A 72089-nucleotide genomic window follows, 5' to 3' on the forward strand; every position below is an offset into this window, starting at 1 on the left:
TCATGCCACCTAACGTCTATGTCGAATGTGAAACTCAGGGAGCATCCTAAGTTACCTTAGCTCATTTATAGCATAATTCACACCCTTCATACAATTCCAAACAATATAAGGACATGCTATACAAAGCAACAAGATATAGAATCTCAAGGTTATCAACTTGAAATCTAAAATACGAAAACAACTAAAATAGGTCATGCAACCTAACGTCTATGATCCAAATGAACCTATAGGATCATTCCTAAGCTACATTTGAACATTTAGAATCGATAGACTTAACAACATCAAAATTCGCAATGATTCATTAAAAATCATAAACAATAGATGTACTTAACAACAACAAAATTTACAATGATTTATTGAAATCATAAAGCTCGGATGTACTTAACAACATCAAAATCGCCAATAGCCAAAACCACAAGTCACAATTAAACATGATTGTCAACTTGGAATTTAATGTGAAATCAAATGGTGGAAGACTTGGACATCTAAGCTCGGAATTCTGCCGAGACCTCAACGGTTATTCCGGGCATTAACCCGCATGGAAGACCACCCTAAATGCACACTATCTCAATTGGGGAGAACTCATACCTCCCACACTAGAGCCAAACTCTAGCCATTCCATTTGTAACAACCATATCCCAAGACTCCAAAATAAACCAAATAAGTTCACAACTTATACATAATTTATATAATGCACGAAAACACCTTCCATGCACAACTAGGTCGAAACCACACAATTCATGCCTTAGAGTTTAAATCCTATAATGGTATACATAATGTCAATTACAAAGTGTGCAATTCATTACACAAGGCAATAATATATTTCATAAAGAAGGCATGTTCTCATAAATATAAATATAACAACAATGTTATCAAATGCTCAAAACACAACCAAGTGAATACACATCAAGTCCAAGTCCATGATTTGAATATAGAAACAACTTGTAAAACGCAAATAGATCCATGGAGCTTTTAGATAGAATTTAATTAAACAAGATGATTAAATTATCTAGATTTCGAATCAATTTCAAATAATCTCAAATTAATATATGTTAAGTAACATATCATAGTCTTTACATATATCAAATCAAAAGTGCAAGATGAGCAAGATATCATCAAATAGAATTTAATTAATTTAAATCAATTAAATCTCTAGATTTCAAAAGTTGTTCAAATGGTCTCAAATTATTATATATCAAGCACTAAGTCATGGTCACACCATATATCAAGTCTAAAATGGAATACAAGCTAAACACAATTTACTAGAATTTAAATCAAATTAAATCCATTTAATCTCTAGATTTGAAACGTCATTTAAATCATCCCAAATTAATATATATCAAAGATCAACTCATGGGCATACCATTTACCAAGTCTAAAATGAGTTATATGTAAGATATAATAAATCTCTAATTTCTCAATTTAACAAAAGTCATGCATACAACTTATATTTCATACAAAAGCAAGTAAAACAACTTGGAAAATAAATTATAACGCCCCCTACCTCACTAGAGAAGAGTCTCTCTAGAATCCAAGGCAAATCAACACAAAATGGCAAACCCTTCGAGGGTTATGTAGAGGAGGATGAGGGGAACAAAAACTGTTCGAAGCGTCATGGTTTAAGGTGAGTGGAAGGCCATCAAAAATCAAGGTCAAGGCCTAAGGTTTCAAGCTCCATCCATGGAGGCTAGGGTTTTCTTTACAAGAGAAGGAAGAGATAGAAATTAAGTGTGAAAGAATGTGAGTGGAGGAAATAGAAATCATCCACTCACTATGTGGTCTTACACCAAGGTCAACACACACAAGTCTTGCTCAATTACACAAAAACCCTCCTTAACAACATAATTCCAAAGTGGCCTAAAAATAATTGCAAAACAAAATTTGGTGCCTACACTTGTCACAAATCCGAAGCTCTATTCTAGGCTTAATCTCAAACCTACACTTGTCAACCATCCAAGCCAACAAGTGCACTAATCCTAGGCTAACAAGTGGGTGAATCTCCACCCTCCACATGTCATCATCCAAGGCATCAAAGTGTCCTCACACAAATGTCAACAAGTGGACCAATGAAAGTGTGACACTTGTCACATTTTCGGGAAATTGCAAAAAGGTCCTTTTTGAAAATATCCTCCAAAACTAAATACAAAATGGTCCCCAAGATGAAAAACAATTACTTTACAATAATTACACAAATGACCCCAAATTATGAAAAATTCCAAAGAAGTATGCATTCACACCCCCAATGAAGAAAGACCACAACTAGCATGCTTTTCTACAAAAGTAAAAATACACATGGCATGGAATTTAAATATTATGGATGCATGCAAAACTGGAATCAAATCCGAACACGAAAAGTGAGGTTATGCCAACAAAGTGACAACCTAGAAAAAGACGAAAGGTGAATAGTGTCACAAAAGTGAAAATGTGAAAATGACTCGGTCCTCAAAGAAAGTCGTCAATCCACAGAAAAGAGTCTCGGAAACCATCCTTGAGCACTCAAGATGACACTAAGTGACGAGAAACCGAACTCAGAAAGGAAAAGATCAACAGAAAAAAAATATCTGTGAAAATCTGAGAAAAGGAAAGGAAAGAAAATGACCGGGTTATTACAAACTAGGTTACAAATCAAAACAATATCTATCTAATCATTTCCCACTTCTCACCTTTTGGGAGAAGTCCTCACTTTTTTATTACTTTTGCAACTTCTTCTTCTTCTGTTTTTTTTTCTTTTTTTTTCAAGTTCAATTATTAACCTAGAGTTTGGGCCCTCCACCTTTCGGCATGAGAAATTCAGTGCTTGATGAGGCTAGAATCCCGGCTACTCAATGAAAAAGGTTTGTTATCCACCTTTATCAAAATGAAAGCTTTCAATGCACTACTAGCCCAATTGGGATATAACCAATTCAATAATCACCAAAGCATGTACCCTATAAATGAATGCTAGTGTGCGCCTGTGCTAGTGTAGAATACTAGAGTGAATCTCAAAACAATCACAAAATCAGGTTGATATGGACCACAAATGCAAGCAAGATATTAATTTTTCAAAAAATTTACTCCTACATGGCATCCACAAGGCATACAAGGAGTATTAGACTCTCAAGTCAAGTAATTTTTAAATTTTAAGCAATATAGTCCTCAAAAGATCAAAATCATAGCTAACATGGATCTCAAATTTCAATCATGCATTTAAAGTTCAACTTTAAGTAGAATGCAACAAAGCCACCTTATCCCCAAACTTAAACCGCACATTGTCCGCAATGTGCAATGAGAACATTGGAAAAGATAGAAAGAGTATACCGTGATGGCAAAGGCATGAATCCCGATGGTAATCCAATTTGAAAGACGTCTTCCCGAAATTTGGAATCAACCACCTACTTGAATAACCACACTAGCAAACTCACATCAAATATCAAATGGGATAAGAATAGTCAAATTATGCATTCTGAGGCAATGTAACATAATATAAAAGAGAGCTATGAGATCAAGCCCTAGTGTAAGCATGAAAGTATGCATGCCTACTTATAATGGTAAAACATATATATATATATATATATATATTTTATTATTATTATTTTTTTATTTTAGTTTTATTATTATTATTATTATTATTATTATTGAATAAACAAGATTAAACTAAATGCAAGAAAATATGAACAATAATTGCTAAGTTTAACGTCTCTAGCTAGTCGGAATGCTTTTTTGAAAGATTGATAATTTATTTATTTATTTTTATTATTATTATTTTTTTACTTCAGATCGATCGAACTAAGATCAATTAAATCTTCGATCAATTGAACATGTGAGATTCTGCAGACAAGTTCGAACGATGCACAGAGAGACAATTTTCATGGATTTCAAAAAATTTCTAAGTGTGGAGTGAAGGTCGATCCAAGAAAAAGTTGGATCGATCTAGGAACTTTCAGATTGATCCAAGAGATTGTTCGATCGATACACAGAGAGTTGATTTATGCAGGAAATCTCAGATCGATGGGGCAGAGAGACTATTGGATGTAGGGATGGGTATTCGATCGATCGAACACAATTTGAGATCAATTGAACATACGAACACATGCAGAAAATGGAGCTTTCTATTGAGACCATTGATGCATCACTATATTTCTTCATAGATTGGATCTACCAAAAGGGCAGCTTCCATATGTCTTTGAAAAACTTGTCCCTCAATATAGGGTTTCAACCTTTGCCTATTCACCTTGAATGTGTTACCATTTTTTAAACTTTGAATTTCAACCGCCCCATGTGGTGCAACGGAGATGATCTCATATGGACCTTCCCATTTAGTTCGCAACTTCCCGGGAAAGAGTTTTAACCTAGAGTTGAAAAGCCAAGCTTTTTGTGATACCCCTAGATTTCTGAATGCGGGTTGGCCAGGCCCACGCCCGAATACCCAAGGATATCAAAAAGAAATCGGCAATAAACGAATATAGAGTACAAAAGAATAAAGAAAAATAAATAAAATGCTGACAAGAAACTAAAATGATAATCTAATAATAAACCTCGTAATATATTTCCATTAATTAATAAACTCTTCTGATACAACAGATCTTCCAAAATACAACTCGAGAATCCATATTGTGTGGACCCCTAGAAAATCCAAACTAAACAAATGACAGCAATAACTGTCTAAATCAGGAAACTAAATCATAAAGGAACTCCTATGTAGCATCGGAAGAATGAAGTAGACTGATCCCCGCTCAGCACAAACAACCTCTACTCCTAACGAACACCTGAAAAATAATGGTGGGTCAGGCCCATAAACAAGTTCTACTCTACTACAGTCCAAGCAAAGATTCCATACACGTATACATCCTAGTCAATCCAACAGTAATTAGTAGTCCGTATATATATATATATACACACACTAAAGGAACCTCACTAAACTATAGGGTTGTCTCAACCTGAATAGTAGGCAACATGCAAAACACACATATAGTGGGCATGAGTATCTAGACCTACCAGGGTACACAACTACAATATATTTAGCTACACATCCCTGGCGATATACGCGCCCTAACCACTGATCCTGAAGCTCAAGTTCATATCATGGCACCATACTTATATATATATAGTTTAGTAACCATCCTATCCAGTATAAATTAATCCTCCATAAGTCATTCAACTTGTTCAGCTGACCTGACTTGAATATAAGTAGGACTTAACATTTTAGTTAATCCATTCCCTTATATAATAAATTAATCCTCCATAAGTCATTCAACTTGTTCAGCTGACCTGACTTGAATATAAGTAGGACTTAACATTTTAGTTAATCTATTCCCTTATATAAAATAGGGAAGACTTAACTGATAAGTTAATCCATCCCTAAAATGCCACTGTCCCATACCGGTGCATTAAACCACACAATCCAACAATTGATGTAACGATTAAGGAAATACATCAAACAATCTAGAAATAACTATGATAATATGATATCAAGTTATCGCAAAATAGGGATGATTTATTATTTATTTAAGCTTCCTATATCATATGTTCTATACAAACTGAATCTTATACATGATGATATTTTATTATACCATCAAATAAGCATTCTCCATATCCAATTCATCCAACACATTTAATCTCAATTGCTAAAACATTTTAAAAGATTAAATTCATTCGTTTGTTTAAAACATTCAAATAGCAAGCATCATAATGATTGAGTCTATTTAAATTTATTTAAACCCAAACCTAGTTCCTATTTAATGTTCAGGAATCCTAGGCATGTTTCTATGTTCCATCATTCCACAGATATGAAAAATACATAATTTAAACATGTAAAAATTCACACCGGAAATCAAATCAAAATCATACATTTATCAATTCATAATACAAGAACAGATATGAACCAAATTCATAAAACCTATGTTCTAATCCAATTAAACATGCATAATTATTTAATTTTATGTTTTAATAAATCCTGAAATTTCCTAGGCATGTACAGAAACACGAATCAAAGGGAAAGAGATAGAAGAAGAACTTGCCTTAAACTTTCGGATCAAAAGCTAAACTTCTTCTTTCTTAATCTTCTCTCTACAGGGTTTTTCTCCTCCTTCCTTCCTTTTCCTTCTTCCCTTTCTAACTCTTTCTCTCTAGAATATATCACGTGAATATTTCTAACCCCCCTTTTACAACCTATAGCTATATATTTATAGGCTAAATAAAATAACCCCAACCCTTTTCCCAATCCAAGTCAACTTAAAAAATAAAAATAAAAATATTAAAAAGGTAAGTAAAATATGTTACGTATATAATTTATGTATATATTTATTAAATAAATAAATTATACACATTCCATTATTTATTAATGGATTAAATAATAATAATACTTAAGTTACCATAATATTATAAAGTAACTTAAAACATAACACGTATCAAATCTTTGTATATTTTTATTATTTAAATATAAAACATATACATTAGATTAAATATTACTACCCAAGTTACCATAAAAGTAATTAATAAATTACTTTCCCTTTTATATATATTAAAAAGGTAAGTAAAATATGTTACGTATATAATTTATGTATATCTTTATTAAATAAATAAATTATACACATTCTATTATTTATTAATGGATTATCAATAATAATACTTGAGTTATCATAATATTATAAAGTAACTTAAAATATAACACGTATCAAATCTATGTATATTTTTATTATTTAAATATAAAACATATACATCAGATTAAATATTACTACCCAAATTACCATAAAAGTAATTAATAAATTACTTTCCCTTTTATATATGTATATAATATATATCTATATATATATACATGCATAACTATCCATGGGTAATAATCCATACACATCCAACTTCCTATCTAAGTAGTCCATGAGACCCAATTGGTTGGCTCATTACTACTAACCATAACCATAAAAGAAAAATAAAATAAATAATAAAAGAAAAGAAAATATTTAATTTACAATTAATCAAAACACCATTTAAACAATTAAACAATTAATACATAGATAAATATAAATAATACATAGACACATAATCAAATAATCAAGTAATACCTAATTCAATTAAACACATAATCAATTAGTCAAATAATCAATTAAATAACTAAAAATACAATTAAAACAAATAAATAAATACCGAGACTATCTTTTTAAAATTAGGGGTATTACACTTTTTGACCCCGCTCAAAAGATTTCTTCTTAATGTGTTTGTCATGAAAAACTTTGGTCCTTTCTTTATAGAGTTTAGCATTGTCATAAGCATTGTGCCTCAACTCTTCTAACTCATTCAATTGGAGTAATCGGTTCTCTCTGGCTTTGTCAATGTCAAGATTGAGCTTTTTAATTGCCCACATAGCTTTGTGTTCTAGCTCAACCGAAAGATGGCAAGGCTTTCCATAAACAAGTCTATAAGGAGACATGCCAATGGGAGTCTTATATGCCGTCCAGTAAGCCCACAAAGCATCATTCAACTTACATGACCAATCATTCCGGGTTGTATTAACCATTTTCTCAAGAATATGTTTGATTTCCCGGATTGAAACTTCTACTTGCCCACTTGTTTAAGGATGGTAGGGAGTGGCGACTTTATGAGTGACGGAGTACTTAAGGAATAATTGCTTTAAGAATTGATTGCAAAAATGCTTTCCTCCATCACTAATCATGACTCTTGGCATACCAAAACGAGTGAAGATGTTGGATTTAATGAATTGCACAACCACAAAGTGGTCATTAGTTTTGATAGCACAAGCCTCCACCCACTTAGAAACACAGTCAATGGCAAGCAAAAATGTATTGATATCCATAAGACATAGGAAAATGACCCATAAAATCAATGCCCCAAATTTCAAAGATTTTGACAATAAGAATATTGGTCAAGGGCATCATATCCCTTCTCGATATTGACCCCATTTTTTGACATCTTTCACACTCTTTGCAAAAATTGTAGGCATCTCTATGAATGGTGGGCCAAAATAACCCACTTTGAAGCACCTTCAAGGCGGTCTTTTTTGCACTAAAATGCCCACCGCATGCAAGAGTATGACAAAATACAAGCACACTTGGAATTTCACTCTAAGGAATGTACCTCCTCACAATTTGATCCGGACAATAACGAAACAAAACAGGATCTTCCCAATAGTAATTCTGGATGTTAGCAAAGAAACGCTTCTTCGCTTGCTTTGACCAATTGGTCTAAACTTTACCAATTGCCAGAAAATTCACAATGTCAGCAAACTAAGACATTTGTCCATTAGAAACTTGGAATAGTTGTTCATCCGGAAATGAATCATGAATGGGTGGACTCGAGGAAGATTCTACCACTAATCTTAAAAGATGATCGGCAACCACATTTTCAGTGCCTTTCTTATATTTGATTTCAAAATCGAATTCTTGAAGAAACAAAATCCACCTTATTAAATGAGGCTTTGTTTCCTTCTTAGTCAAAAGGTGCCTCAAAGCAGCATGATCAGAATAAACAATGACTTTTGACCCTAAAATGTAGGACCGAAATTTGTCAAGAGCATATACTACTGCAAGTAATTCCTTCTCGGTAGTGGAGTAATTCAATTGAGCTCCCGAGAGGATCATGCTTGCATAGTATACAGCGTATGGAAGTTTTCCTACCCGTTGCCCCAAAACTGCTCCCATAGCATAATCAAAAGCATCACACATGATTTCAAATGGTAATGACCAATTGGGAGGTTGCATTATAGGAGCAGATGATAACAAGTCATGCAATTTATGGAAAGCATCAAGGCATGCTTGATCAAAGACAAAAGGAGTTTCCTTGGCGAGAAGATTGCACAAAGGTCTAGCAATTTTGCTAAAATCTTTAATGAAACGGCGATAGAAGCCGGCATGACCTAGAAGGAGCGAACTTCTCTCACCGTAAAAGGTGGAGGTAATTCAGAAATGAGCTCAACTTTCACTTTATCCACCTCAATTCCCCTTTTTGAGATAACGCGACCCAAAACAATACCTTCTTAAACCATGAAATAGCTCTTTTCCCAACTAAAAACAAGGTTTGTTTCACGACATCTTTTAAGTACCAAATTTAGATTTTTGAGGCATGCATCAAATGAAGACCCAAAGACAGAAAAATCGTCTATAAAGACCTCTAGATACTCTTCCACCACTTCCGAGAAAATTGACATCATGCACCTTTGAAATGTGGCAGGGGCATTGCACAAACCAAATGGCATCCGTCTATAAGCAAATGTGCCGAAAGGACAAGTAAAGGTGGTTTTCTCTTGGTCTAAGGGGTCAAGGGCTACTTGATTGTAACTCGAATAGCCATCAAGAAAGCAATAGTATTATTGCCCAACCAATCTCTCTAGGATTTGATCAATAAATGGTAAAGGAAAGTGATATTTCCTAGTGGTGGCATTCAATTTTTGGTAGTCAATGCATACTCGCCATGAATTGGCGGTACGCTTAGAAATTGCCTCACCTTTTGCATTTTCAACCACCGTAATTCTCGATTTCTTGGGAACTACTTGAGTTGGACTCACCCATTTGCTATCAGAGATTGGATAAATGATACTGGCATCTAAGAGCTTAACTACCTCTTTCTTAACCATTTCTTTCATGTTTGGATTTAATCTTCTTTGGGCATCTCTAAAAGGTTTTGCATCTTCTTCCATAAGAATGCGATGCATACAAATGGAAGGGTCAATTCCTTTTAGATTCACCACACTCCACCCAATGGATTCCTTATTGTCCTTAAGCACATTCAAAAGAGAATTCTCTTGATCTTTTTCAAGATTTGAAGAAATGATGACCGAAAGAGTCTCTTTCGAACCTAAAAAGGCATACTTAAGATCGGGAGGAAGAGTTTTGAGCTCAAGAGTGGGTGGAGAGACTAGAGATGGAACCGGTGGAGTGCTAGAGAGTGGAGGAAGAGATTCTTATGGATCTTTTTAAGGTGAAAAATCCAAACTTATAACGGATTCCATTAAATTATTAACTTCATTCATTGACCCTTCACTATCAAACCCACAATTACCATACATTTCAAGAAGACAAGTTGCAAGGGGGTCCTCTGAAAGAAGAGATGAAAGATCATCCTCAGTTGGTTGTTTCATGACCATGGTGGAAATAGATTCCTCAACAACCTCATTCAAGACATTTATGAGACAACACTCGTCTTTATCTATGGGATGTCGACTTGTATTGAAAACATTAAACTTAACCATCATATTACCAAAAGAAAAGTCCATAACACCGGATCTACAATTAATGGTAGCATTTACGATAGCAAGAAATGGCCTTCCTAAGATGATGGGGATGTGATTGGTGGGATTTGCAACTGGTTCGGTATCAAGAGCTACGAAATCAACCGGGAAGTAAACTTGTCAACCTTGATGAGTATGTCCTCAATCATGCCCCTAGGTGTTTTAACGAATCTATCGGCCAATTGAAGCACCACTGAGGTTGGTTTCAATTCATTCAAACCTAGTTAGACATACACGGAGTAAGGAATCAAATTAACACTTGCCCCTAAGTCAAGAAGAGCTCTACGAACTTCATGGGTTCCAATTACACATGAGATAATCGGAGCACCGGGATCTTTGAACTTAGGTGGAGTGTTATGTTGAATGATGGAGCTCACTTACTCCATTAGGAATACTTTTTTAGGGCCTTGTCCCTTGCTCTTCCTCTTTTGTGTACAAAGGTTTTTAAATTTTTTTGCATAAGGCGGAATTTGCCTAATTGCATCTAAGAGAGGAAGATTTATATTAACTTGTTTGAAAACCTCCATCATGTCATGGATTTTTCCCTCTTGCCTCCTAAAAGGCGAAGTTTCTTTCAAAGCATAAGGGAATGGAGCTTTTGGCTCATAAGACCTTGCAACTTGAGGGGATGATGAAGAAGGTTGAGAATTCCCTTTAGGGCCATGCTCATCCAAGGAAGTACGAATAGGATTGGAAACGGGCCGGGTGTCAACTTTTGGTTGCACCGGTTCACTATTTTCACTTAGTTGTTCAACTCTATTGTCAACTTGTCTACCACTTCTCAAAGTAGTAATTGCTTACACTTACTCTTGGGAAAGACACCCCGATGTGGAGTTTGCTTCCACAAAATGTTGAGCTTTTGGGTTCCTTTCGGGTTGGCTTGGCAATTTACCAATTTCTCTCGCATTCAATGTATTAGCTATCATCCCGATTTGAGACTCAAGCTTTGATATCGATTGAGAATGAGAATGCAACAAATTGGTGTTCATTTCCAAATTACCCAAAGCTACTAAGACCTTATCTTCAAATGTGGGGTTGCTAGAGAGTGCATGAGAGTGATTAGAGCTACTTTGAGAATTATAAGCTTAAGGATGAGAGAAATGGTTCATTTTTTAATGAAAAGAAGAAGGTGAGATGAATCCTTTTGAGCCTCCATTTCTTTGATGAGGAAGAACATACCGGTTTTGAAAATTTTTAGCTTAAAGAGGATTTGAATGTTCACTCCACACTGGAACATAAGCATTCGAAAAAAAGTGAGCAAATGTGGTATTGACTTGTTCATAGTGTTCATCAAGTACATGTCCATAGGGACAATTAGAAATAATATGCAATACAATTGAACAAGTCATGCATAGCTTACAAGAATGATGAAGATGATGATTAAGAAGAGGAGATGATTGTTTTGCCGGCTTTTGACTCAATAAAAATTTATCAAGTTTTTGAGTTAGAGTTTTGACCTCGGCAACAATCTCCATTGGACTTTCAATTTTACACACTTTCAAATTTTTCTTTTTGTTATTAGAATCATGACTTAACCGAGAAGTATGACATTTATGCAATGAATTTTCACTCATTTTCTCAAAAAGGTACCAAACATCATCTTCATGTTTCCCAAAATATGATCCTCCACATGAGTTATTAACTATGTCCTTGTGAGTGTCGGATAGGCTTTCATAGAAATATTGGACAACTTGCCATTTTGGAATACCATGATGTCGGTACTTTCTTTGCAAGTCATTCAATCTTTCCCAAGCCTCATGTAAAAGTTCTCCTTCCCTTTGAGAAAATTCATGAATAGAAGTGCGCATAACATTGGTCAAACTCACGGGGTAAAATTTCTTTTAAAATTCATTTTGCATTTGTAACCAAGAAGTTATTGAATTTTCCCCTAAGTTGTTGAACCAATGCTTAGCCTTATTTTTAAGAGTGAAAGGGAAGAGAAGTAACCTAAGGACTTCCTCCGGGACATTCATATACCTCACAGTGGAGCATATTTCAAGAAATTCATCAAGATGTTTATATGGCTCCTCACCGTCTAAGCCATAAAATAGTGGACACATTTGAATGGTCTCGGGCTTAATTTCAAATTGATTGGCCTCAAAATTAGGAAGCATGATGTAAGTTGGTGCATAGTATTCATGAAGATTATAATGATCACGAAGGATCATTGGAGGATTGGAGCTTGAACTCCGAGAGGAAATTGGTTGAAAGGAGGATGCTCCATGAAGTTTGGGTCTAAATAACCAAGATGACCCTCTAGATTTTCCATTGGTTATGATGGGGTTGGTTGAGACTGTATGAAATACAAGAAACACAACAATGAAATCAACTAAGCAAACACTTTGCCCCTACAACAAATCAATCAACAAATCTCCACATATAATGATCCCATACTCCCATGCTTAAACAACATGCAAAGAAAAGTAAATTGCCTCCACGCGGGCTCACGATTTATCTAAGAAATGGAAAACAAGCCTCCACGCGGGCCAATGATTTAACTAGAGCTTGAGTTAGAAAGATCTCGCAAAGGGTCCTTAAGCAACTTCAATTCATTTTCAACTTCCAAACTTTGCTATGCTTTGCATTTTTTTTAGATTTTGTCCTTTTTGTGCTTAACTTAGCTCCTTACTTTAAAGTCTCCTTTGCTTAACCTCCTTGCTCAATTTCACCTAGCCAAATAAGAACAAACATAATAAGTAACCAAAAAAAAAAAAAAAAAGATCAAAAGAGTACTAATCCCTAATTGTTTCCAAAACACGGCGTTGCCAATTAAATCCCCGGCAACGGCGCCAAAAACTTGGTATGCCTGTCGCGGTGTGCAACCAAATTTGTGCAAAATAGTGTGGCCAAGTTTTATATTTATAAATGCCACTATTACCACTAACTAAAATTATAGCAAGGGTGAGTAGGGATCATCCCAAGGGATTGAGGGTGCACTAGTAGTGGAAACAAGGCTTAGGGTTAGTAGGTCGAGCGATCAAAGGTAGGTTGTTTGGTTGATTAAACTACAATTAAAACTAAACAAGATCAATATCAAGCAAGTAATTAAAGGACAGAGAAAACAAGAGAGAGAGATCTTGGAGCTTAGAGATCACCACTAAGCATCACTTTTCTCTATACTTAATTCACAATTAATGAGGGGAAGGCATATGTTGCAACAATAGTGAGTGTGTGTGGTTGTTTCAACAAGCATGGATGACCAATTAAGTGTATATTGTTTAGACAACACAATGAATAGCATAATATATCAAAGTGAGCCATTAATCTTTCTTTAAGCTCACAATCCAAACACATCACAAAATTAAAGAAATATACTACTTGCATTCATAAGTATAGAACATCAAACAATAAGTATGGATTGTCCTCCCATTTAATAACTAAAGTAACTACACTACATCTAAGCTAATGACATGAAAATTAAACTAATTAAACTAAGAAAAAGGCACAATCCATTAAGTAATGAGTATGAACCATCAAATAAACCACAAGAGCATTCTATTAAGCACTATGTCTTGACAATTTCTAGATTTATAGGATTAATACATATAGACATGCATCAACAATATAAGAAATAGAGATAAACACATGAACATCTATTCTAGCATACATAGACATATGGATAAAATGAAATGGTCACTTGGAAGAATTAAATCACACAAATCATTAAATAAATAAGACCTATGTATATAAATATGTCAAAACATGTATTACAACACAAACCCCTCAAAAATACATGAATCAAGATAAAGAAAGCATGCTTAGGGCTAACTCTAGCCCCAAGAATATGTCTAGCCACTTATGGATGGTGTCTTCCAACCCTCAAGGGCTATTTCCATGGTATAAATGATGATCTTCTTGAGAAAGATGGAAAACCTCTCAAGAATGTCTCTAGTTTCCTTTTCTCTTTTCTTCCTCTCTAAGAATTGTCTCTAAAAACTATTTACCCAAAAGCATATCTAAGCATATATGTAAAAGTGACTCATATTCCTTATATAGGTAGCTTAAAATGTCACACCCAATGGTCTAGGCTCGTACACAAGGGCTCCTCCAATGATTGCACAATGAGACAACTTTTAATGAGCTGTAAATATATATTTTTGGATTTGAGAGGGTTCGATCGATCGAACTGTGGTGAGATCGATCGAACATGGCTGAGATCCATCGAATTCTGCAGAGATCGATCATCTATGGCGGTGCCTTTTTGAATAAGGACAAATCTCTGAGATATTTTGAGATATTTTTGGGAAGAAAACAAAAGTGGCAGCTAGAGTAGTACATGTAGATAAGATCGAGCACTTCGATTGATCGAATAGCTGTTGAGATCGATCGAATTTTATGAAATCTTGTGGATAAGGACAAAAGCTCAGATCCGTCTTAAACTGCTTAGATTAATGAACTTTCGATCGATCGAATATATTCTGAGATCGATCAAACCTGCTGAATTCCATACTGTGCTTCAATCTACTTCCACTTTGCTCCTTTCTTCCATCCAGCTTGAGTTAGCTTCTTTTAAGCTCTTATTTGGCTGAATTAGCTTATTTTGGGGATAAGCACCTAAAAAGGACAATAACACGAAATTAGTCTAAAACGGGAAAGTAAGATAGATAAAGGTCCTAGAATACCTAAGCTTAAGGGGTTTAAATGCGCACTTTTCAGCGCTCATCAGTGGGTGAAGTGTTCATGATATGGAATCAATAAGAAAATTATAAACTAACCTGAGAGTATGACGAAGCTGCGGACACAATGAAGGCAAGAACGAGCTTTGGAGAAATTTTTTGGTCAGAATGTCAAGAGCCACTTCCAAAACCGCCTCTTACACGTCTGGTAACTGTGCAAATTCAATTCCCTTCTGATTATGGACCGTTGCTCAAATTAGGAGGGAATTGAGGGCAAACTGTGGAGGGAAAAATCTTCGTACCAATAAGAACATGCCATATCATCAATGAATTACAGTTCGATCTACTCCAAATGAGCCATTGTCAGCCCACCATAGAATAAGCTTAATATGTTCCGAGTCAAAGATACTGCTCGGATAAACATTATCTAAGCTACAGATCGGATCAATCTATATGAAGAAAGAACTTTGTATAGAAGAAAAGCCTCACATGGAATAATCTATATGAAGAAAAAACCTAGAATAACCAACAGGCTAGTGGTCTAGCAGTACCAAGCCCCTACTTCTATAAATAGAGGTATGAGCTTACAATGAAATATATAAAAAAAATTCTCTAATTAGCTATTGTGCATTGCTTTTATTATTTTGCGTGTTTTGTTTTTATTCTTCAATATATCACAATTGATGAATTTCTACACATACAGTGCCGCGGGACGAAATTCGGATAGGATTTCTAAAATGCAGTTTGGATTAGCAGCGAGAGGTGGAGATGAAAGAAGAGAAGAGGTGGGTGGTTAGTGGGTTTGCTAAAGGTCTTAAACCTTGGAAGGAAGGTTTGCATAAAAGGTGGAGATGGAAGAAGTGGGAGTGGATGTGAATTTTAGAGAGATAAATAAATGGGGGCAATTTTGTCTTTTATATTTTTATGATATTTTAGATTAAAATGAATTTAAAAAAATAGGGTAAAATTGTTATTTCTTATATTTTTAACAGTAAAAGTGACGGAAAAGTAAGTTGGGATCTGAGTAATAATTATTTTAAATATATATTTATATGGATTTTTGGTCAAATCTAAGGGAGTGTTAGTAAAATTAATTCTAATTTTTTTTAGTATGAATGACCAGAAATTATAATTTTAGGTTTGAGGTTGGTTTTGCCAACATGAGAAGTAAATGTCAATAGTTCTGAATCGAATCATTGTGTATGGGATTTATTACAGATACTATTAAGTTTCTTGTACATACAGCTATAAATACATTGTGACAAATTAAACTGTATTACGAATATAGGTTGTTGTATTGGGGAAACCCAATCTAAAACTGGGTTTCAAAATTTTCAAAATCCCAAAGCAAGATTTTCTACACGTAGAGTTGCCCAAAAAAATAAAAAATTTGGAACAGCTTCGGATCGGAAGGAGATTATGAAACTCAACAAATTTTATCAGCATTAATTTAACATTGTGTTTTAGTCTCAGAAGTACAGAAATTGTCATCGTTTGTCAATTTTTGTTAATTTTCTTCTTCCAACTTTCGCGTCTCAACAGTCGGATGGATGACTTCTTTTCCTTGATTTTTATTGGACATCAAAATCGTCTGTACTGCATCTACTAATAAAATTTTTGCATGAATAAGTAGAATATTGAATCTAAATAGTTTGAGAAAGTCTTATTGTAGTTGACTCAAAAAAGAGGAAAAAATTTAAAATTAATCCACTTCGGTTCGAGTATAGATCTTAAAAATAAAAACTAAAAAAATCTACAAAGATACAAAGTCTATATATACTCTATTACTTAACTGAATATCATGCAACCTTAGAGTACTAAAGACATTGAATTTAGTGTGTGTGTATATATTCTAAGTAAATAATATATATATATATATATATATATATATCTACACACACGCATAGTAAATGTAACGATTTAAGTAATTACCTAGTATTCGGACCAGGAGTAGGTCAACTTCATCTGACAGAGTATCATTACTCTCTCTCTCTATATATACACCCAAAATAAATAAATAAAATAAATATGGAAAGAATTTGAAGAGTTTTTGACTACCCCTCTCCGTCTTTGATTTCTCCACAATGGTATTTTCGTACTTTTTTTCATTCTCTCTCTCTCTTTCTGACTCACAGTTCTCTCCTTCCACTTTGCAAAATTGAAGGGAAAAAAAAAAATTTGAGAAGTCTCTATTAGTTCATAAAATCAAAGCAGAAAATACATAAATAAAATAAATATGGAAAAAAGTTGAAGAGGTTTTGACAACCCCTCTCTATGTTTCTGATTTCTCCACAATGGTTTCATTCTTTCTCTCTCTGACTCATCGCTCTCTCTTTTCCACTTTGCAAAATTGAAGGGAAAACAAAGGATTGAAAAGTCTCTACTAGTTCATAAAATCAAAGGGGAAAATACATAAATCATATTGATCCATTTATCAGTGTTTCAAGGTTTACCAAAAAGAGAGATTTGAAAACAAAAATATTACCAAACACCAACAATTCAATCATAGAAGTTCAACTGTTTGCCGTCATAAAGCAACGTAAATACTATATCTAAATCTAAGCTTTAATGGAATTTTCATTTTTCATTTGTAAATTAGATTTCCAATTTAACTTTAAAGTAGTTCTTTGTTGCCAATAAGAAGATGACTCCAGCCGAGAATATAATGAATGAGTCCCATTCTCAGCCTCTTCATAGATCTCAACATAAACATCTTCCAAATCATGCCTCCAACTTTAAATTTTTGAATGAGAATAATATTTTGTTTCACCGTGAGTCAGAGAGAGAGAGAGAAAGAATGAAAGAAGCAGTAGAACGAAGATACCACTGTGAAGAAAACACAGAAAGTAAATATAACGATTTAGGTAATTATGTGGCAATTACACGTAGGATTCGGACTAGGAGTATGCCAATTTTTTCGAACAGAATATCATTACTCATATATATATATATATATATATATATATATATATATATATATATGTATATAATTGCACTATATATACTTAAAAATACTAGTAAAACCGTACAGGCATTGCACGTGAGTAAAATTTAATTTAAAATTAATATTCATCAAAGTAATTAAATAATTTTTTCTCAAATTATAATTAAAATTAATTTTTTTTAAATAATCAGACTGATATATTAATTAATAATCAACAAACATAAAATGGATACAAGGTAAAAGAGATAAAAGTAACAATTTTGGATTGAACTTTTCAATAGGAATTCAATTATTGATGGGGGTATTTTAAAACTCCTAAAACAATATCAAAATTAAGACTATTTTTTTATTACATTTCACTAATATTTATTTTAGCAATAATTATTCAACAAATTAATGAAAATCTTTTTAAAAAGGAAAATGAAAACCTTAGGCAATATATATATATATATATATATATATATATATATTAGTATATAAAATAATAAGATAGGTATTATGCGGTAGAGTTTTATAGAAATTCTTCTAAACACCTTATATTAATTAAGAAAATAAAAAACTTATAATAAATATGTAATATGAATTTTAAAGAAACTTTTCTAAACACCTTATATTAATTATAAAAAAAACTCATAATAAACAAGTAAAATAAAACTCTTTTAAAAATATTGAAATACTAAAAGTCTTTGTCTTAGAGTTTTATAAAAATTCTTTTTAAAACTCTTTTTATATATTAATTAATAAATAAATACTGAAACTCGATATTTATGCTTACTAAATATAAATATATAGAATTAGAAATTGGAAAGTAAAAACGGTTGGATATAAAAAAGTGTATTAAACGGTGACTGACAAATATCAAAACTTTTAAAATCGTTACATTCGACTTGTTCGTAAAATTCGCGTATTTAACCATATATTTGAAACTGAACGCCAAACAAATTAAAGTATTGTCCAAAAATTCATACGTATATAATTCACGTATAATACATGAATTACGTATAATACATGAATTTACTAACTAGGGTTCAAATTGCCCGGTCAAAATCAAAACAAATATAAATAATTGTAAGAATGAGAGAACTTATCATTACCTTATTTTATAATTTTTTTATTATGAATTATTATTAGTATTATTATTATTATTATATATATATATATATGAATTCATAACCACTGAAGAACAAATAAAAAAATCAAAACAAATACTGCGTATAAAATAAATGTAGGGCAGAGAGAACTTATTCCTACATTATCCATTTTTATTATTAGTATTACTTTTATATATGACATCTAACCAAGAACAAAGAGAAATAGAACAATGTATATACACAGCTCACCGGTGGGGGAAGCCGTAGTCATTGACGACCGGTCAAATCTATCTTCCACAGTCCCAATCATGGACGCCACTAGAGTTGGGGAAAAATTAATTCCTTCCAACTCATCCTACGGTATGCTCGTAATTAAAATTTCTCCTCTATTACACACAGCGAAAATATTATCGCATCACATCACTTTTACAAAATGCATACGGAGATAATAATCGTACACATTCATACACAAAACAATATTTTACATGATTCATCAAACTCTATGATTATGTCCATGGGAGAGAGCTAATTAATTAATTACCTATATTAACTAATTAGGATGACGAGCCCAAACTTGTGTGAAGAAATGCCTACACCTCAGGGTTTAATTAATCGTTCACATTCCGGGTCGAAATCAAAACAATATAAATAGTTGTAAGACTGAGAGAACGTATTCCTACATTATCTTATTTTATTATTTTTTATTATGAATTATTATTATAAATCCATAACCAACAAAGAACAAATTTAAAATTAAAACAAGCATAAAATAATTGTAGGACAGAACTTATTCCCACATTATCTTATTTTTTATTATTAATTATTATTAGTATTATTATCATATATATATATATATATATAGATATAGATATGTATATGAATCCATAACTAACCAAGAACAAAGAGAAATGGAAGAATGCATACACACAACTCACTTGTGGTGGCAGGCACAATAGTGGACGACCGGTGAGAGAGAGAGAGAGAGAGAAGAGAGAGGAGAGAGAGAGAGAGAGTGTGTGAGTCGCCAAGGTTCGAGGCTTGGTATTTGATGATGATGATGAGTGAGTGAGGCTTTGGGGCTACTGAGATTAGTAATCTTAAGCAATTTTAAATTGAGGTGACAATTTGTATTTGTGAATTATAATATATTGAATAAATAAATTCAAAGTTAACTCAATTAATAATAGTGTCAAGAATCCTTAATACTAATTCAATAAATTTATTAAATCACTTATTAACTTATTTAGTAACTTGTTTATCAAAACGAGAAATTTAATATTTAATTAAACAATAAATAATATAAAAAATTTGTCACAAGAAAAAACATAAAACATGGACAAAATTTAAATATCTATAGTAATTGAGTCTAAATAGGTAATATATTACATAAATCATATTCATAATTATAACATGTTGAATTAAACTAATTACATAAATTGAACCACTCAATTTTAACTAAATATGCTTAAATAAACAAATTAATCGTACCAATCTATTTATAACTAGAACTTATTTACAATTTACCTAAAACTCACTTATCTTGTTGACATGTTGGAAGACGTGTGGTAATTTGGGACCACTAGTTCTAAGACTAATATATTAGTGTTATAGATATGGGCCCACTCATTAATGATTTGATTTGAAAATCATATGGATTGAATTGTAATTGCATGCGTTAGGCACCCACCCACAATAAGTAATCTTTGTGAAGGAAAAGTTATATGGATGTTACTATTATTTTTATTTTTTATTATAAAAAAAGCCATCATTATCATTCGTGCTGTCTGTCTGGGGATTCCATGGAAGTGGTCTAAAATGAGGGGCTCAAGGCGGCTTTTTAGCCTCACAAAATGAGTAGCCTAAAATGAGTCTTTCATTTGACTACATAAACATCATCTACCGTTAACTCCACACATTATATATATATATATATATATATATATATAACATATTAATGACCTAAAATAAATAATAATGTAATGAAAATAAACTAGTTCTTACACAACGCATAAAACGATGCAAAAATAATAATAACTAAAATAAAATAACTAAAAATTCGAAAAATCCAAAACTAACCATAAGTGGTCAATTAGTTGACCAACCATGCCATAGCCCAGCCAAATATCAAAGGTAACCCCACATATAAGACAAATAACATATAAAATATTTAAATAAATCAAGAAAATAATTTTGGAACGTGCAAATTCGAGTGTGGGATCTACTCGAGACCTCCCAGATAAAAAATTCGAAAAATACAAAAATTATCCAAAATATATTTCTAAGAGTCCTAAATTCAAATAAATACTCAAAATCTCTTTCAAAATTCTCGTAGCACACTAACCGATGCATGACACGCAAAACGAGGCACAAAAATAAAATAATTCAAAAAAAAAAAAAACCTACAAAAATAGAAATGAGTGGTCCAAGGCTCCTTCTTAGCCTCACAAAATGAGTGGCCTAAAATAATTTTTCCATTTGACTTGCCAATGTACCAAAATAACCCCGCCTTTCACCACAATCACAACACATGCCATATAAATATCTTCTCCCACTAACTCCACATACATACATACATATATATATATATATATATGTATGTATATAAAATACCTTAATAACCAAAAATAAATAATGATGTAATGAAAAACCATCGGGTCTCACAGGGAGCATAAAACGATGCACGAAGAATAATTAATAAAATAAAATAATGAAAAATCTGGGACATTATAATCTATCTTCCTTAAAAAGATTTTATCCCTGAAATCTTTCCTTTTTAAAAGAAGAGGCTTCAACCAACACTCACGGGGAACACAACTCGTAAAACTTACAAAGATACTGGCTCATTACCCCTTACTACCCTTCACACTGAAGGTCAAAAACAGTTCCGCACCACTTACACTGGCAACACAAGGCTCACCACCCTATATAAGTATTCATCACACAACATCCTATCATGTATACCATTGGGTTCTATACCTGGCTTACAACCAACATCGGGCACACCCTACGCATCCTTTGAAGGATACGCAAAACCCAAGATCAAAAATTCCAGCCTTCTCATTTTCAGACTCAAACCAAAGTCTACATATCCTAGTTAGACCAAATGCTTGATATCTATCGCATAACTACACCATCATACATTCGCACCAACGACTACCAACCGCACTTTTTACCTATCATCATACTTAATTAACACCTTCAAGATGACTAAATAATAAATTTCCCAACGACCACATAAACAAGAGTCACTCAATCAGCAAAGCATACTATCGTGTACTCAATTAGCAAAGCATACCATCAGCTCTGATACCACTTGTTAGGGAAAAATTAACTCCCTCCAACCCACTAAACGGTCGGCTGTTGTAGAGAGTTAAATCCTTCCTTTATCATACGCGGAAGCATCATCACGTCACATCATATCAACACAATCGTATATGGAGATAATAATCGTACACATCCATACACAACATAATATTTTACATGGTTAACCCAACTTTAGGGTTACGTCTATTAGAGAGAGAGATTTCATTATTATGAATCAAAGAAGATAATATACAATCACATGTTAAATTTTCACTCATTCACTCATCCTCTCTTTTAAGGCTACATGTAATTACATATATTCTAATCTCCTTACAACATTCATCTTTAAACTCCTTACATATTTTTTTCTCCTTTCTCTCTCTTTAAACCCTTATGCCCATATCTATTTAGAGTCTTCAAAACTCAATTCTTTGTTGGACCATTTGTCTACAAGGTATTATCAAATCAATCTCAACTCTAAAATAGATACGTAATGAGACATAATTTTTTTTACAAATTTTAGTATTTTAGAAAGGAAAAAAAAAAAAAAAAATTTGTATACAATTTTAAGCCACATAATTAAATGAGAAATAAATCAAAAAAGAGTGAGAAAGAAAGCGAGGGTTTTGGGCTGTTGGGATGAGGAATTAATTGGGAATTTAAGACTAAGGGTGTGTTTGGATAGATAGGGGAAAAAAGAAAGAAATGATAGTATTAGTTAGGAGAGAAAAGAAAAGAAAAGAAAGGATAGTAATAATTTCTATTCGTGTTTGGATATATAGGGGAAAAAAGAAAAGAAAGGATAGTTATTCTTGTTTGGATAAGATAGAGGAGAGAAAAAGAAAAGAAAGGATAGTATCCAAATTGCTGTCCTACCTTTTCATAACCACTTCACACATTATCTATTTTCAAAATCTCACATAGGATGTTTTAGAATGTTTATTTCTTATAGTTCAGTGCAATGGGTAAAAACAAAAGTAAAAAATAAAAAAATAAAAATAATGGGTGAAAACAAAATTAGATAGGACTCATTCAACCAAAAACACACTCCTACATATGACTGAAATTATTGACTGAGATAGGATAATTTGGAATTTTTGATAGTTTAATGCAATGGCTGTTCATATTATTTGTGATAAATGCAATGACTGTTCATATTATTTGTGATAAACGCAATGCTGTAAATCAGTATGAGAATTGTAGCACTTGATCATTGTTGGAGAAGTGAAATTGACGTTTTTCTCTTCCTTTGTGTGTGTGTGTGTTTTTTTTTTTTTGGTTGTTGTTGTTGCAAAAATTGGCTCAAAGAGGGTCTGATATACTTCAAAGTTTCTGCTCTCAATTTATGTCTCAAGTAGGAATACCATTAATGCTTCGGAAGCCAAGTGGTCAGACTAGGCTGTTCTACTTTTCTTATAGTTCCGTATTTAAAATTATTGCTAAAATGGAAGGTACTTTGCAATACAATAAACATATTAACAAAAAATATCATAAATTTTATTATATTGCAGATGGTTTCCAACTTTCCATATAAGACCTCCTTCATTAAATTCAAATCTAATGGGAAAAAAAAAAAAAAAAAAAGTGCTCTGCATGGGAGTTGCTATTGGAAATTGCAGTATGTAAGAGAAGTAAATCTTTTAAAATAGGCTTAAGAACAAAAGCAGGCTTAAGCAAGAACAAATGATCCCTAATTAATTAAGAACAAAAGCAGGCTTAAGCAAGAACTTAAAGCAGGCTTAAGCAAGAACAAATGATCCCTAATTAATTAAGAACAAAAGCAGATGATTATATAATTGGGACATAAAAGAAATAACTTTTCTATATGTTAATTTGTAGAGGGTATTTTCGGTATTACAATTCATCACTTACTCCACTATCCTTTCTCTCTCTATCTTTTCAAATTGGGAGAGAAAGCAAATGAGGAATAGGGAGGGATAGATATCCCTCCTTATCTCTTCCTATCCTCTCTTTTTTCTCTATTTAACCCATCCAAACATACTCCCACACTATCCTTTCTTTTCTTTTCTCTCCCTATCTCTCCAAATCAACCCTACCAAACACACCCTAATAGTATACTGTTACAGTTGTGGCTCCACTTATTAATGATTTAAATTGAAAATCATACGCATGCAATGACTATGTGTGAATTCAACTATCTGTGGCAAGAGATTGGCCGTACCGAAATGACACTGAAGAAATCTTTGTGAAGGAAAAGTCACAATATATATATATATATAGGTCGGGGAAAAGCAAGTCGGGCAGTGTAGCACTGCTCAAATATATATATATATATATATATATATATATATATATATTTCTTCAGTGTCATTTCGGTACGACCAATCTCTTGCCACAGACAGTTGAATTCACACATAGTCATTGCACGTGTCAGCTGCAGAATTGCACTGCTCTTTTCCAATTTTCTTTAGTTTCTCCCACTCCTCTGTCATCTTTCTCGTCTCTTTTTCATGCGGCCTACATCCGCACCATCGAATCACCATCAAGTAAAGCAATTGGTGACGGAGATTCGTCGGGAGCGAAGAGATTGACGGAGTTAAGACGTTAGCCACGGATTCGTAGCAAGTTTAGTCTTTGGTTGGAACCCGATTACTTAAGGATCCAACGATATCATAGGCACGATACTCATATTACAGTTCAGACGGCTTCTATATCTCCGAATCACTGGTCTCACTAATGAGATCCTTGTCGTCGGTAAGGTCATCATCACTAGACCCGTCCCGGTGATACCAATCACCCTTCGACACCACTCATAGGTTGCAGTCAGTCACTACTATCCCGTACGTAACACCGATTATTGCTCGCAGTGTTTTCTTCCTTCCTTACCCATCGTCGGAATCATGCACCACGCGTCTGCATGCACCAAACGTTCTTTGTATCAGACTATATCGACAACTTGTAACTTCTAATCATTTCCCCGGTGTTCTATTCTCTGCCATCATCAATCCTTGTCGCTGACCAACAGTCAACTCTGTCGTCGTCACGACCATCTCGCAGCCATCCTTTATTGTCAGCGTTCTTCGAGCACAACCTTGGTCGCTGCCGGCTGTAATAGTTCTGAATATATATATATATATGTATATATATATATTAAAGTTAAAAGATTTTTTTTTTTTTTAAAAAGTAAGTGGGCTCACCAAAAATTAAACATAACAAAAGGCCATAAGGCCATTACGCAGACACATTCTCTCCCTCTGCTGCACACTCCTCTTGGTAGTTTCATTTTTCTTTTTCTTTTTTCAACTTTAAACCTTGATCTAGTTATTTCCTTTGGGAATTTGGTAGAACATTGTGAAGCAAAGTTGTAGAGCTCGTCGAGGCCGTCAATTTGATAGGAGCTGATCATCATTTGGCCAAGCCTAGGGATTCCGAAATTAGGGCTTGGATTTTGGGATTTTGGGGGTTTTCACTTCCATTGAGGTAGGGGTCTTCTAATCTACAACTTCTTTGTCTTTTTTTGTGAATTTTTCCCCTAAAATTTGATTCTAAGCATGCTAATTTTGATTACCTAGTTTGTGGTTGTTGTAAGTATGATTAATCAAAGTGATAAATGTGTTCCATGTGTTATTTAAATTCATATATATGATTAGTTTCATTACGGTAAATGAGCATGCTTAGTGTTGACATATTGTATGCCCTATGATTATTTATTTATTTCTTTAAAAAATTGAATGCTATGGTTGTTAATAAATAAATAAATAAAATGAATGAATGTTTAGAAATTCTTATTAAATTGTGATGATGATGTAAATGGAATGTGTGAAAGCCTATAGTTGAATTGATGATTAGAAGTATGAAGCATTCATGCACCCATCGGGAAGAGAAAAGGGAAAAATGTTTTCAAAATAAAGGAAATAAATTTTTGGGAAAAGTATTTCTAAAAGTATTTGCAAAAACTGGACGCCTAGGAGGCGCCTAGTGGTCCGTGATGTTGGTGTAGTCTAGAAGGGAAAGTAGTTGAGTTAACTAGGCCGGATGCGACGCCTTGGAGGTGCCTTGTGTCCTGGATAGTTAACCAACCTTCATTTCGTAACGTCATGGAGGTGCCTTGGGTCGGACTACACTAATGGTTTGGTTATTGAAACAGAATTGTTTCAGAAATGGGGAGTGACATTTGCATAACATTGCACTTCATGACATTGTGGTAAAATTGTGATTGGTTGATATTTGTTACATACTTATTATTGTGGTTGAGAATGTGTGTTTCCCTATGGCATGATCCTATTTGCTTTTTATCTATTCATTGTATAGATTCTCGGGGACATAAGAAGTGTGTCACACTTCCTACTGAGCTTATACTCACCCCATTATTTTAAACATTTTTTAGGACATGGAAAAGAGGTGGCGGACGACGATCCACCACAATTTTAGACGAGCTTTGGGATCTATTTTATTTTTTGCTATCTTTTGTATTTGAACTCTAATATTTTGTAAATGTAATCTTAACTATCTTGTGAAACTTTGGTTTAATTAGTATAATGTTGTAAGTTATGGACTTTTAAATTCTAACTACACTTTTGGACTGTAAATTGATGTAACTAAAATGTGTCCCTTGTTTGGATGAGATGGAGGAACGGGACTTTTGTATGTATGTAACCATTTTGGGAATGTAATATAATATCTGTATTGTGCGTTGGGACATGATAGGTTAGATTTAAGGCCCAATGAGTATATATTTTTTAGTATTATTTTGGTATCCTTTTGGGGCGTTACAAATTTGGTATCAGAGCGAGGTTCGAATACCATTAGGACGACGAGTAGAGGCTTACCTAGGATTGAATAGGGAGTTGAGTTATTTGTTTACTTGCTTAATTGCTTACGTAATTGCATGCTTATATGCTTATGTGTTAAGGTGTTTAATTATTTGGAAGGCATGCTTAATTGTTAAACTGCTCATATAATTACATGCTAATTGCTTAATGTTGTTGTATATTATTAGTATGATTATGTTTATTATTAGTTGGGTATTCTGGGAGTATGGAAGGTGCTTATGTGTTTCCATTCTTGTCAAGTCATTCATGTGCGGACTCCGTTCTCGTGCGTATTTTAGTGTCATCGTTATTGATCCATTTCATTTTTCTTATAGCGTCATGGCAACACGAAGAGATCCCGGGGAAAGTTCTAGCTCTAATCCCGTGGAAAGGGATCAGGAGCAAGTTGAGGAAGATATCTTGTTGCGTAATTTGGTCCCACCAAGAGGGGGACAAGCGAGAGGGACCGTTGATCCACCTTTTCAGATAAAGAGGGAGCAGTTGAGGTTAGCCGTTCAGGCAATTCTTTTTTATGTATATCACCCGGCAGGTGCGTCATCGTCACAGTTTGTGCCACCACCAGCACCACCACCACTACCACCGCCACCTCCAAAGACAAATGAGTTAGATGATCCTCTTTACCACATTGTAAAATTTGTGAAAGTGATGCCAACTCTGTTTGAGGGAGGCCCAGATCCGCTTGTTACGGATAGTTTCTTGGATAGGGTGGAGAAGCATATTAATGCCATAAATTTGGCAACGGACAAGTTGAAGATCAAATTGGCGACTTACAATTTTATTGGTGATGCTGAGATATGGTGGAAGACTATTTCACACATGCATAATTTGGATACTATGACATATGATACTTTTAAGAAATTATACTATGAGAAGTACTTTCCGGCGCCTAAGCTGAGGGAACTAAAGAAGGAATTTGATGAGTTGAAGCAAGGAAACATGACAATTACAGAGTATGAAAATAAGTTGACATCGTTTTTGGGTTTGCACCAGGGATTGCTAATGATGAGGAAGGAAAGATAGAGAAATTTGTTGATGGCCTTGATCTTACCATCGAGCCAATTATAGCTGCTTCAGAACCGACAAAGTATGCAAAAGCAGTGCGAAAGGCCTTAGTGGTTGAGGCTGAGAGCAAAGACAGCAAAGCTATCAGGGAATCCTACAAGCACAATAGGGGTATGAGTACTTTCTCCGAGGGTCAATCAAGTAAGAAACAGAAGCATGAGTAGTCAGGGTTCAGGGAACAATAACCAGTCAGATCCGTACCCACAGTTTCAGTATCTATTGGGTCTTCTAGACCGAATGTTACCTGTTTCAGATGCGGGCAGTTAGGACATTACAAGTCCCAATGCTCTCAGACACAGGTAGCTTAGGTGATTTGTTTTAAGTGTGGGCAGTCAGGGTATCACAAGTCCCAGTATACTCAGATTCAGGTAGTGTCTGGGGAATGTTTCGGGTGTGGCCAGGGCCATAGGGTGAAAGATTTTCCACAACGGGGCAGTGGTTTGGGCAGAGGTGGAGATTTACAGCAGAGGCAGATGTAGTATGCCACAGTTCAGCCAGGGTTTCGACCGCCACCACCACCTCAGCTGTCCCAGCCAGTCATGTCAGCCTAGAGTTCTCGACCGGGTAGGGGAGCTTCTTCAAGTACACCCACTCAGCAGTCTGGTTATCAGGCAGGCGGTTTTCAGGGTCACGTGTTTGCACTCACTCCAACCGAGCCATCATCCAGTCCTTCAGTTGTCAGGGGTATGTTTGGGGATTGTTTTTGCTTTGTGGGAGATTGGTGTGATCCTCTCACTCATTCATTCTATGGTGTTAGAGGTCGGGATCAGCAGACGTTCTTCTTGGCTAGCCTTTTTGCCAACGATGATGTGGAGTTTTGTGGGGTTGATTATCCAATGATTGTGCGTAACTTTCTAGATATGTTTCCGGAGGAGTTGACTGAGTTACCTCTACACCGAGAGGTGGAATTTGCTATTGATTTGATGCCTGGTACCACGCCAATCTCTATGGCATCGTATCATATGGCACCAATTAAATTGAAAGAATTGAAGAAACAGCTTGATGAATTGAGAGTGAAAGGCTTCATCCGACCGAGTGTGTCACTGTGGGGTGCACCGGTCTTGTTCGCTAAGAAAAATGATGGTTCTTTGAGGTTATGCATTGATTACCGAAAGTTAAATAATGCCACCATCAAGAACAAGTATCCCTTGCCAAGGATAGATGATTTGTTTGATCAGTTGAGAGGAGCCAGTTGTTTTTTGAAGATTGACTTAAGGTCAGGTTATTATCAGTTGCGGGTTAGAGAGGAGGATATTCCAAAGACCGCTTTCCGTATGCGGTATGGACATTATGAGTTTCTTATCATGCCCTTTGGTCTGACTAACATACCAGCGGCATTCATGGATCTAATGAATCGTGTTTTTCACGATTACTTGGATCAGTTTGTAGTAGTTTTCATGGATGACATTTTTGTGTATTCACGGACTCGGGAGGAGCACGAGGTCCATTTGAGTATAGTGTTGCAGATTCTACGGGAGTACCGTTTGTACGCCAAATATGAAAAGTGTGAGTTTTGGCTACAAGAGGAGAAATTTTTGTGACATGTTGTCTCAGAAGGTGAGGTTTCAGTTGATCCTTCAAAGATAGAGGCAGTTCTAAATTGGGAGCAACCTAAGAATGTCTTTGAGATCCAGAGTTTCCTTGGCCTAGCGGACTATTATCGGAGATTTGTGAAGGATTTTTCCCGTTTAGCAACTCCTATGACCAGATTGACCTGGAAAGGGATCAAGTTTGCATGGAATAAGGCCTGTGAGTCATTCTTTCAAGAGTTGAGAACAAGGTTGACTACGGCTTCAGTGTTGGTGATACCCGAGCATAGCTTGGGTTATATGATTTATTGTGACACTTCAAGTGATGGTTTAGGTTGTGTACTGATGCATGATGGTAGAGTAGTGGCTTATGGGTCTCGATAGTTGAAGACTCATGAGCTTAACTACCTTACTCATGACTTGGAGCTAGCGGCAGTTGTGTTTGCCTTGAAGTGTTGGAGACACTATTTGTATGGGGAGAGATTTGAGATGTTCTCAGACCACAAGAGTCTCAAGTACCTTTTCTCCCAGAAGGACTTGAACAATAGACAGAGGCGATGGGTTGAGTTCTTAGAAGACTACAACTTTGATTTGCAGTATCATCCTGGCAAGACAAATGTTGTAGCTGATGCTTTAAGTCAGACATCTTGTGGGACTTTGGCTAGTTTAGCCATTCGGAAGTGGAAGACGCCTGAAGATTTGGATGAGATAGGATTGTATTGCTTTGATGATGATGATGATGGCAGTGAGTCAGCATTCTTGTTTAGTCTCGTGGCTCAACCCACTCTTGTTAGACGGGTGATTGAGTCACAGAGACAAGATTCGGATTTGGATGCCATTTACATCTTGATCTCCAATGGTGAGACCGTAAAGGATTGGACCTTACATGCAGATGGAGGTCTACGGTTTAGGGGTTTGTTGGTTGTTCCCACAGTTTGTCATGAGGACGTCTTATGGGAGTTTCACACTTCCCGGTTTGCAGTTCATCCGGGTGGTACCAAAATGTATCACAATCTGAGATGTCAGTATTGGTAGAATGGAATGAAGAAGAACATTGCACAGTTTGTGGCTAAGTGCCTTACCTGTCAGCAGGTGAAGGCCGAGCATCAGAGACCATCTGGTTTATTACGGCCAATGCCGGTAGTGTAGTGGAAATGGGAGGAGATTGCCATGGATTTTGTGACAGGTCTTCCTAGGTCACGGCGGGAAAATGAAGCCGTATGGATCATTATTGATAGATTGACTAAGATGGCTCACTTCTTGCCTATTAAGGCAACAATGACGCAGAGGCATTTAATGTACTTTATGTGAAAGAGATTGTGAGATTACACGGAGTTCCAGTGGCTATTGTGTCGGATAGGGATGCTAAGTTGACCTCGAAGTTCTGGGAAGGACTTCAAGCAGCGTTTGGCTCAGCGTTGCACCTTAGTACGGCATTTCATCTACAGACGGACGGCCAGTCAAAGCGTACCATCCAGATCTTAGAGGATATGCTTCAGGCCTATGTACTTGACTTGGGTGGTAGTTGGGAGGATCACCTTCTACTTATTGAGTTTGCCTATAACAACAGTTATCAGGCAAGTATTCAGATAGTTCCATTTGAGGCGTTGTTTGGTAGACTTTGTAGGTCCCCTGTCTGTTGGACTGAGGTGGGAGAGACAGCTGCCTTAGGACCCGACATTATACTCGAGATTACTGAGAAGATTAAGCTGATCAGACAGAAGAGTTATGCAGATAGACGGAGACGACCGCTATCCTTTGAGGTGGGAGACCATGTTTTTCTTCGGGTTTCTTCATGAAAAGGGTTGATGAGGTTCGAAAAAAGTGGCAAGTTGTCGCCACGATTCATTGGACCTTTTGAGATCTTGGACCGGGTAGGAGAGGTTGCCTCTAAACTTGCTTTGCCACCGCAGATGGACAGAGTTCATAATGTCTTTCATGTATCGATGCTACAGAAGTATGAGCCGGATCCGTCTCACATTTTGAGTTGGGTTGATGTAGACATTGATGAGGATGTTTCCTACGAGGAGGGACCAGTTCAGATCCTTGACACACAGCTGAAGGTGTTGAGGAAAAAGACGATACCGTTGGTAAAGGTTCTTTGGAGGCATCACGGAGTTGAGAAGGCTACTTGGGAGATCGAACATGAGGTTCGCTCCAAGTATACAGAGTTGTTTTCTTCCTCAGGTATGGCTTGATTTCGGGGACGAAATCTTTTAAAATTAGGGAAAATGTAATAGTTCTGATTATATATATATGTGTATATATATATATATATATATATTAAAGGTAAAAGATTTTTTTTTAAAAGTAAGTGGGCCCACCAACAAATTAAACATAACAAAAGGCCATAAGGCCATTACGTAGACACATTCTCACTCTCTGCTGCATCACTCCTCTCGGTAGTTTCATTTTTTTTTTTTCTTTTTGCAACTTCAAACCTTATCTAGTTATTTCCTTTAGGAATTTGGTAGAATATTGTGAAGCAAAGTTGTAGAGCTCGTCGAGGCCGTCAATTTGATAGGAGCTGATCATCATTTGGCCAAGCCTAGGGATTATGAAATTAGGGCTTGGATTTGGGGATTTTGAGGGTTTTCACTTCCATTGAGGTAGGGGTGTTCTAATATACAACTTCTTGGTTTTTTTTTTTTTTTTTTTGTGAATTTTCTCCCTAAAATTTGATTCTAAGCATGCTAATTTTGATTATCTAGTTTGTGGTTGTTGTAAGTATGATTAATCAAAGTGATAAATGTGTTCCATGTGTTATTTGAATTCATATATATGATTAGTTTCATTACGGTGAATGACCATGCTTAGTGTTGACATATTGTATGCCCTATGATTATTTATTTATTTCTTTGAAAAAATGAATGCTATGGTTGTAAATAAACAAATAAATAAAATGAATGAATGTTTAGATTTTCTTATTAAATTGTGATGATGATATAAATGGAATGTGTGAAAGCCTATAGTTGAATTGATGATTAGAAATATGAAGCATTCATACACCCATCGGGAAGAGAAAAGGGAAAAATGTTTTCAAAACAAAGGAAATAATTTTTTGGGAAAAGTATTTCTAAAAGTGTTTGCGAAAATCGGACGCCTAGGAGGCATCTAGTGGTCCGTGATGTTGGTGTACTCTAGAAGGGAAAGTAGTTGAGTTAACTAGGCCTGATGCGACGCCTTGGAGGTGCTTTATGGTCGTGGATAGTTAACCAACTTTCCTTTCATGACGCCATGGAGGTGCCTTTGGTCGGACTACACTAACGGTTTGGTTGTTGAAACGGAATTATTTCGGAAATGAGGAGTGACATTTGCATAAGATTGCACTTCATGACATTGTGGTATAATTGTGATTGGTTGATATTTGTTACATGCTTGTTATTGTGGTTGAGAATGTCTGTTTCCCTATGACATGATCCCGTTCACTTTTTATCTATTCATTGCATGGATTCACAGGGACATAAGAAGTGTGTCTTAGACACTTCCTACTAAGCTTATGCTCACCCCATTATTTTTAACATTTTTCAGGATATAGAAAAGAGGTGGCGGACGACGATCCACCATAATTTTAGACGAGCTTGGGGATCTATTTTATTTTTGCTATCTTTTGTATTAGAACTCTAATATTTTGTAAATGTAATCTTAACTATCTTGTGAAACTTTAGTTTATTTAGTATAATGTTGTAAGTTATGGACTTTTAAATTCTAACTACACTTTTGGATTGTAAATTGATGTAACTAAAGTGTGTCCCTTATTTGGATGAGATGGAGGAATGGGACTTTTGTAAGTATGTAATGACCCAGTCATTTTCATTCATTTCCCTTTCCTTAGATTTTCACGGATATTTTTTTTTCGTTAATCTTTTTCTTTTCTGAGTTCAGTTTCATGTCGCTTAGTGTCATCTTGAGTGCTCTGGAGTAATTTTCGAGACTCTTTTCTATGGATTGACAACTTCCTTTGAGGACCGAGTCGTTTCCACATTTTTCGTTTTTTGATACTATTCACTTTTCGTCCTTTTCCCTATTTTGTCTTTTTCTCGTTTGGCACTTTGTTTGCGTAACCACACTTCTTGTGTTCGGAGTTAGTTTCTGACTTCACGTATCTTCATTTTCAATGATTTCTATGAGATACGTATCTTTAATTTCGTGAGAAAGTACTCTAGTTGCTCCTGGTGTCCATAGGGGCATGGATGCATTGTTCTTTGTAAACATTTCCTTTTCTTGGGGTGTTTTATCTTTTGAAGATATTTTATTTCAGGGGTATCTAAGAAATTATCTTTTGGAAAATACTTTCATTCTGGGGCAGTTTCGCTGTTTTCACTTTTTGGAGGGGTCATTGTGCAATTAATGAAAGTTATTGCTCAATACCTTGTTTTGAGCCTGGATCCTCGTACAGGATTCATTTTCATATTTCGTCGAGTCGTGGACTCTTAGAATTTCCTCCTGGACGATGTTTTCCAGTTTTAGGGTTTCTGGCCCCGGTTTGTGCCAAACTTGTTTGGGGCATAACTCTTTTCTTGGGACTCAATTTTTGACGTCGTTTTTCCGTTGTTCATATTTTCTCATTTTGAATCTTTTTCGTTCATGGAGTTTTTCCGTTTGAGCACGTCTGCTCAAATATCACTTTTTCAGACCCGGTGGGGCCCGTTCGGGGCACTTTTTGAGTTTTTCTATAAATAGGAGGTCTTAGAAAGAAAAATCAGATTTTTCTCTCTCTATCCTCTCTCATGGCCCGTCCAAGCTCCTCCCATGGCTGCCATCTTCTCTTTCCTCTTTTGAGCTTCTTCCCTTCAATGAAAAGTTATCGTGTCTTAGTGTTTTATGTTTGTGTTGGCGAGGCCTTCGATTCCAACCGATTGGAATCTCGTTTTGGCCATTTCTTCAGTTCAGGTTTGAAGTCAAGTTGTGTTTTTGATGGAGCTTCCTTGGGATTCATGTTCGTGGTGTTGTCCCGGACAAAACCTAGGAGTTTCGTCGGATTCGGAGCCGATTTATTTTGGTGGGGATTTGAGAATTCATCTCAAATGGAGGTAGGGAATGTTTTAGGCCTTTGTGTGTGTTCTATTGAGTGTTTAGCATGATTATACAACCTATTTGCATGCCTTGTATCAAATCTAGAAAATTGAAATATTTAATTCTTTCTATAAGATTTAATTTTCATGATGATGTGTAACTTGGTTTTGAATTGTGGTATGGTAGAAAATCTTGTTTTAATATGTTTGTTATCATATATTAAATTGAGATTAATTAAATAAGAATTGCTCTTTTTAATTAATATTTATCTTTTGTGAAAGATTAAAGTTCATGGCTGTACCTTACATGAAATTGAGTTGTATTATGCTTCTAAATTGAGTTTTGACATGTTTGTTAATATACTTTAATTTGAGAGTATTTTGTTGAGTTTGAAAATTTTGAGACTTTAATTAAGAGAATTAATTAAAATATATTTTTATGGTTTCATGGGCCTAATTAAGCTTTTGTGTGAATATATCTAATGACCATGATATGTCTTTTATCATATATTAAATTGAGGCCATTTAGAACTGATTTGAAATCTAGAGAGTTTAATTATTTTGATGTAATTAAATTCCATCTTGTTTATCCATGGATCTAGTCATGTTTTAGAAGTTGTTTCTATTTTAAGAGCATGGATTTAGACTTGTGATGTATTCACTTGATTGTGTTATATGCATTGAAGAACATTGTTGTTAAATTTATATTCATGAGAGTATGTTTCTAATATGAATATATTGTTGGCTTGTGATTTCATAGTATTATGGATATGAAATGCTTATTATGCACAATTGAGAGTTATATTGCTAACTTGTTACTATGTAGTAGTAATATGTATAAGTTATGAACTTATTTGGTTTATTTTGGAGTCTTGGGACATTGTTGTTACATGTGATATGGCTAAAGTTCGGCTTTAGTACGGGAGGTATGAGTTCTCTCTAATTGAGATAGTGTGCACTTAGGGTGGTTTTCCCTGCGGGTAAGTGCCCGGAACAACCATTTTGTTCTTGGCGGAAATCCGAGACGTGATGTCCAAGTCTTCCATTATTTGATTTCGCATTCAATTCCAAGTTGACAACTAATGTTTAATTGTGACTTGTGATTTTGGTTATTGGCGATTTGATGTTGTTAAGTACATCCATACTAAATTGGTGTATTTAGTTGATTTCACACTTTTAGATTTCTAGTTGATAAACTAGAGAATCTATATCTTGATGTGTGGTATTAGATATTCTGATTATGCTAAATTGTTATATTTAGTTGATGTTGCATTTTAGACTTCAAGTTGATAACCTTGAGAATCTATATGTTGTTACTTTGTGTAAGCATGCTCCTATATTGTTACTTTGTGTAAGCATACTCTTATGTCATTGCTTTGTATAAGCATGACCCTATGTTGTTAAAATTGCATGAACGAGGTGATTGATGCTAGAAATGATCTTAGGTAGCTAGGATGCTCCCTTAGTCTCACATTTGACATAGACGTTAGGTGGAATGAACCACAGTAATTAAATCATGTAAACTTGTAAAACATAGGTCGATGCATGCTCATTTCTTACGAGTAGCTTTATGTTACTCACCCACGTAGTGGGGACATTTTTCAGGTACAAGAATCGAGGTTGAGATTCTCATCATTGCTTGGATGATTGTGGCTTGAAGGCTTTAGTTTCTTTTGTGAAGGTTGGCTTGAAATGCTGTATGCAACCTTATTTGTTAAATGTATATATTTGATTCTAAACTTGTAATGTGTGCGTAAGCACACTTTTTGATTCTCATTTTATGTTTATGACATGAAGCCAAGGGCCAAACTTCTTTTGGAATTACATTTGTATCATGGATGTTAAATTTTTGCCCTTAATGAGACTATATGAAATTCATGCGTTTTAGTATGCTATTTTGCGCCGAAGTGTGCATTGTATATGAAAATTTTCCATTAGCATTCATTAATCATGTATGAAATGTGGCCAAGGGCCAAACGGCATTTTGAAACCATCTCATGATTTTAAATTCCAAGTTTTCGTTCCAAACTTCGTTTTTGGCATTTTGGCCGTTGGGGGGTTATATTTTGTATCGGCTGTATTTTTAAGCCGTGGACCATTGTAGCACATCTTATTAGGTAAGTTATGTTTGCGTGCATGGTCGTTTCCGGGTAAAGCTTCTTCTTTGGTGAAATGAGCCTCCTACGGACTAATTTTACACTTTTGTTGCATAATCTGACCTAAGGGTATTTTGGGATTTTTATTTGGGAAATAAATTCCGTTCCTTACATGGTCACTTATATAATGTGATTTTAGGGGGGGTTTCTTCTTTGTGTTTTTCCTGAAAATGTCGTCTTGGCATCGGAAACCATTTCCGAAGTTCAGCTTCTGTTGCTATTTAGCAGCTTTTTCGACCCTCTGGACCAGATTTCTTGGGAGGGCATTTTGGGCATTTCATAGTGTGTATTTTTCGATTTCTCTTGTGAGTCACATAGAAAGCTCAATTTTGAGGGGGGTTTTCTCTTTGTGTTTTTTCAAAAAATGTCATCTAGACCCTTAAATTTCTACTTTTTCCTGAAAAACCCCTGCTGCCAAGTTTTTGGGTTGCACCTTACTGCCCTCTTCACATCTAACCAGTTAGAAGGGGTTATCAAAACGGTTAGATGACTTGGGGCAGTATCTTGGTTGTGTTTTTTGGTCTCTAACCGGTTAGGAAGGTCTCCTAACCGGTTAGATGTTCTTGGGTTAGTACTTTTTGACTGTTTTGCCCCTGTTTCTTTCGTTAGCCATATCTTCTTCATCCGGATTCTGAATCAAGTGATTTTTGAGTCTAAGTTCATTGATTTTTCGTTGTCTTTCCAATGGTGTGCTCGGTAGCACCCACTTTTAAGCTAGAAATGATGTTTTTGCCCCTAGGTTCATTCTTGTTCATTTTTGTAACGTTGCTTCCGCATTCGATTCCTTTGGGTTCCATGACCTAGTTGAGGGTCACATTGGAATCTTAGAGTCATGTTGTATCTCTAGAGACTGTTGTTTGTCTTTTGCTTCCATATTTCATATCCGTTATCAAGTCATCTTTCAATTCATCATTGACGCACTGAGTTGAAAAACTTGGGCAGTCACAATGTATGTAACCATTTTGGGAATGTAATATAATATTTGTATTGTGCGTTGGGATAGGATATGTTAGATTTAAGGCCAATGAGGCCATTGCATTTATTTTTGTATTTCAACAGGTTGTAGAGGGACTTTTTTTGCGGAGGTCATGCCGAAATTTTATATATTTTTTAGTATTATTTTTGTATCCTTTTGAGCGTTACACCAGCCTCTTTGAATCTTCCGCATTCATCACGTCATCATGCTACCACCATGTTATTTTAGTCACTGGTTATGGTGACAAGAAGTGTAAATTGTGGTGGTAATGAGGCGTCGAAATTGTGTTTCATCCTTGGATCGTCGGAATTGTGTTTCATCCTTGGATCGTTGTTCATTCTCAAAGAGTGAGAGAGGCTGTGAGCAGAGCAAGAGAGGAAAGTGTCGTGCGCAAATAAGTTGTTGCCACGTGGAAGTCGGTTTTTTGTTGGGTATATATCTGTTGTCAAAAAAAGCATTTCCCTATATTTTTTTCCCAAAAAAGGTATCATTATTATTCGTGCTGCTGTCTGTCGGGAGATTGCAAGCATAGACATTACAATGAAGTAATCTTTGTGGAGCAAAAGTCGTAGGTTTTTCTTTTCGAAACAAACCATCATCACCATTGGTGCTGAAAGTCTATGTACTTGAACGTGCATCGAGTTACATATGAATGAATGAAAGGAAACTCTGTGTGTGTGTATATATATATATGTGTGTATATATATATATATATATATATATATATATATATTTTTTTTTTTTATGACTCGGAACTCTCGCAATTATTCACTCTTTTTACTTGTAGCTACCAAATAAATCCCTGGTTACTCACCCCGATCATAAGTAAAGGATAGTAATGAAGGTAATAATGGAGGTGCATGGGACCGAATCTAGGACAGATGAGTGTCTAGGTCGTTACCTTACCAACTCTACCAAGCTCTTGGGCCTTTCTTTGCAATCTTGCTACACGTTGTTACACTTTCTTTGTAATCATGTATTCATGTAACACATTGTTACACTTTCTTTACACTCATGTAGCTGGTGACGAAAGTTCTAACCAAGTAAAAAGAAAATCTGATATTTCTTTCTCATATTAATTTTATTTATTTATTTTTATTTTTTAGTCGAATAATTGGTTAATAGACGTGCACACGATCCGATTTAATAAGAGACTTAATCGAATCGGAACCACTCCCAACCATTCTAACAAATAGCATCTTCATGAATCACTTTGTCAAGAAACTGTAAAAATTATTATTTATTTAAAATCTCAAATTTTCACTTTGAAAGACAAAGATTAAAAACAATAATCATAGTTAACTTTTGGTAGATCAAAATTGTCACTGATTTTAAGCAGGTTGGAAGTTGAGACGACTACTCTCTTTAGTCGTCTCTTGGCCGATTGGCCCCCCCAAAAAACATTAAATACATAAACAATTCTTATCTCTAGTCTCTCCTCTCAAATACCCTAGAATGCAAAGTCACAAAGTCAATAAATGCACTTCTCTTAGCAGAGTTACCCCATTACGAGTTTCCAAACAAATAAAATAAAATAAAATAAAATTTTGGAACAGCTTCGGATCGAAAGGAAATTCTGAAATTCTACACATTTTATGAGCATTAATTTAACATTGTGTTTTAATCTCAGAAGTACAGAAATTATCACCGTTTTTCAGTTTTTGTTAATTTTGTTCTTCCAACTTTTGCGTCTCAAAATGGCCTTTACTGCGTCTACTAATAAAATTCTTGCATGAAAAAAGTACAATATTGAATGTAAATAATTTGAGAAAATCTTACTGAAGTTGACTCAGATATATAATGAAATTGTTACAAGTGCCCAACATTAATAAAGCTAATACAGATACCCAACAAGCTATGTAATAATAACAATTCACAGACCATATAGAGGACAAATACATAGCTAAACAATATGATCTTACAAACTGTAATAAGACTTCAACTGAAAGACAATCGAGGTTGCCATGACATAATTTGGTGGGAACATAGTCATCAATACTTCATCTGCATCTTCAATATATACTTATTTTTTATCATAATAAGAAAGCATGGTGTAGATAGCCTGCAGTGAGGTGAGGACAAAAAGGAGAATGGCAGCAAAGACTGATATGCCTGACCACGGATTACCAAAATAATCACGTTTAAGTTTTACTATAAATCTTGGCCAGAAAAGGTTGCAGTAATCGGTCACTTGTTTGCATTGCTCAGTGAAGTAGAAATCTTCTAAATAAACATTCTTGCAGATATTGTTGTAGAGATCTGCCACTGATTCGCTCGAACCCAAATAGTTGTGTATCACCCCTGCTTCAACAAGTAGATCAACATCCTTGGCGGTGTTGATGAGTTTGTCCATGAGAAAAGCATGAGATGTGAAATAAGGGTGATAGTAAGGGAAAAATTGCTCCATAGCAATGAAATTTCTCAATAATGTTTCAGTTGAGAAAGTAACGCAGAATTTTGGGATTTCAAAGCAACCACTTCTAAACCCTCGAAACCAAGAATGATGATAAGAATAAAACTGTACGTCGAATAGGTTGCTTCCAGAAGCAGGCTTAAATTTGACTCCTGCCAAGTCAAGTTGTATGGCAGAATTCAAAGTGCACTTGTTCAAAAGGGGGTGGTGCTTACGAATCAAAGGCAGCGGCAGTTCGGGGCGGTACCAACTGTGTAAAAGATCGAGTATATGAAAGGGGCTTTGTTGCTGTATCCAAATCTGGTGTTATTTCTAACCCCATCATATGTTTAAAAAAAATGAAGATGCATTCCTTGAGAGAAAATTGTTGGTCATTGTGGGGCAAAGTTGCCAGTGTCAGGCTGAACAAATTTTAAAGAACTTCGAAAGGAATCTGATTCTCCAGTCGTATCAAGTCATTTTGGACTGCAAACCTCATGAAATAGTTGTCCAATATGGGGTCAGTGATGGAGTACATTGAAGTAGAAATACGATTCCTGTATAGAAGTTCTATTATGAAGCAACCATCAATGAGCATCATTTCTGCAAACTTGACCTCTGCTTTTACCTCATTATCAGGTCTAATCTTGGAATCCGAATACCAATAATGAGCGGAGGGTTCAATCTCCAACATAGCGCGCGCACAATGTTCTACCAAGACCTGCATGTATGGTTGTTCTAAGCCCTCATTTTCAAATCTTTTAAATAGGCACTGCATGTAGCAGAATATTTCCTTCTCCATGGGTTGCAAATGTTCCTCGTCTCTACGAAGAGGCCCAATGGACACGACGGTGGGGGTATAGGCACCTTCATTTAGTTTACGAATCTCATCCGGAATCCTATGAACAAGTGGTACCCATTTACAGCCGTAGTCCGCCAGGGTCTGAATATTATTTGAGCTGCTTTGGGACTTCTTATCTAGGGACTCCAAAAGCTGAAGCAGTGTGCCCTCTGAAGAACTTCCTTGGTCCGCCATCCCATCAGCATCAACATCTTTTCGTTTTCCTGAATCAGCAGCAGCAACATCTATTCGAGGAGCTAATTAATTAATTACCTGTATTAGTTAATTAGGATGACCAGCCCAAAATTGTGTGAAGAAATGCCTCCACCTCAAGGTTTAATTAATTGTTCACATTTCCGGTCGAAATCAAAACAACTAGGGTAAGTGCACTAAACCCCCCCCCCCCCCCCCCCCCCCCAACTATGACCCGATAGTAAGAAACCCCTGAAGTAAGTAAAACAGAAACTCCTCAAACTATTATTTTGTTGCATTGAAGGATAAAAGATTAATCAATCGTTAATGAAAAAGTTAAATTACCTTTTAGCTCTTTAGTTGAACTAAGTCGTTTTAAGTTCAATCTATCTTCAGCTGCTTATGTAGCACATGCAATTTCAATTTCCAATAACAAAGTGACAGCACATCAAAAAAATTTCCATTGTTGCAGAGGATAACACACGGGAGGTAGAGAGCGCGCATCGGCTTCACTTACGTTCCTTCCAAAAAAAAAAAGGCTTTGTGTCTCTAAATATGGCCACTAAAGAGCGAGCTCCTTTTTGGGTTGGTTCATTGTCCTTTCGTCTTCACCTTCTCTCTTCACCTTCTTCCTTCTCAGGTGAACCAAAATTTCATTCTCTTGTTACCCAGTTAAATTTCATCACATTTCGCTGACAAAAATCCCAAAATTAAGCTCTGATTGATTCACACAATTTTTTTTTTTTGTGGGGGGGGGGGGGGGGGGGGGGGGGGGGGGGCGTCTTTTGAAATTCATCCAATTATGTGGAATTTTTTAGCATTAAAATTGAAGTTTGGGCATGATTCAATTTTGTCTCACCAGTAGGAAGAAAGAGAGACTGAATATGGCCTATTTTGCCGAAAATACAAATGTGATATATATATATATATATATTATAATATTTTATCTCTTAACTATATAAGGGTTAATTTTGTCTTTTTAAAAATTTTGCCCCTCACGTGACAGGCATGCTGTGGTTTCTGTTATTTTTCTAACTGATATTTAACAATTTGCGATAAAAGAGATAGTTAAGGGAGTTTTCTTTCAGTTAGTTCAGGATTTTTTGAAAAAGAGGAGGAAGTTATGAGAAATTTAGTGCACTTTATCCAAACAAATATAAATAATTATAGGACTTAGATAACGTATTCCTACATTATCTTATTTTATTATTTATTATTATTATTATTATTATTATAAATCCATAACCAACAAAGAACAAATTAAAAAATAAAGCAAGCATAAAATAATTCTAGGACAGAACTTATTCCTCCATTATCTTATTCTTTATTATGAATTATTATTAGTATTATTATTGTGTATATGAATCAATCACTAACCAAGAACAAAGAGAAATGGAAGAATATACAACTCACTTGTGGTGGCAGGAGCCATGAAGGACCGCCCGGTAAGCAGCTCAATCTCAGTCGCGTGCTCCATCATCAGAAGAGAAAGAAGCAAAGAGGGAGAAAGAGAGAGAGAGAGAGGGGCTTTCGGGCTGTTGAGACGAGTATTCTTATGGGGTTTAAAATAGAGGTGGGAATTTGTATTTTTTGGTCGTAATCATATCGTGTCGGGGGTATTATACTAAACAGGTAAATTTAAACCCAATTTATTTAATAATCATGTCAAAACCCTCAACACTAACCCAATCCGTTTATTAAACGGGTAAACGTATTAATCCATTTAATGACATGTTTATTAAAACGAGACATTTAATATTTAATCAAATAATAAATAAATAAAAAATTTGTCACAATTATACTAAATATTCAAAATAAGAAGAAAAATCATAAGGTATTGATAAGGTTTATGTTGAAATGACTTAAATATTTATAATAATTGAATTTAAACGGGTAATATATTACATTGGCCATATTCACGATTATAACATGTTGAATTAAACAGGTCATAAACGAGTTATACGAGTTGAACCACTCAACTATTACTCGACACGGTTAAGTAAACGGGTTAATCGTGTCAACTCGTTTATAATTTGAACCTGTTTAAGGTCAACCAAAATTTGCTGATCTCCTGTCGTTCTCGAGTTGTCGGCTATTTGTGTCTGCTATCTCTAATTTTAAGACTAATATCTTAGTGTTATAGATATTGGCCCACTCATTAATGATTTGAATTGAAAATCATATGCATTGAATGGTAGTTGTCTGTGTTAGGCACGGACAGTATAGTAATCTTTGTGAATGAAAAGTCATATGAATTTATTTATTTTTAATAAAAAAAAGCGATCATTATCATTGCTACTGTCTGTCGGGAGATTACAGCCATGGGAATTATAGTGGAGTGGTCTTGGTGGGGTATCATTGGTGTTGGGTTTATTTTCTTCTAGATGGAGGAAAGCTCAAGTGGGTTTTATTAAAAGCTCAAAACCCAGCCTTTAGGGAAAAAAAAAACCCTAAGGAAGTTAGTATAAAAAGAGAGAGAGGTTAGCCGTAAGTGGAAGAGCAAAGAGAAGAAAAACGCAGGTTTTTCCATTCTGCCCAGGTTTGATCAAACGTCCGATCTCGCTTCGTCCGTGGTCCGATCAAGTTGAAAGTTGGAGGAGAGGTTCACAACTCAGTGACGCACAATCTGAACAGTGGAGATCAGATTTTGAGCTCGGGAACAGTGATTCGTGCCCGTGAACAGTAACTGGATTTTGGTATTTTTCTCTCCAATTCTCTTTGTTTTTTGCCAAGATTGTTACTATTTTGATAAGATGTTTTGTAGCCTCTAATTGCGATTAGAGAAGACTTTGTGTACCCATTATTTGGTTGATAGTGGAGATTTTAACTGGACTAGGTCCCGTAGTTTTTCTTCCTCACACTGGGGAAGTTTTCCACGTAAAAAATTGCTTGTGTTCTTGTGGCTTGGTGTGATTGATTTGTTCTCTATTATTTTCAGCATATATAAAAGTAGAGATATACTATATTTGCTTTCATAGAGGGAGAAGAATTATTCCGCTGTGTTTGTTTATTGTCATCTCTCCCAACAAAGTGGTATCAGAGCTCTAGGTTGACAGATTGCCAGGTTGGCAGTTTGAGTTATGGAAGCAAATACAAGTAGAATGATTAATTTAAATGGTTCAAATTATCACATATGGAAAGGAAAAATGAAGGATCTTCTTTATGTGAAAGATTATTACCTACCGGTGTTTAGTGCTGAAAAACCAGAAAACAAATCTGGTATGGAATGGACTTTGTTACATCGACAGGTGTGTGGGTATATCAGGCAGTGGGTAGATGATAATTTTTTGAACCATATTAGTAGAGAGACATATGCACGTTCTCTATGGAGTAAGCTTGAACAGCTATATGCTAGACAGACTGGAAATAATAAATTGTTTCTGATTAAGCAGATGATGGCTTTGAGATACCAGGACGGGACTCCTTTATCTGATCACCTGAATACATTCCAAGGAATTATTAATCAGCTGGCTGGAATGGGTATTAAGTTTGATGATGATATACAAGGGTTATGGTTGCTTGGTTCATTACTGGACTCGTGGGAGACGCTCAGAACTTCATTGTCTAACTCCGCTCTAGAAGGTGTAATCACAATGGATATGGCCAAAAGTTGTTTGCTAAATGAAGAGATGAGAAGAAAAACACAATGATCCTCTTCACAATCAGAGATCTTGGTTACAGAAAAGAGGGGGAGAAGTAAGAGCAGAGGTTCGAAGAACATAGATAACAGCAGAAGCAAGTTCAACAAGTTTGCAAATGTTGAGTGTTATCATTATGGGGAAAAGGGACACATCAAGAAATATTGCAGGCAATTGAAGAAAGAAAACAAAAATGAGAAAGCGAAGGGAACGAAGAATGGAGATGACAGAGTTGCTACCACCACTCCTGCAGACTTCCTCATTGTTTATGATGATGAGATGATAAATGTTGCATACCATGAGACTAGTTGGGTGATTGACAGTGGTGCCTCCATTCATGCTACATCTCAGAAGGATTTCTTTACATCTTATAAATCTGGTGATTTTGGAACAGTAAAGATGGGCAACGATGGGTTGGTTAAAGTCATTGGAATTGGGGATGTGTATTTGAAGATGAATAATGGCACGAGGTTAGTTCTCAGAGATGTGAAGCATATTCATGACATTCGCTTGAATTTGATTTCTGCAGGTAAACTGGATGATGAAGGGTATTGCAGCACTTTCAGTGATGGCCAGTGGAAGCTCACTAGGGGTGCTATGGTTGTGGCTCGAGGTATGAAGCACTCTGCACTGTACGTTCTGCAAACAAAGATCTCCAACGACATTATTAATGCGATGAAGGATAATGATACAATAGAATTGTGGCACAAGAGACTGGCTCACATGAGTAAGAAAGGATTAGCTCTACTAGGGAAGAAAAGTCTACTATCTGAATTGAAAAGTACACTTTTGAAAAGGTGTACTCATTGTTTGTTAGGGAAGCAGAGCAGAGTCTCCTTCAAGAATTCCCCTTATTCGAGAAAGTCAGAGATACTGGATTTGGTATATTCAAATGTGTGTGGCCCTATGAAGACGAGAACACTTGGTGGCTCCAGATACTTTGTGACCTTCATAGATGATTATTCAAGGAAGTTGTGGGTATATACCTTGAACTCAAAAGACCAAGTGTTGGCAGTATTCAAGCAATTCCAAGCCCTAGTTAAGAGACAGACTGGGAAAAAACTGAGATGCATTCGTACTGATAATGGCGGAGAGTATTCTGGTCCTTTTGATGAGTATTGTAGACAACAGGGTATTCGGCATCAAAAGATAACTCCAAAAACTCCTCAGTTGAATGGCGTAGCAGAAAGGATAAACAGGACACTGGTTGAGAGAGTGAGATGTTTGCTTTCACAAGCCTAATTGCCAAAATCTTTTTGGGGGGAGGCATTGAGCACAGTTGTTCATGTGTTGAATCTTACACCCTGTGTTCCTCTACAGTTTGATATGCCAGACCGAGTTTGGACAGGTAAGGATGTATCCTATAATTATTTGCGGGTTTTTGGGTGCAAAGCATTTGTGCATATTCCAAAAGATGAAAGGTCCAAACTTGATGTGAAAACACGACAGTGTATATTCCTTGGCTATGGCAAAGATGAGTTTGGGTACAAGCTTTATGATCCAGTTGAGAAGAAAATTGTGAGAAGCAGAGATGTCGTGTTTGTAGAAGATCAAACGACTCAGGATATTGAGAAAGCAGGGAAATCTATGTCTCAACAAGGTGATATCTTGACTGATATGGATCCAATTCCTCTGAAGAATCTGCCATCTCAGGTTGAGAATGATGGTCAGGATGACCACCAGTGTACAGGTGATATGGATGTTCCCTTACAGGTTTAGGGAGATGTTGAGACTGATGAGCAGTTGACACTGCCAAAGATTCCACCAGTGATTCCATCCAGGAAGTCTGCCAGAGACCGACGTCCTTCCACTCGGTATTCAACAGAGCAGTATGTGTTATTGACTGATTGGGGAGAGCCCTAGTGTTTTGCAGAAGCCATAGAAGTTGAATAAAAGACAGAATGGGTTGAGGCCATGCAAGATGAGATGTAGTCATTGCATGATAACCACACCTTTAAGTTAGTGAAGCTACCTAAAGGAAAAAGAGCTTTGGAAAACAAGTGGATTTACAAGAAGAAGCCAAATGGGTTGTCTTCACAGCCACGGTACAAAGATAGATTGGTTGTCAAAGGGTTCGGTCAGAGAAAAGGTATTGACTTTGATGAGATCTTTTCTCCAGTCGTAAAGATGTCATTGATCCGTATAGCACTCGGCTTAGCAGCTAGTCTTGACTTGGAAGTTGAGCAGATAGATATGAAAACTGCCTTCCTTCTTGGTGATTTGGAGGAAGAGATTTATATGAAGCAGCCAGAGGGTTTCAAAGTGAAAGGGAAAGAGGATTATGTGTGCAAGCTGAAGAAAAGCCTATATGGTTTGAAACAAGCACCGAGACAATGGTATAAGAAGTTTGAGTCTGTTATGGGGAAGCAAGGATACAAGAAGACAACTTCTGATCACTATGTATTTGTTAAAAAATTCTCTGATGATGATTTTATTATTCTACTGCTTTATATGGATGACATGTTGATTGTTGGCAGGAATGCTTCAAGGATTGAACAGTTGAAGAAGCAATTGAGTAAGCCATTTGCTATGAAGGATTTGGGGCCAGCAAAGAAAATTCTTGGCATAAGAATCAGTCGTGACAGGAGTGCCAAGAATTTATATTTGTCACAGGAGGAGTACATTGAAAAAGTGCTTCAAAGGTTCAATATGGACAACTCTAAAGTGGTTAGCTCTCCTCTTGCTACCCACTTCAGACTGAGTACAAATGAATATCCTTCAACAGATAAGGAAAATGAAGACATGGAAAGAGTTCCTTACGCCTCAGTAGTAGGAAGTTTGATGTATGCAATGATTTGCACAAGACTAGATATAGCCCATGTAGTTGGTGTAGTTAGCCGATTCTTGTCAAATCCGGGAAGAGAGCATTAGAATGCAATGAAGTGGATCATGAGATATCTTTGAGGCACTTCCAGTTTGAGACGTGGTTTGGGAAACGGACAACCATTGTTAGTTGGCTACACAGATGCAGATATGGTAGGGGATGTGGATACTCGTAGGTTTTACTTTAGGTTATTTGATCACTTTTGCAGGTGGGGCTGTAGGTTGGCAATCGAGACTTCAGAAGTATATTGCTCTTTCTACGACAAAGGCAGAGTTTATTGCAGCAACGGAAGCGACTAAAGAGTTCCTATGGGCAAAGAAGTTCTTGAGAGAACTTGGTTTCAAGCAGCAGAGGTATGTGTTGTTTTGTGATAGCCAGAGTGCTATTCATCTTGCTAAGAATTCCAGTTTCCATGCAAGATCTAAGCACATTGATGTACGATACCATTGGATCAGAGATGCGTTGAACAATAAGTTACTTGAACTTAAGAAGGTTCACATTGATGCTAATGGCTCTGATATGTTGATAAAGACATTACCAAGAGAGAAGCTTGAAGTTTGTTGTTTGATCGCCGGGATGGCGATTCCCTCCACATAGTAGGAAAGGGGGAGATTTATTGGGTTTATTTCCTTCTATATGGAGGAAAGCCCAAGTGGGTTTTATTAAAAGCCCAAAGCCTAGCCTTTAGGGAAAAAAAAACCCTAAGGAAGTTAGTATAAAAAGAGAGAGAGGTTAGCCGCAAGTGGAAGAACAAAGAGAAGAAAAACGCAGGTTTTTCCATTCTGCCCAAGTTTGATCAAACGTCCGATCCCACTTCGTCCGTGGTCCGATCAAGCTAAAATTAGGAGGAGAGGTTCACAACTCAGTGATACACAATCTAAACGGTGAAGATCAGATTTTGAGCTGAGGAACAGTGATTCGTGCCCGTGAACAGTAACTAGATTTTGGTATTTTTCTCTCCAATTCTCTTTATTTTTTGCCAAGATTGTTGCTATCTTGATGAGATGTTTTGTAGCCTCTAATTGCGATTAGAAAAGACTTTGTGTACCCATTATTTGGTTGATAGTGGAGATTTTAACTGAACTAGGTCCCGTGGTTTTTCTTCCTCATACTGGGGAAGTTTTCCACGTAAAAAATTGCTTGTGTTCTTGTGGCTTGGTGTGATTGATTTATTCTTTATTATTTTCAGCACATATAAAAGTAGAGATATACTATATTTGCTTGCATATAGGGAGAAGAATTATTCCACTGTGTTTGTTTATTGTCATCTCTCCCAACAATTGGTGTTGTCTGTCGGGAGATTGCAGCTATGGGAATTACATTGAAGTTGTCTTTTTGGAATGTAAATGAACCGGTATAAATAGTTCGAACTCGACTCATTAAGGGTTCGATTTGGATTCGTTCGTTAAGTAAACGAGTTGAGTTTGAATCCAATTTCTAGACTCGTTTAATAAATGAGTCAAACCCGAGCAATGTTGGGCTCATCTCGTGTAGGTTCGTGAACAAAGAGCTCATATGCATATTTTCATTTTATGCTTAAAAGTGTTAGCCCATTTAATACATTAGCTTAGCCCAACTTACATCCTTCATTAATAAGGCCCAAGGACTATTGGCCTATCATCAGATAATGTTTCATCTTAGTCGTTGATTTTGGTACTCGTAAGTGATTAGAATAAACCCTAAAGAAGATGGCTCCACCCACTCATCTCTCTCTTAAATGAATCTTAAGCCACTCATCAGAGGAAGGCTTACAGTTTCCTTGTAAGATCTAATATTAACTTCTTTATCTGTTTTTTTTCTTCCATATTTTTTCTTTTTTCTTCTTCTTGGAGAGTGAGATCTGATCTTGTGAAAGTGACCATATTTAGTCCTATCATGATTTGCTTCTATGCTTGTCATCATAAAAAAAGGGAGAAATTGTTGGCACAAAGGCCTTCCTCAATGATTTTGATAATAACAAACAAAGAAGAAATGTATTTAATTTTTTCTCCTAAATGTTGCAGTAACAAACAAAGAAGCTTGAGGCGTTGAACAATAAAATTATAAAACAAATCAAAAGATCATTTCTGGCAAACGAAGCTTAAAGATGCTCGAGATACTCAAGCCATCATCAAATGGGTAGTTTAGACTGGTGAGAGTTAGAAATTATGTAAAGCAATTAATTTACAACGGTTGATTAAAGCTCAAAATGGATTTTACAGCAGTTAATTTACAGCAGATGCCAACATATAACCGATCAGATGAGGAAAACAGAAAGGAGGTCATAAATTTATTCTCCCTCATTTAACCGGTTAGTTTAATGATCTAATCGATCAGATGAACTCATGTGATCGACTAGATGACATCATCTGATCAGATGGATATTACAGAGAAAAGAGAAATTATTTTAGATCTAATATAATCGATTACATTCCTGATCTAACCGATCAGATGGTGAATGTAATTGATCAGATGGAGCTGTAGATCTTATCTAACCGACTACTTGGCTGATCTAACCGATTACTTCTGATCCTTTTTGAGCGGATTGGAAAGTTTATCTACCTTTTCTATCATGCTCTTCACTGTGCTATATATATAGGTGATTCAATAAATGAAGAATATACGAAGCTACAGTAAACATATTTCTTGTGTGCGCTATCAGAAACAATCAAACCTTCATTTGCATTCTCATTGTTTCATACTATAAAATCCTATTGAACTTTGATCTACTGCTGTATCTTATTTTGCTATAGAATTGTGAGCTTTTGGTATTCATACCACATCTTTGAGAGTTTGTAATAAGCTTCAGCTTTATTCCATTATTTGTAAGGGTTGAATAAACCCAACAGAAGGCTAAGAAATATTTGTTCTCTTAGTAAGAAGAAGAGACGTGGAGTGCTTTTTGTACCGGTTTGCTCACCACCCATAAGTTATGGAGGTGCCTTAGTGAACACTTTAATAAGGTACAGAGAACGTCATAATTTGGACAACAATATGTAATACAAAAAATATTTAAAACACTTCAAATAAAGAAAAAAATTAAAAGTACCTATTGCTGCCAAGAATCTAACATATTGAAAGCTTCAAGTGTTCCAAGTGTTCTTTTTTCCTCTCTCTCGGCTATTTCTCTCTATATATTAAAGAAACTGACCTTTCCTTGGTTTTGAGGGTGAGTTATATAGAGAAGGGAAGAGAGAGGAGATGTACAATTTTGTTATAAAGATGTCCAAATGCTGACAGACACGCCATACTCATATGTTGTCCTTTAATTTGAAATTCAAATTCAAGATCAGATGAATTACACCATATACTTTTCTTATCCCATTATTACAAATTTTGAACCTTAGTGATTTTGTTTAGTATTTATATTTTTTCCCTTGATAGTTTAGTTCATAAATTAGATTGTTGTTGTTTAGATTGCAAATTAACTAAGTTCCTCATTATTACTCAAATTCACTTCTTTGACATTGTTAAATGACTGGAGTTTGAGTAACGGTAGACCATATTTATTTGGCTCATAAATATACTTATAATAGATTTTGTTAATTTTAATAAAACTTACATTCAATTTTTAAATAAGAATAAAAACAGAACAAAAAAAGTAAAACAATATTTTTCTTCGGGGTTTATTTGGTATGCATTTTGTTTTTGCATTTTTTGTCTTAAGTGTTTTGTTGTAAAAGGTCTTGAATAGTAACCAGAAGCATATTTTGTAATGTCCATTTGTTGCAAGATTTTTGGAAGCAAGAATATAAAAACATGTTTAGAAAAATTGTAGCAAATTTGAAAAATATAATACGGAGTAGTTAGTTTTAAAATATCATTTAAGAGTTTTACACTTGTAAGAAGGAGCGAGGCTTCACCCCTTCTAAATTTATGCCTTTCACTTGCAGTTTCTCTTCTTCTTCTCTTTTCTTTGCGTAGTCCCTGTTTGTGTGTTGAAACCCTCATCTCTACAGAGGAGGTAAATGAGTGTGTGATGGGAAGGGTTCTGAGAGTTACACACTGACCTCAAAAAATTGAGACCGTACTGCCTGTGTGAAAACTTTTTTGTAATTCGGTAGATTTATTTTCTATGCAAAATCCCTTTATTTGGCTTCTTGTGTGCTCATTCATCCATTTTTGCATTAAAATTGGACACACCTACACGCGCGCACAAGCATGTTTATTGTGGCGGAATGACACTTTTTTCAAATCGTCGTACTAATGAAATTTCTACGTGCAAAAGATAGTTCTCATAAGATGTCTATAATCTTTTGGATACTAAATTTCCTTCAGGGGATGTGCCAGTAGCTTGTCCATTTTCGAAATTGTCACCCTTTTACAAGTACACTTTGTTACACTATGATGGACTGTAGACACTAAAATTTAGTGGGCTTTGGTTTTAACGAATGGACCCATTAAATATAGGCCTAATGTTTACATAAATTATTTAATTTACTAGGCTTTGTCCACTTAAATTATTTAATTAGCCCAGCCCAGATAATTAAATGAAACGATAATTATTCCTAATAAAATATATTTTGAATAATTATCTTTAAGGATAATTATCATAATATAACCGGCCCGGCCCAGTTATAGTTTTATCCTTATCAGGAGATGACACGTGTCATCATCCTATTAATCCAAGAAGCCTATAAATAGAGGCCTGGAGGAAGAAAGGGGGAGAGGATTCAGAATTCAGAGGGTTCAGAATTCAGAAGTCTACAAATTCAGACACAAATTCAGAATTCAGAAGTTCAGAGACTCAAAAATCCAGAGACTCAGAATTCAGACACAAATTCAGAATTGAAACCCAAAAGCGAAGAACATCAAGCACATCCAACAACGTGCCGTTCTTCATCAAATTCCACAGTGATTTAAGAACAAGCTCGTACAGCCCTTGGATCCAACCAACCAAAAACAAGGAGATCGAATCAGAGGACCATTCTTTTTTTGTAAAAGATATTACAAAGGACTGTACTCCACCATTCATAAATTAATAAAATTCTATTTTGCTCCATATTTTGTTTCTATTGCAGACTTACAAAATTTGTGTGTACAAATTTGTGGCACGCCCGGTGGGACCACCTTTGCCTCTCATCTCTTTCTCCTACCATCAAGTTTCTTCTCTATCAGATTCTATGGCTCCCCCTAAGATTCAGACAGACAGGAAAGCCCAAAAGAACATCGCTATTGCAAAGGTCGACGCTAAAGCCACCATGAAAAGTGGCACGAAGACCAAATTAAGCGATGGAAGTACCTTGACGGGCCCTGTAACACGTAGCAAGTCCCAGGCGATGACGTCATTCAAACTTAGCAAGATGTGGTGAAAACTAATCCTGCAACACCGGCGAACGTGAAAACTCAACATGTCAAAAACCTTGACATTGTTCTAGAGGAGGCTCCACCACCAGATTCACTTCGTTCTATCTATGATGCTCACTTTAGTGTTGGTTCACCCCCAGAGTCACCACGTCAAACTTCAGAGCAATCAATAACTTCAAGGAACGTGGATTCTCAAGGCCTATCATACTCAGATGTGGTTGCTGCTATGATGACTGGAGCTGCTATGGTGGAGGAACAACTAGCAACTATGGCTCATTCTATTGAGAACCTCACAAAGACTATTGAAGAAAAGGACTTGCAAATTGCTACACTAATGAATAAATTGGAAGTTCAGACCTTCGGTGAAACACCAATGCCATCCGGGAATCGTGCAACTTTCACACCACCACCGTCTGGGAAACCTACATCTTCCACAGCAATACTAATGGAGAATCCTAATTCTACAGCACAAGGTACTCACAGGGAGAATCCCAAACAGACGCCGGTGACAGAACAAGCGACCAGTCAAAACCAGACGCGGGGATAGAACAGGCGACTGGTCAAACCAATCATACCTCTTCTTCAGTCTCTTCATTATCTGTCGAAAAATTGTAAGATATGATAACGAATACAATCCGAGCTCAATATGGTGGTGTCTCATAGAGCACTCTCATGTACTCAAAGCCCTATACAAGGAGAATCGACAGTATGAGAATGCATGTAGGATACCAACCTCCGAAGATTCAGCAATTTAACGGAAAAGGTAACCCCAAGCAACACATTGCCCATTTTGTCGAGACTTGTAACAATGCCGGAACAGAGGGGGCCTTACTAGTCAAACAGTTTGTCCGTTCCCTTAAAGGAAACGCGTTCGAGTGGTACACTGACCTAAAGTCAGAATCAATTGATAGTTGGGACCAGATGGAACGAGAATTCTTGAACAGGTTCTATAGCACTCGTCGTACTGTTAGTATGATAGAGTTGACTAACACGAAGCAATGGAAGGATGAGCTTGTAATCGACTACATTAATCAGTGGAGAGCCCTCAGTCTTGACTGCAAGGACCGTTTGTCAGAAGTATCTGCTGTGGAGATGTGTATGCAGGGAATGCATTGGGGCCTACTCTACATTCTGCAAGGTATAAAACCTCGCACATTTGAGGAATTGGCTACGCGTGCCTATGACATGGAGATCAGTATGAAATCCCATGACGGCAAAAGTCCCGTGACTATAGAACCACGCAAAGATAAGAAGGACTAGAAGAAGGGCGACAAGTCATCAAAAAATGCGGCTAAAGATTCAATGGCTATCTCAACCACCCCAATCAAGATATCTGTTAAAGATGACAAGACGGATGATAAAAAGCCTCGCCAGTTTCAAGAGAGGGAGAGACAGCGTCCTACGCTAAAGGAGTTAGAGAAGAAAGAATACCTCTTCCCCAATTCCGATGTTCCTGGCATCTTGGAATGTTTACTTGAAAGTAAAGGTATAGAACTCCCTGAATGCAAACGTCCTCCAGAGATGGGACGTATCATCAACGATCCAAAATACTGCAAATGTCATCGCATTATCAGTCATCCAATTGAGAAGTGTTTTATCTTCAAGGAGGTGGTGATGAATCTGGCAAAACAAGGAAAAATCTTGTTAGATACAGACGAAGTTATAACTTTAAATCATACTACTGCTACTTTGACAACCTCTGTCGTGGGGAGTGCTCGTTCTCAACCTTTAACTTTGGAGGTATCTTGCACAACTATCCAGTTTGGTTCATTGGAACTAATCCCAATCTATATTGGCCAAGGGAGTGTACGTGACATTTCAACATTTGGAAGGGTTTTTCCTCAGGATGATGAAGAAGGATGGACTCTGGTGACAAGAAAGAAACCACGGAAGCAACAAGCTGATATTTTTCAGACTAATTATTCTGACAGAGGGCAAAGGAAGAAGAAACCCCAATATCACCATAAATAGTCTGGCTATAACAGAAAATGGGTCAAGAAGACACAGTCAACTAAACACACCTCTATAAGCAAAAAGAGTCAGAAGCCTATTACTTTGCAAGAGTTTTTTCCAAAAGGATACCTAAATGACGAAGTTGTAACAACTTATATGGTTTCAACTAAGAAAACAAGCCTTAATGATGAGAAGAACGAGGATCAAGATGAAGTCTAGACTGTAGAGAACCATAACACAACCATCATTGAAAAATCTAATGATGATGAAGTGGTCAGAGGTACGTTTGAGTCATGTTGTGCACCAATTGTTTTCACAGACGAGGATCTTCAGTTGGGTTCGAAGCCGCACAATTGTCCTTTCTTCGTCTCTGGTTACATAAAAGAACGAAGAGTTACTCGTATTCTTGTTGATGGTGGCTCGGCGGTGAATCTAATGCCAAAATTTACGATGAAAAATCTTGGCATCACAATTGACGAGTTATCGCGTAGCCGTCTTATTATTCAAGGTTTTAACCAAGGAGGACAGAGAGCTATCGGCATGATTCGGGCAAAGCTAACTATTGGCGAGCTCCAAGCAGATGCCTTATTCCATGTGATTGATGCAAAGATGTCCTACAATTTGTTGTTGGGAAGGCCTTGGATACATAGTAATGGCGTCATTCCATCGACTTTTCATCAGTGCTTCAAATTCTACAAAAATGGCGTACAAACGGTTGTGGCGGATCATAAGCCATTTACAGAGGCAGAATCTCATTTTGCCGATGCCAAGTTCTATATCGATCATGATACACCTTCGGAAGTGCCCATCCCAAGCCTTCCGTCTACACAAGAGATTCAATCTACAAAAGCAAAAGAAGCATTAAGTGATCCACTAGACGTTTCAGTGACAGACATTGTAAAGGTAGCTAAAACGTGAGGGGTCTCGATAAAAGCACATCGGATGAAACCTATTTTAAAGTATGTTCCAAAATCTCAGCGACAAGAAGGGCAGGCACCTGTTATCGAGATAAGTGAAACTAAGGAATTTAAATTAAAGATGTCACAAACCAAGGAAAAAGAAGATATGCAAAAGCTTAAAGGAGAGTTAACTCTTCCTCTCCCTAAGATTCAGAAGTCTTCGCCTTCCAAGTCTCTGTTAAAAGGGTTCGTGCGGCCTTCTCAATTTATGGTTGATCATTTATCACTTCCAAAACAAAGGACCGACGAAGGATTCGATCCTAAAGCATACCAACTCTTGGCTAAGTCGGGGTATGATTTTACAAATCCTGCAAGCCTTGGAAAACTGAATGCTGAGGTCACTGGTGAGAAGGTGCACGGCCTCAATGAGACATAGAAGAAGTTGAAAGATCAAGGGCATAAAATCATTTCACCTAAGTCTGGTCTCGGTTTCGTAGCTTCTGAGCCACTTCGAATTCAAATCACAAAGAGGGCTAAGAAGTCAAGCACCTCATACATTGGGTTTGAAGAAGTTGAGGACGAACAAGGTCAGCAGACTGGGCATCAAAAATCAGTCTTTGACCGTAGAAGAGCTCCATGCGATTGAACATCTGTATTCAACAGGTTGTTAAGCCGAGAATCAAATGTTTCAAGTTCTCATATCAGCAATTTGCCTCGTAACTCTGTTTTTAACAGAATGAGCTTTCATGACTAAGGAAGAAAATCTGCATAACCTTAATCTCGAAAGTCAGTATTTTCTCGAATTGGTACTATCCATGATGCACCACTAAAAAACAGCAAGATTGTGAAGTCAGAAGAAGCTAACATCGACGTGGTGAATAATAGTGAGGTTCAGAGCCTAGTGCCTTCGCGAATGAAACGTAAGACAGAGATAGATGTCACCAATGATGTTACATTGAAAGCTCGAAGGCGAACCATTGTATTTACTAATCAATTAGCAGAAGTGGATAGAATAGAAGGCACTGGCGAATCGTCTTGTGTTACGTCATACCACATCACTGTTGAAGAGGAACTTGACTGTGAACAACCAGATGATATCGAGAAAGCTCCACCAACACTAGAAGATGGGGGGCAGGCTACTGTTGATCAACTCAAAGAAATCAACTTAGGAACTGACGATCAACCCAAACCAGTTTTTGTTAGTGCATTCCTAAACCCCTCAGAAGAAAATGATTACTTTCAATTATTGTTTGAGTACAAGGATGTCTTTGCTTGGACATACAAATAGATGCCCGGTCTTGATCCTAAAATTACAGTGCACAATCTCACTGTCAAACGTGGGACACGTTCGATTAAGCAGTCTCAACGTTTCTTCCGTCTAGAGCTAGTTCCAAGGATAGAGGAAGAACTCAACAAATTGATTGAAGTAGGGTTTGTCCGTGAGGTTAAATATCCAACATGGATTTTGAGCATTGTTCCAGTGAAGAAGAAAAATGGACAGATTCGAATCTGTGTGGACTTTCGTGATTTGAATGAGGCATGCCCAAAAGAACGAAGAAATCATTTACAGGATTTACGTACTGTCTTTAATTGCCTTCGAAAATATCAACTTAAGATGAATCCCCTTAAATGTGCATTTGGTGTGACTTTAGGGAAATTCCTGGGATACGTCGTACGTCATCGTGGTATTGAGATTGATCCTAATAAAATTGAGGCCATTCAAAAGATGCCGCCACCAAAGAATTTACGTGAACTTAGAAGTTTACAAGGTCAACTTGCGTTCATTCGTTGGTTCATCTCAAATTTAGCGGGTCGTTGTTAGCCTTTTAACCGACTCCTAAAAAAAGATGTTCCATTTAATTGGGACCAATCATGCCAAAATGCTTTTGATAGCATCAAAAAGTACCTTCTTAATTCTCTGGTATTGGGAGCACCGGTACCTGGAAAGCCACTCATACGTTACATTGCTGCGCAAGAAGAATCGCTGGGTGCCTTACTTGCTCAGAATAATGAAGAACATAAAGAGAAGGCATTGTATTATTTAAGTCGCAGACTCACCCCGACGGAGCGAAATTATCCTCCAATTGAAAAAACATGCCTCGCATTTGTCTTCGCTTCTAAGAAATTGAGGCATTATTTCTTGGCTCATATGATACATCTTATTGCAAGGGCAGATCCTCTCAAATATGTCATGTCTAAGCCGGTCCTTTCCGGACGATTGGCGAGGTGGTCAATTTTGTTCAACAAATTTGAAATTATATATGTGCCACGAAAAGCAGTAAAAGGACAAGTCTTAGCTGATTTCTTAGCTTACCATCCTATTCCAGCTGATTGGGAAATTTCTGAAGATTTTCCTGATGAAGAAGTCTTCCTTGTGGACATCCTCCCTCCATGGATGATGTTTTTCGATGGGGCAGCACGATCAGATGGGGCTGGAGCAGGTGTAGTTTTTGTTTCTCCAAAGAGACATGTCATTCCATACTCTTTTGCACTTGCTGAAAACTGCTCAAATAATGTAGCTGAGTATCAAGCCTTGATTATCGGCCTTCAAATGGCGAATGAGATGAACATCACGGACCTCGAAATATATGGAGACTCTAAGTTGGTGATCAACCAACTTCTTAAAGAATATGAGGTTAAGAAAGATGATCTAGTACCGTACCATCGTTATGCCTCTCATTTGTTGGAACGGTTTGATAGCGTCATACTAGAGCACATTCCAAGAAAAGAAAACCGGATAGCTGATGCTTTGGCAAATTTGGCTACAACATTGGCGTTAACTGATGAAGACCTGGTTGATGTTCCTATATGTCAAAGATGGGTCTTGCCACAAGTCTTGGAGGATAAATTTGAAGAAAGTAATGTGGTTTCTTGTTGGACACAAGAGGAAGAAGACTGGAGAATCCCTATCATTGATTATCTGGAACATGGAAAGCTTCCCGAAGACCTACGTCATAAGACTGAAATACGAAGGCGAGCACCTCGTTTCATCTATTACAACGATACATTATATAGGCGTTCCAATGAGGGCCTTTTCCTTCGCTACCTTGGAAATGATGAAGCAACGCATGCAATGAAGGAGGCACATTCTGGGATTTATGGAGCTCATCAATCTGGTCCAAAGCTGCACTTTCGCGTCAAAAGAATGGGTTATTATTGGCCCACCATGGTCAAAGATTGCTTGGAGTATGCAAAAAGGTGTCAAGCCTGTCAATTCTATGCCAACTTCATACACCAACCACCGGAACCATTACACCCTACTGTGACGTCATGGCTGTTCGATGCATGGGGATTAGATGTAGTTGGTCCTTTAGAAAAGTCTTCAAAAGGCCACTTGTATATCTTGGCTGCAACTGATTATTTTTCAAAATGGGCGGAAGCTGCACCCTATAAACATGTGAAAAAGGAAACAGTGGTTGACTTCATCAAGTCCAACATTATTTATCGATATGGTGTCCCTCGATACATCATCACTGATAACGGGACGAATTTTAAAAACAGTTGGGTAACTGACCTTTGTAAGATATTTGGATTCAAACAACGTAAATCCTCCATGTACAATGCCCCTGCAAATGGTCTCGCAGAAGCATTCAATAAGACTCTATGTGAGCTATTGAAGAAAGTAGTCAACCAAACAAAGCGAGATTGGCATGAGCGAATGGAAGAAGCATTATGGGCATACCGCACTACGCATCGGACACCTACTCAAGCAACTCCATATTCTCTGGTCTATGGCGTAGAAGAAGTTCTTCCATTGGAACAACAAATCCCTTCATTAAGGATAGCCATACAAGAAGGTCTTACAAGTGAAGAAAATGTCATCTTACGTCTTTAAGAACTGGAAGCATTGGATGGAAAGAGATTAGAAGCTCAACAACAGCTAGAGTGTTATCAAGCTCGACTTTCTAAAGCGTTTAATAAGAGAGTTCGACCTCGATCATTTCAAGTTTGAGACTTAGTATTAGCTATTCGTAGACCGATTGTTATAAATCGCAAGGGAAATAAATTTGTATCCAAATGGGATGGACCGTATGTTGTTCGCGAAGTTTATACTAACGGCACATATCTCATTATTGATGAAGACGGAGTAAGAGTGGGGCCCATTAATGGCAAATTCCTGAAGCGCTACTACCCATGAAGGCAATGCTCCTGATCGTACGAGCTTAAACTGCACTATGCTCCTGGCCTACATGAGTTAAAACTGTGATTGCAAAAAAAAAAAAAAAAAAAAAAAATTCTTTATAAACTCCTGGCCCACAAGAGTATAAACTGTGAACGGTGAAACAAATAAATAATGATAACATCTTTGTAAATAAAATGGAGATAATAAATCATTTGTTTTATTGCTAAAATTCAAAGTTACAACTTTTTTTGGAAAAAAATGATGATCAATACTAAATTTCCATAGCGATAATTTCGTCACGTTCTTGCCATAATATCTCTTCCAGTTGCTTCACTACTTCAAGATCGTGATTCGAGATGACGTTAGCTTCTTCTATTGATTTTTGATCTTCCCAAAGTTTGGTGATGGCTTCCTTCTTCTGAGATAACTGTGCATCCGTTGTCGATATGAGGACTTTAAGCCCTTGAGTCTCTTCCCTGGCTTCTTGCAATTCTTTCACTAATCTAGCTTCTTTAAATTCAGCTTCGCTCAAACTAGATTGAAGTGATTCTATACGCTTAGCACCATCTTCTTCTATAGACCTAGCGTTGGTGAGTTGTGCATCAATACTGGCCAATCGTTGGGATTGAGAGTCTGAAGTCAACATACAGGCATATGAAGAAGATGTAGCAATATAATTGGCCACATTATTGGTATATGAGTCAATTCGCTTCTTCAAAGCTGAATGGTCTCCAGGGAGTTTTGCGAGTCCTTCATAAAGTGTTTGAAGTTTAGGTGCTCGAGACGGTATTTTATCGGTAGGAGTATCGCGTATGATATTCTTTATGAAATCAATAAAGAATAAAGCAGCACGACGATGAACATCAAGAACGATCTCTTCCGTATTGAAAATTGACATTTCAGAAGGGGCAACACGATGCAAGGGTGGACCCTGTTCTCTTAAATTCAAAGAAGGGATAACTACATGATCTTTACCAATATTTTCAACCACCTCCATAGCTTGACTAGTCACTTCAGCAACCCCCAAAACATCCGAGTGTTGACTAACTCTGCTTCTTTGTAGTGAAATCTCTGTACCTTTTCCTATCGTAGTGGCCAACTCTAAGGCAGACGGTCCATAAATAGATTCTTCACTACATGTTGGGTTAGCAACAATGACGATATCTTCCCCAAGAAATCCCTTGCTGTCTTTTATCTATTAAAAAAAATAATAATAAATAATGGTAATTTGCAGTACAAAAAATATATATATATATAAAATAACAGTTACCTGTATAGGTTGTGAATTGCTAGGTACCCCAGTAAAAAATTGATCAAGAGAAGTGGCAACACATTCCTGTACTGAATCAAGTCTCACTTTGTCGGTGACATGCTTCCAGTTACGATCCTCATCATAAGCTTTCACATCCTCATCTAACTCCATTGACAACTAACGACGGCGACGGTTATTGATTAGTGGTGGGACATCTTCTGCTGTTTGGTGATGGCTACTAGATCCTCCAACAACGTCACAATCATTATGAGATTTGATGGTTAACTTTGGCACTGGCTTAGATGGGAGATTTGACTTCAGCCCCTTAATTAAAACCTTCCTGATTTTAGTTGGTTTCTCTGGTGGGGAAATCGTGCGTTTAGATTGCTTTGAGGTAGTTTCTTTCTGTGTAAATGGATCAATATATACGCTGGACCACCATTTGGCATATGCTCTGGTAACTGAGGATTTTTGGTGACTGAAGGTTGAAGGAAGCAACGCATCACAACCAGAAGAATAATGAACGGATGAGTTCCAATGCTTTAAAAATTCTTCTAAGGTGCAAGTACGAAAGTCATTTTTTAATTTTCCAGGAATATCTTGATGGTACCCAAATTGTCGGCTAAATCTGTGTGGACTATACGTCTCAATGATAAGATGGTCATTTTGGCGCAATGTCAAATAACATGATCGAAGATTGATTAGAGTATCAAAGTCAGCCTTTTTCATCTCGCCATTATCTACAATAAGTCGCTCTTTTGAAGATCTTTTAGCCATTCGAGTTAAGTTTATTCCTTTACATGATCTGAATAAATTTTGGGCTTCAAAATGGTCAAAGTATCTTGCTCCTCCTTCGCCTGCATATAATGTCATTCTAGGCCAATAGTTGGTATTAGGAATGGTGAAATTAGTTCTGAAATATTCACTCAACCATCCGAATACATAGTGAATAGGAAATATCGCAGAGCAGCTTCCAGGATCTGGTGAGGAAACAATCTCGTTCAAGCCTCTGTAAATACTGGCCAGAACCAGGATGGAAAGACAAATGTTGCAGCCATCTGCTAACATGCTTGTGACCTTGAAAGTCCCAGGACGAATTATGTTGCCAGGGTGTGCAGGTAAGGCAAATTTGCAGAGCCAACATGCTAAAAAAGCAGCTAGATAAGTGGTGTCTCTCGATGTTTCATCTACACCAAGGTTGATAAATACTTCTTTCTCTTTGGTGGACATCGACCGGACAGGAGGGATCACACCAGACGGATTTTGAGTCCTCATAGGGCGGTGAACTTTATTTTTTGTTGATTTCTTTGAAGGTTTGGCATGTCCTGATGCACCTTTAAACCAGAAATTAATCCAGTCAGATATCTTCACATTCTGATCTCCTTTATACTTCTTGGAAAGTCTGTGGAAGGCCAAAAATAGGTGTTGACAACTCAAAGGGATAGAATTTTTGTTGTTGCCAACTCTTGATAGTTCATCTGCATAAGGAATAACTTCATCATAAATTGTTCCTTGGTGAGGGAGACCACCTAACATATATAGATCTCGAAGAGAAATTGATAGCTCGCCAATAAAACAATGAAGTGTATTAGTGGCTGGGCACCAACATTCAAGGAATGCTTTGAATACATCTTCATGACGATCATAGGAAAATAGGGAGGCGAATAAAGCACCATATAGTTGTTGTTTTGATAGAAAGTCATGGAAATGCGCCAAGACATCTTCTAACCACTCCCAATATAGTTCGGTGTATAGCAATTCAGGAGGAAGTTTATAGGGAATACTCCATGATATTTCCTTCGCTTGAATATTAAGACCCAATAGTGAAAACTGGTTTTCTTCAACAACTCTCTCATGAAGTGAAGAATTTAGTATCAAGGCTTTAGAGACAATAGATTCTTCATTAATCTGATCAGGACCAAAGTCGGTGAGTTCGCATGTGGCCGTGCATGTCCAATGAGATGAACAATGTTTATTGTTAGAATCAGGCACTTGAATAGCATTGTGACCAAAAAGTGAGTTATATACACTTAATGTCGTTCCTTGGACTCGTTGACTATTTTCGCTCTCTAAGATAGTCAGCTTTTGCTTTGCGAAACACTTGAACACCACCATGATGGATAACAAAGCTCAAATCGGTGTTATCTAGAAGGAGGACTCAATTTCTGCTACGGTTGACACAAATCAAGTTGTTATACCCAATCAAGCCCTGCAAAGAAAAAAAAAAAAGGGGGTTAGAAAAAAAAAAAAAAAAACAAAAAAAAAAAAATTTGCTCCAGTATGCGTGAAAAAAAAAAAAAAAAAAATTTGTGCTCTTACATGCGTGGAGAGAAGAAAAAAAAAAAAATTGTTTTCCTACATGCGTGGAGAGAGAAAAAAAAAAAAAAATTGTTCTCCTACATGCGTGGAGAGAAAAAAAAAAAAAAAAAAAATTTCCTACATGCGTGGAGAGAAAAACAAAAATAAAAATAAAAATAAAAAATTTTCTCCTACATGCTTGGGAAAAAAAAAAAAAAAAAAAAAAAGAAGAAGAAGAAACACATGTACCAATTATTTGTGATCTGACAAGTCTTCAGAGATTTTTGGAATTGATATCAAACCCTACAATATTGAGGGTATATATAGGCAACAAGATACCTCCAAGTTGTATTGGGATTTGGACAATTCAATTTAAATAGGAAAGTACAATTAAGATGAAAAAAAAAAAAAAAAAAAAAAAAGAAGGGAAACTTCAAATCCCACTTGGAAAAAGAGACAAGTCTTGTCAAAATTGGGACTTGAAGTGGGGGCAATTTGTAGACACTAAAATTTAGTGGGCTTTGGTTTTAACGAATGGACCCATTAAATATAGGCCTAATGTTTACATAAATTATTTAATTTACCAGGCTTGGTCCACTTAAATTATTTAATTAGCCCAGCCCAGATAATTAAATGAAACGATAATTATTCTTAATAAAATATATTTTGAATAATTATCTTTAAGGATAATTATCACAATATAACCAGCCCGGCCCAGTTATAGTTTTATCCTTATCAGGAGATGACACGTGTCATCATCCTATTAATCCAAGAAGCCTATAAATAGAGGCCTGGAGGAAGAAAGGGGGAGAGGATTCAGAATTCAGAAGTCTACAAATTCAGACACAAATTCAGAATTCAGAAGTTCAGAGACTCAGAAATCCAGAGACTCAGAATTCAGACACAAATTCAGAATCGAAATCCAAAAGCGAAGAACATCAAGCACATCCAACAACGTGCCGTTCTTCATCAAATTCCACAGTGATTCAAGAACAAGCTCGTGCAGCCCTTGGATCCAACCAACCAAAAACAAGGAGATCGAATCAGAGGACCATTCTTTTTTTGTAAAAGATATTACAAAGGACTGTACTCCACCATTCATAAATTAATAAAATTCTATTTTGCTCCATATTTTGTTTCTATTGCAAACTTACAAAATTTGTGTGTACAATGGACCAAGACAATTTTTCTCCCTAGGAATATGTTGAAGGAATAAGATGTTTTATGGGTATAATTGCACATATCTAAAATTTACCTTTAACCTCGTATCCCAAATATCACCAGAATGGAACACTTCATTTCCCCCCCCAAAAAAAAAAGAAAATTAAATTAAATTAAATTAAAAATTGAACGCATGCAACCAAAACATACAGGAAGTGGGCCAGTAAGTACGCAAAACAAAAGCACCAATTACTCCTCCAAAAATTAGGGAATGTTAGGTTGCTTTTCTCTTAATTCTAATTCTTATTCTGCAAAAGTAAAAGAATGTCTTATTTTCTCAAATTTTAAATCAAATTATATTTATCATTTATTCTTTGCAGGCCAAATAATTAAACAGCCAGAAGCTGAGTTACTTGCAATCATTTTCAAGCACAGAAGCACAAGAAAAGAGCAGTTTGATTCTATGTTCTCACATTTATTGACCAAATATAGTGGGGGTACTTTCTTCACTGAACCCACTGGTGAAGAGTTTGAGGCTGCAAGAGAAAAGCTAGATAGACCTAATCCAAGTGAATATAGTTTAGTCATATTGAGCTAGTGTCTTAAGTATTGTGCTTTTTTGTTTGTCCAAATAGTCCGGTCTCTCCATTCCAAATGGGATGTTGACATAATGAACATAAAAATAAAATAAAAAGTAGGGTAAAATACAATAAACCCCTATGAACTATTGAGGTTTTGCCAAAAATCTTCTGAACTATAAAAAAATTTCTGAACTATGTCTTTGCTGCATTTTACCTTGCTAGTACAGATTCAAGCACCAAAAAAATGAAAAGACCATGTTACCTATTTAAAAAATGACACATTTTTTTTTAAATTTTATACACTTAAGCTTGCTTATGTGGATTGTGAAATCTCAATAACGAATTAAATGGAGAAAACACAACAAGAGATAAGGCAGCTGTATCTTATATTTTTGGGGCCGAATCGTCTCCATGGCACCTCTCACTGGAGGGTGTCCATGGTAGATCTAAGGGCTGGAATGAAGCCAAGTCAGCCCAACTTGCCATGTCATCGCTGACAAAGCGCCAAGTCTGCAGTAAGTTTTGAGATATATGTTTTTTTACCATGTATGAATACTTCAGACAAAATACATACTTACCATATACGAATATAATATACAAAAATTATACGTGGGACCCAGATACATACTAACTTACCCTTTTTACTTTTACTTCCTCTTCTCTTCATATTCTTCTTCCTTCTTCGAGGCCGACCTGTTGCTATACTGTTCATTTTCCTAAAATTGTCCTCTGCTTTCCCGTCGGAACTGTGTGCCGGCAGCTTCCCTTTAGTCATTCAGTTTCTAGTTTCAGCTTCTGTTATCTTCTTCTTGCTTCACCTTCTCCTCCTTTCTTTTTCCTTCATCCTCCCTCCTCTGGTTCATTTCGTTTTCCCTTAGAGCCAGTATCATATTTTCGTTTGTCCGTCTTCCATTTGGGTTGTTTAATAGCAGTTGTTGTTGTTGTTAAGTTGCTGTTGTTGTTGCATCTTGTTCCTTAAATGAAGAAATCTTGTGATTTTGCGAGGGTTTTATAGTGTGATTTTGCGAGTGTTTTATACATCTGGGGAAATATAATGGCAAGGAAAAAAACTATAGCAAAGAAGAAATTGGAAAAGAAATCGGTATCTAAAACAATGAACAAAGAAGATATTGCAGGTGGTGAGCAGAAATTGGTGAAAGTGCCTGCCTCAGTCTTCGTCATGTATAGGTAAATATTCTTTAAGCTGTTGAAATTAATTTATATCCACAATTGCTTTAATTTTAATATTTAGGTTTTACAAAAATTTGATTGATTATATAAAATTTGATTGATTAAATTAGTGTATTTAATTTTAGTTTTATAATTGTAAATTTACATTGTGTTAATTTTAGTTGTATAACTGTAAATACACATGTTAGGATGGTATGAAATTCATAATACACAGATGTTGAAAGAATTTGTGGTTGTTATATTTATAGAAATATGAAAAGAAAAAAAAATGAAGTGTATCTTATTTATTGAAATAAGAAGTACAATACACATACATATGTTAGGAAGGTTTATTGATTTACTATGCAATTCATAATACACAGATGTTGAAAGAATTTGTGATTGTTATTTTTATAGAAATATGAAATGAAAAATGAAGGTGTCAAATGGAAAGTAATGGTGCTCTTGAAATTTTCATGGGCATTAGGTAGAAGGTTTTGAGGTTATAAATGCTGACGAAATTTGCAGTCTACCAGGTGAAAGGGTTTTTGAAAAAAAAAAAACATAATTAGTTTTGTTTCATAATTGTGGTTGTATATAAAAAAGAAACAAGATATTTGCAGGTGCACATACGGCATTCAGTCAGATAAATGAACATGAAAACCTAAAAAGAAAATGGATAGAAGCATCCAAAAGCTCCAAAAGAAAAGTAAAATAGCAAACTTATGAATCCAAAAATAACAACTCCAAAAATAGAAAATGCAGACCCTTGTAATCAGTTCATGGTAACAAAACAGCAGCAAAAAATAGGGACCCCTAGAATCTCCACTAATGCAAAGCACAAACAAAAGACGTCAACAAAAAATCACAATTTATATACTAATATCTTCTAAGCTAGCATTCTGTAATGTGAGAACATCAAAGAAGATGTGTCTGGCCACTGAATTAGAAAGAGTGCAAACATCCAAATGTAATGTAGCATTTCTTTCCTTCTAAATAGCCCACAAAGATACTGCAAATAAAGTTTTTAGAACCGTCGAATTATGGTATTGAGAATTAAAGCAGATAAAAAGCTCCCAAACTGTGTTAAATGCTGCAACAATTCCATATTCCAATGTAGGACTTCAGTAATCCATTTCCAATAAATATGAGAAATGGCACAATTGATGAATATATGATCCATAGTATCCAAACCTTGAAGATATAATGAGTATCTTGAAGCCAAAGACAGCTTTTTTGTCTATAAATTCATCATAGTAGGGAGTTTATTCTGCAACACCGGCACTGCAATTAGAGACCACCGAGGCCTACCCTTATCCCAAACCAGTTTATACCATTGTACTTCAACATTTCGAACTCTGCAACATTCCCATGCTCTCTTAAAAGAAAATAAACCACCATTCCATATCAGTTTATGTGGTTTACACTGAATGTTGATAGTGTTAAGATAAGCCCTGAAAGGAAGAAGCAAATCATCTTGCAAGAGAGCAAAATTCCAGCCTCCATTCACCATAATACTCTGTATTAAAACATCCCCGTGTAAACATAACGTTCTAGCCAGTGTATAATCAAAATTTTGTGTAATTGTTAACCCCTCACACCAAGGGTGAAGAAACAAATTAATTTCCTGGCCACTTCCAACTTGAAAAGAAACAAAAGAAATATAAGATTCACCACTGTTTTAATCAACTCCAACTTACCAGCAAGATACAACAGCTTAGTATTTGAGAAATCTTTTTAATAATCTTATCAACCAGATCTTTACAAGTATTCATTTTAAGACCTGAAGAACACAGAGATAGGCGTAAAACATAACTATTGAGTCCTCTTAAAAGTTGATAATTTGTATTGCATATTATCTTCTGTTGTTGTTGGGTATGGTAGGAAAGTTAGTTTGTTGATGCAATATACATTCATTTAATAACTATTGAGTCGTCTAAAATGTTTATAATAATTTCTTTATTATGATTACAGGTCTGACTATATAGCTAAGTATCGGAAAGCTAATAACAAAATGGGAAGGATGTCGAAGGCTCTGATGAATTCAGTGCATAGTGCTTGCAAAATGACATGGAATAGTATGAAGGCCAGTAAGAAAGAATCGTGGATAAGGGAAAGAAAAAGATTAATGGAAGAGTATGAGAAGCTCATTCCAGAAAAAAGAGCTCCCATAAAAGAGAAGGTAATTATATTTAGTTGTAATGATTTAATTTTATGGTTAAGTTGTCTGAAAAGATTATATGCATGATGTTTGTTTTTTAATGGTATGGCTTTGAAGTAGAAGAGAAAAGTGAAAAAAATTGCTCATCCAGGTGCGTGGCACAAATGCGCCATTTTGAAGTTTGTTTAAGTTGTTGCACAGCTTGATGAGGATCAGAGAAAAGCTGTGGAGGACATTGGATTCAGAAATTTATTAAAGCTGAAATGTATATATATGTCTCGGGACTTATGAATGTACTTACTAAACAATTATGACCTTGATAATTCTTGCATAAGACTTGAGGATAGAGGCTTTATGTCGATACATTCAGCCGATGTGCACTCGATTCTTAGGATATCATTTGGAGTTCCAAATGTTCCCACAAATGTCCACTTCTACGATGCGGAGTGGATAAACGAAGGTGGTTACTTCGACACAGGTGGAATTCATGATGAGTTCTTGTTTGACCAAGTTGTAAACTTAAAGGCAAATGATGAATTCAAGAGAGCATTTGCCCATTTTGCTTGCTCTACTTTACTAAGTCCTACTGGTAGAAATACATGCCATTGGGGCTTGTTGAAAAGTGTGGATGTTGTGAATGGCATCAGTACTTACAACTGGTGTGGCTATGTCCGCGATTGTTTATTGAGAACTATGAAACCACGTACAAATGGGAAGCTGAAAAAGTCCTATGGTAGTTGTTTAATGTTTTTGCAGGTATCATTGCTTTCAACATTTGCTTTTCTTTTGTTCAGATTATCTTTTTGTTTTCTTTAGATTTCCTTTTTATTTACTTTGTTTGTTGTAATTGAAAACAGCTGTTTTATATGATGCGCTGTGAGACACAATATGGAGGTTACCCATAGGGAGATATTAAAACGCTTGATTTTTGGACCACAGAAATTTTTCGATCTCGCGTAAGATGAGAATTGGGTAACAGAGCTTTTGGTCGTGGATAGGTAATTCAAGTTTTTGTTGTGAATAGGTAATTTATTTTGTTATACGATAATGTAATGACTGACTTATGTATTTTCATATGGAATTTGAATAGTTGGTGCCTCTTAAGGTGAAGACATGTAGAAGAAATAGAGGCGATGATGGTGCAGCCAAAGATGGCTCGGCCCCTTCTCCGTGTAATACCCCTCGATGCTAGAGCCACGGGTAATCAAGTCCGAGCACAGATCCGAGGGATACGAAATAATTAATATGTAAACAAGCAGGATTACAAAAAGAATTTTAAAATAAATAATAAAAGCTGAAAGAATGCTAAATATTAAATCCTCAAAAGTTATAAAACTAATATAATCCAAACTTTCCAAAACCTCCAACAAACGTATAACTCAGGAATCCATCTAGTGGACCTCCAATAAAATTCCAAAAGAAAATAAAGTACGAAAATGAAATCCAAAACTAAAACATGAAAGGGAATCCTACGTAGTCGGAGGAGTGAGTGACCGTCTCTACTCAACAAGAACAAGCTCTAAGACTGGAACCGTCCGATACCTGAAAAATGATAGTGGGTTAGGCCCACGAACAAATTCTATTCTAATTACAATCCAAACAGAGACCCGATATGCAGATACATCCTAGATAACTCAACAATATCTATTTAGTCTATATATATATATGTATCCACACTAAGGGACTCTCACCAGACTACAAAGGGGGTCTCAACCTGAATAGAAAGCAATATGCAAATTGCACCAGAGGTGGGCATGAGTACCTAGACCTAACAGGGTATACCTCTACCGTCATAGCTAGTTATGCATCCCAATGCATAGATGCTCCTTAACCATTGATCCTGAGACTCAAGCTCATATCATGGTACCATAATCATATATATAAAAATCATATCCTATACATCCATAAGAAATCCAGTTCATCATTTAGCTTGTTCAACTGATCTTACTTACATATAAGTAGCAAGTAATCCAGTTAGTTATTCAACTTGTTTAACTGATCTGACTTAAATATAAGTAGGATTTAATTTTATAATTCATTCTCTTATTCTAGAGTAGGCAGGACTTAGTATTTTGTACTAATCTGTTCCTAGTATGCCACCTACCATACCGGTGCATACAATCCATAACATCCATGTAATTGACAGAACAAAATTTAATAGTTCATCTGTAATGACCCGGTCATTTTCCTTCCTTTCCCTTTTCTCAGATTTTCACGGATATTTTTTTTTCGTTGTTCTTTTCCTTTCTGAGTTTGGTTTCTCGTCACTTAGTGTCATCTCGAGTGCTCTGGAATGATTTCTGAGACTCTTTTCTTTAGATTGACAACTTCCTTTGAGGACCATGTCATTTCCACATTTTTATTTTTCGGACACTATTCACTTTTTGTCATTTTCCCTGTTTTGTCTTTTCCCCGTTTGTCACTTTGTTGGCATAACCACACTTTTTGTGTTCGGAGTTGGTTTTTGACTTCACGTATCTCCATTCTAAGTGGTTTCCACGAAATACGTATCTTTACTTTTGTTGAAAAGTACTTTGGTTGCTCTTGATGTCTGTAAGGGCATAGATGCATAGTTCTTCAGAAATATTTTCTTTTCTTGGGGTGTTTTTCTTAAATATCTTTTAAGATATTTTATTTCAGGTTTCTAAGAAAATATTTTTTGGACGATATTTTCATTTTGGGCCAGTTGTGCAGTTTTCACTTTTTGGAGAGGCCATTGTGCAATTAATGAAAGTTATTGCTAAATGTCTTGGTTTGAGCCTGGATCCTCGTACGGGATTTATTTTCACTTTTCATCTAGTCGTGTACTCTTAGAATTACCTTCTAGTCATTTTTCTCTAGTTTCAGGATTTCTGGCCCTAATTGTCGCCGAACTTGTTCGGGGCATATCTTTCTTCTCGGGACTCGGTTTTTGACGCCATTTCTTCCGTTATTCATATTTTCTCATTTTAATTCTTTATCATTCACAGAGTTTTGCTGTTTGAGTGCGTCTGCATAAATTCCACTTTTTTAGACCCGGCGGGGCCCGTTCGGGGCACTTTTTAGGGATTTTCTATAAATAGGGGGTCTTAGAAAGAAAAATCAGATTTTTTTCTCTCTCTCTCTCTTCTCTCTTGGCCGGATTCCATGGCAGCCATGGCTACCACCTTCTCTCTCCTCTTTTGAGCTTCTTCCCTTCAGTGAAACGCCGCAGTGCCTTAGTGTTTTGTGTTCCCCTTGGTGAGGCCTTCAATTCCACCGATTGAAATCTCGTTTTGGCCATTTCTTGAGTTCGGGTTTGAAGTCAAGTTGTGATTTTTATGGGGCTTCCTTGGGGTTCTTATTCACCGTGTTGTCCCCAACAAAACCTAGAAGTTTCGTCGAATTCGGAGCAGTTTCATTTTGGTGGCTTTTGAGATTTTCATCTCAAATTGAGGTAGGGGTGTTTTAGGATTTTGTATATATTGTATTGAGTATTTTCCATGATTATACAACTTGCTTGCATACCTGGTATCAAATTTAGAAAATTAGTAATATTTATTTCTTTGTATAAGATTTAATTTACAAGGATGTGTATAGCTTAGAATTAAATTATGACATGATGATAAATTATTCTTTTATATGTTTGTTAACATATA

The 72089-nt window shown here is 36.1% G+C and overlaps 1 protein-coding gene and 1 long non-coding RNA gene across 9 annotated transcripts; both read right to left on the minus strand.

Moving 5' to 3' along the window:
• Positions 1 to 12867: 12867 nt before the first annotated feature.
• Positions 12868 to 18203, minus strand: LOC132311355 (uncharacterized). 2 transcript variants are annotated; one of them, XR_009482942.1, is made up of 3 exons: positions 14932 to 18197; positions 14651 to 14770; positions 12868 to 12885 (listed from the first exon to the last, which is right to left on the minus strand). It is a non-coding gene; the product is annotated as an uncharacterized LOC132311355 (long non-coding RNA). The 2 variants fall into 2 exon arrangements; XR_009482941.1 differs by lacking the exon at positions 12868 to 12885 and having other exon boundaries at positions 13880 to 14770; positions 14932 to 18203.
• Positions 18204 to 40092: 21889 nt separating this feature from the next.
• LOC132311356 (UPF0481 protein At3g47200-like) lies at positions 40093 to 42669 on the minus strand. Of its 7 annotated transcripts, none has more exons than XM_059809244.1 (3): positions 42540 to 42669; positions 41472 to 41818; positions 40093 to 41158 (listed from the first exon to the last, which is right to left on the minus strand). In XM_059809244.1, exon 3 carries the CDS (start codon positions 41127 to 41129, stop codon positions 40527 to 40529), a length of 603 nt encoding a protein of 200 aa, XP_059665227.1. In that variant the 5' UTR covers positions 41130 to 41158; positions 41472 to 41818; positions 42540 to 42669; the 3' UTR covers positions 40093 to 40526. The 7 variants fall into 7 exon arrangements, with proteins under 7 accessions (XP_059665227.1, XP_059665226.1, XP_059665225.1 ...); XM_059809243.1 differs by having other exon boundaries at positions 40093 to 41179; XM_059809242.1 differs by having other exon boundaries at positions 40093 to 41191.
• Between the last annotated feature and the right edge of the window lie 29420 nt (positions 42670 to 72089).

The sequence above is a fragment of the Cornus florida genome, unplaced genomic scaffold (assembly GCF_030987335.1).
Source record: "Cornus florida cultivar Cherokee Brave unplaced genomic scaffold, ASM3098733v1 CherokeeBrave_3.0.0_Hap2_Chr06, whole genome shotgun sequence".
NCBI lineage: Eukaryota > Viridiplantae > Streptophyta > Magnoliopsida > Cornales > Cornaceae > Cornus > Cornus florida.

Excerpts from the sequence above, each read along its gene's own strand:
- LOC132311356 (XM_059809238.1), bottom strand. The coding sequence starts at position 42,606 with ATGATGGAGCACGCGACTGAGATTGAGCTGCTTACCGGGCGGTCCTTC. Across the intron at positions 41,192-42,539 it reads CATGGCTCCTGCCACCACAA|CTCCTCGAATAGATGTTGCT; the intron begins GTGAGTTGTATA and ends TTAATTAATTAG.